The 70,618-nt window shown below is 35.6% G+C and overlaps 5 protein-coding genes across 11 annotated transcripts; 4 read left to right on the forward strand and 1 right to left on the reverse strand.

Moving 5' to 3' along the window:
- Positions 1–4,247: 4,247 nt before the first annotated feature.
- LOC132598591 (zinc-finger homeodomain protein 4) lies at positions 4,248–6,865 on the forward strand. 2 transcript variants are annotated; one of them, XM_060311555.1, is made up of 3 exons: positions 4,248–4,510; positions 5,119–5,364; positions 5,896–6,865. In XM_060311555.1, exons 2-3 carry the CDS (start codon positions 5,129–5,131, stop codon positions 6,554–6,556), a joined length of 897 nt encoding a protein of 298 aa, XP_060167538.1. In that variant the 5' UTR covers positions 4,248–4,510; positions 5,119–5,128; the 3' UTR covers positions 6,557–6,865. The 2 variants fall into 2 exon arrangements, with proteins under 2 accessions (XP_060167538.1, XP_060167539.1); XM_060311556.1 differs by having other exon boundaries at positions 4,248–4,505.
- A 3,356-nt stretch (positions 6,866–10,221) lies between these two features.
- On the forward strand, positions 10,222–24,148 carry LOC132598592 (CLP protease regulatory subunit CLPX2, mitochondrial). Of its 6 annotated transcripts, XR_009566603.1 has the most exons (17): positions 10,223–11,010; positions 11,436–11,497; positions 12,280–12,392; positions 12,690–12,769; positions 13,694–13,744; positions 14,063–14,137; positions 14,214–14,291; positions 14,463–14,519; positions 14,956–15,026; positions 15,114–15,213; positions 15,361–15,465; positions 16,377–16,439; positions 16,548–16,670; positions 17,291–17,449; positions 20,641–20,779; positions 23,616–23,727; positions 23,832–24,142. XR_009566603.1 is itself a non-coding variant. In XM_060311557.1 (16 exons), the coding sequence occupies exons 1-15, from the start codon at positions 10,354–10,356 to the stop codon at positions 20,731–20,733; spliced, it is 1,887 nt and encodes a 628-aa protein (XP_060167540.1). In that variant the 5' UTR covers positions 10,223–10,353; the 3' UTR covers positions 20,734–20,779; positions 23,616–24,148. The 6 variants fall into 6 exon arrangements, 4 of the variants coding, with proteins under 4 accessions (XP_060167540.1, XP_060167541.1, XP_060167543.1 ...); XM_060311557.1 differs by having other exon boundaries at positions 23,616–24,148; XM_060311558.1 differs by lacking the exon at positions 23,616–23,727 and having other exon boundaries at positions 23,832–24,135.
- Positions 24,149–25,537: 1,389 nt separating this feature from the next.
- Positions 25,538–43,281, forward strand: LOC132598594 (cullin-associated NEDD8-dissociated protein 1). The gene is made up of 29 exons (XM_060311561.1): positions 25,538–25,861; positions 27,276–27,344; positions 27,489–27,658; positions 28,646–28,856; positions 30,235–30,400; positions 30,646–30,775; positions 31,482–31,596; positions 31,685–31,842; positions 31,939–32,062; positions 32,278–32,328; positions 32,398–32,480; positions 35,339–35,423; positions 35,507–35,608; positions 35,708–35,806; positions 36,366–36,476; positions 36,552–36,635; positions 36,719–36,859; positions 37,268–37,360; positions 37,461–37,582; positions 37,690–37,852; positions 37,931–38,170; positions 39,736–39,984; positions 40,084–40,260; positions 40,352–40,498; positions 40,593–40,709; positions 41,732–41,900; positions 42,100–42,177; positions 42,266–42,404; positions 42,732–43,281. Exons 2-29 carry the CDS (start codon positions 27,309–27,311, stop codon positions 42,826–42,828), a joined length of 3,657 nt encoding a protein of 1,218 aa, XP_060167544.1. The 5' UTR covers positions 25,538–25,861; positions 27,276–27,308; the 3' UTR covers positions 42,829–43,281.
- A 2,198-nt stretch (positions 43,282–45,479) lies between these two features.
- LOC132598595 (uncharacterized) lies at positions 45,480–52,243 on the forward strand. Its single transcript, XM_060311562.1, has 8 exons — positions 45,480–45,698; positions 46,587–46,655; positions 47,249–47,365; positions 48,207–48,289; positions 48,407–48,482; positions 49,974–50,159; positions 50,634–50,762; positions 51,744–52,243. Exons 1-8 carry the CDS (start codon positions 45,621–45,623, stop codon positions 51,906–51,908), a joined length of 903 nt encoding a protein of 300 aa, XP_060167545.1. The 5' UTR covers positions 45,480–45,620; the 3' UTR covers positions 51,909–52,243.
- Positions 52,244–53,949: 1,706 nt separating this feature from the next.
- LOC132598596 (protein NRT1/ PTR FAMILY 4.3) lies at positions 53,950–60,500 on the reverse strand. The gene is made up of 6 exons (XM_060311564.1): positions 60,172–60,500; positions 59,336–59,553; positions 56,721–57,161; positions 55,483–55,613; positions 54,833–55,170; positions 53,950–54,738 (listed from the first exon to the last, which is right to left on the reverse strand). Exons 1-6 carry the CDS (start codon positions 60,308–60,310, stop codon positions 54,212–54,214), a joined length of 1,794 nt encoding a protein of 597 aa, XP_060167547.1. The 5' UTR covers positions 60,311–60,500; the 3' UTR covers positions 53,950–54,211.
- Positions 60,501–70,618: the final 10,118 nt, after the last annotated feature.

The raw sequence follows: 70,618 nt of genomic DNA on the forward strand, positions 1-70,618 counted from the left end.
GCTATATATTTACTCTTGCAGGTAGTGCCATAAGTTGGAGGGCAACTCTCCAGTCTATAGTTGTTTTGTCCACAACAGAAGCTGAATATATGGAGGCATCAGAAGCAGGATATATGGTTGAAAGGTTTGGTGTCAGAATTGAGTAGGGTTCAACATGAACCAACTCTAAAATGTGATAGCCAGAGTGCTATTCACTTGATAAAAAAATCAGAGATTTCATGATCGCACCAAACACATTGATATCAGATTCCATTTTATTCGTGATGTTGTTGAACAAGGCATAGTTAAGGTCTTGAAGGTTGACACAAAGGACAACACAGCGGATATGTTGACCAAGGTGTTTCCTCTTGTCAAGTTCAGTCATTGTATGAATTTGGCAGGGGTTCGCATCAACTGATGCGTCAAGATTGAGAACGGCAGGGCAAGGTAGAGCTACTAGTATGTACACGGTTTCGGTTAGTGTCTCTTGTTTCCTACACGGAATTAGCTCATGTAGGCTTAGAGACATTGGACTGAATGATGTTCATATGAAAGCTCGAAATTCATCTCAAGGTGGAGATTGTGAAGTTGAAAAGATATTCAAGCTAATTCCTACTCAAAAGCCGAAAGAAATAAAAGGAAACTTTTTTTCTTTGTTGGTTTTCGAGTTTTATTGGGATTTAGATCCTTTGTAGGAAAGGATTAACACAGAACATAGAACCTAAAAGTATTAAATCTTGTAACTTACTTTCTCCCTTGATATTAATAAAAGTGTCAGCCATTCTCCGTGGACTAGAATCACATCGATCCGAACCACGTTAATTACTGTGTTTTTTATCATTTCCGCGCTAACAGAACTGGATAGACTATACTCCTACAATTATAAATGTCATAACATGAACTATGTAACAATATTGTGTTGACACTTAAAAAAAAAAAAAATAGAAACTTGGGAAGAAGCAAAAGAGAGTCCAACAGAAAAGGAAAAACGAAAATTAATTAAGGATAGGTAATTATCTTCATAGCTCAACTTTTTAATTAGCTGTACAATTGTCTGTGTTGGTGAGATTGCGTGTTTGAAGGAACAAACTGATGGATGGAACTCTGAATAACATGCAGTGGTCCTTTTGTTTTAGCTTCCCCAACGACGTCATTATCTTTTTCAGTATTTTCTTTTCATTTCACTCTAATTGTACAACACAACATAATTATTTATGAGTATTTTATTAGAACTGACAGTGTAATTTTTTTTTTAATCTTAGCGTCTTTTAACTTTTGTAGCAAGTAAATGTCTTATTTAATATAGATAGTATTTTATTTTTTTAAATAATAATTTTACCTATTATTGATATATTTACTTATAATTATGTTTTATGTAACTCGATTGGAAAATCGCTTATACCGAGTTCCCCAACAGCAGCTTAGCTTAGTAGCAACACTCTTTTACACTGTCGCAACTCACAATGCAAAATTTTAGCATAATAAAGGTCGTATTTTTTGTTATAGTAAATTATACTCCTAAAAAGGAATGATGATTTTTTCACGATAATAGGAAGTCTGGAGTTTGAAGAAATTTACCCACTAACCATGTCAGCTATTTTCAGTTAAACACCTAGTTATACATAGTCTATCCCTCTAATTCACGCTCACTTTCCAAGATTTCAATTTGTTATAGCTATATAGGCAATTTCCAACAAATATTGTTCAAGGTGCAAGTTGGCCTTTTGAAGGAAAAAAGCAGAAAGAGAGAACTTTAAGCAAACCTTGTTCTATGATTAAGTTCATCACTTGGATTGTGTTTGGAGGATGAAGTCTTCTTTTTATTAATAGAAGTGCATGCTTTATTTCAAAGTGAAACTTTTCGTACGATTCTCAATTAGTCGGACACCGAAAGGAAAATCTGAAAAAGTTCAATCACTTGGTAATTTAGTTTCGACGATGAGCTTTCCGTCTAATTTGAGAAATATAAAAATCTTCTCTTTGGTGATTAGTTGAGCCTACCAAAATTCTTGTATTTATATATACATTGCTATTTCGGGGCAGGTTTGCCGCTCTTTTTTCAACCAAGGAACAAAGAAAATAGAACTGCGAACTGCACAGAATAAACATTAAATGAAACTCATTAATTTTGAAATCTTTTGCCAATTCACTTTTTGTAGTACTGAGCTTGAAATAAATAATTAAAGAAAATGCATACCACTTTCTTTTCTCTTGTTTTTTCTTTTTCAGGCCATATACAAGAAGCATAGCGCAAATGTTAAAAAAAAATAAAAAAATTTAATACTCCTATGTTTTTCTTTTGATTCAACTCTTATCTCAGCACTAAGTTTGTTTATGAAGAGCTCATGCACGTGAAATGATAATTTTTCTTATACGGAGTACTAATTACACCGAAAAGTTGATTTGCTTTCCACTGTTAATTTAAGTTTTTTATATAATTATATAATTCCTTCCTAGATACTAGATACGCTACTTTAGTAGAAAATAAAATAAAGCAATCATGTTTTTATAATAGGGTGTTAATGTCATTTAGATTCACATGAGTTGCATGCGTGAGGGGATGTTTGGTCAAAGCCAGTCTTAAAGAGAGTAGTTTTACATTAATAAAAAATGTAACTAAATCACGAGTGGCTTAATGAGCCACATAAAGGCTGTGTTGCTTATTTTTCATGCATTTGCTTTGCTAGCTATTAATACGGTCTTATCCACCTCTCATCACTTTTTTTTCTTCAGAATGTTTAATCTAAGTACTCTGATAATTTGAAAAATATATATACTACTAATGTAACAGGTTATTTATCAGGTTTTGTAGGTCGCAATTCATGCTTGTAATTTGAAAATTATTTGTAATTAATCAAGTAATCTGATAATGTAAAAAGAAATTATAATGTCAACATATATTGGTTAATATTTTTCTCAAAATGGATTTAGGTTATATACAGATAATGTAAAGAATTTTAACACGAATAATATATAGATTAACATGCGATAATAAATTAGTATCATTCTTACTAAATTATCTATAAATGCTTATTGTTAAAATTTATTCGTTGAAAACCCTATCTTGTATAAACAGTTTTTATACTGTCAAATACCAATGCAAAATATCTAAAGGTCTTTAAAAATAAATAAATAAAACTCTCATCAAGAATACGTTTATGATTAAAGGCTAAATTAAAAGCAACCATCAAGAAAATTTTATACACTGTTATCTTTATTATTAGTGTGGTGTGTATACAAATATATACTTGTGAGCTGCTCCCATTTTTTGAAACTCAGCTCAAAGTAAAATTCAGTATATGGAAAGAAGAGAAGGGTGTGAACAGACATGTCCACTGTCACCTCTCTTGCTTGCTCTAATCTAGCATTTTAGATCTATGTGCTTCTTCACCAATATCAATCTCATTATATTCAAAGATATTAATCTCATTATATTGAAAGAAGTTTTCTTTCCAACAAAAGATTTTTTTTTTCAACAAAAAGAAAAAAGAAAAGAAAAGGAGAAGAGATTGCTTGTAACACAGTTTAGTTGTGTAAAATTATTTTGACGGACAATTTTTTCCCTCTTTCTCTTTAAGAACTCTTTATTGGATTCTCTGTATGTCTCTCTCTTTATCCCTTCTCACACTCTCTGACACACTGCACTCTCTATATGGCGTAAGTTTGGTGCCTGATAGTGCAAGCTAAGCAAGCACCCCACTTTATTTTTTCTTCCTTTTCATTTATTTTCCAAAATTATTTATCTCCCCTCTATATAACCAAAAAGAAAATTAAAAAGAAATTTCATAGTATTCTCATCTGCCTGTATTTTTTTTTTTAAAAAAAGGACTTAAGTCATATATACTGAACAATCTAATTTTTTTATCCATGATAAATTAATAGAGGCAGAAATTCTAAATTTAAAATTTATGGATTCGGAATTCCAGCTTTTTAAAATTGTTGAGTTCTAAATTTATATTTTATATATAATACATAAAATTTTAAAGCAAATATAGAGTTTTAGCTATTCGATTCTACCGAATCATACGATAAATTGTATATTCGCTCTTATCATTGTAATATAATTTAATTTACTATAACAAATTATAAATATTTTTTTAACTAGTTAATCAATTAATGTTCATCATAAAAATTTACTTGTAATTACTCAACTTATAAATATCGGATCGTATAAATATTTTTATACGATCTCATTAAACAAAAAATAAAAATTGGATGTTTTTTTTTTTTCTCCTCTCTCTCTCTCCCCAACTCTTTTTGGGTCCTCACTACTTCTATAAGCTTGTGTTTAAGTGCTTCACTAGCAAAACCCACTGCAAAACACTCTTCTCCCTTTGTCTCTCTTCATACCACTCCTTTGTTTTTTTGTCTATCTCATCTTCTTCATCACCTCTTTCATTATATTACTCCAAATTAACTCCACAAAAGAAAAGAAGAGGAAAAAACCCAATCTTGATCATTTTTCCAGTTTTGTCTTTTGCTTTTGAAGAGCTGCTGTTTTAAATTCAAAAAGCTAAAGAATCTCAGTTGGGTAACCCTCTTTAATTTTTCATCTTCACTCTTCTTCTCTACTACACAATTTGTTTTAAGTAGAAGATAAAAGAACATTACCAAGTTCCTAGCTTTATTTTCATCCCATTGACTTCTATTTTTCCTCCTTCATTTTCTGTTCTAATGAAGTACTAGTCTTTTTCAGGAGAACAGTTTAATTTGCAAGTGTTTGACCCTTTCCTCTCTTTCTACTTCACTTTCAAGAATACACTTCATTTGGCCTTTTTTTTTTTTTTTTTTTTTTTGGTTCACTCTCAAGGGCAGTCTTCTTAAGAGCTTAATTTTAACATGATCCTATTGTTCTGCATTTCCAAAATGAATTGGTGAGAAATTAATTATGTTGATGAAGCATGAATCAATAATGTATTCCTCCATTTCCTAGTTGTGTAGCTTCTTGTTTCAAAAAGAGCGGACAACTTGTGAGGATCTCCTAGGTTATTTTGTTTTTTTCTTGAATAGTTGAAGTCAGCCACCAGTGTCAATTTAATCATTTAGTCTATAGCTCTAGCTAGCTAGCTTCTACTAATTAGTAAGTTCCTATCCTGTCCCTTTTTGTCTCCCCAAAAATTCAACTTTTTTTCTTTGAAGGAGGTCAGAAATGGAACTTCCTCCAAGTCAAGAAGAGGATATGCCAATACCAATTAACAGCACATATGTTGGAGGAGGAGGAGGGCATGGTCATGGTCATGGTCATGGGCACATGATACATCATGATCCTACACCACCCAATAACACTACTAATCACATTATACCACCTTCCATGAATGGTCCTCCCATTGATGCACCACCAGTTGCAACAGCAGATCATCATGTACCTTTCAAGAAAATGGTCAGGTACTGTTAAATTGTCAACATACTTTTAATTATATTACTTCTCAACGGGCCCTTCACGTGTGGGCCTATTTCTTTTAATGAGCTAAACATGTTACAACATTTTTTCGCTTTTGCGTGTGACCTATTGCTAGGCTGATATCTTGTTGAATTGTGTCACCATCTCGGAGCTATATGAACTAAAGATGGCCATACCTAATTCCTTTTAATGAGCGCTAAATACGTTAGAACTTCTGTTTTGCTTTCATACGAGACCTCTTGCCTTCTTTGTTATCTTGCTGAACTGTATTGAATGGTGGTCAATTGAACATCCATCCCTGGTAAATTATATTCCTTCCTTTCCAATAAATGTGACATTTAAACCACCATCACATAAATTGGGACTAAGGGAGTGATATGTATATATAGAAAACAATACTGAATGTACAAGTCAAAATATTTTTTTTATAAATATTTATTAAATCTTTGAGGACTAAATCAGGTCTGATTTCGCCACTTATCTCAGCACACATTTTTATTATATTATTTCCACAGGTACAAAGAGTGCCTGAAGAACCATGCAGCAGCCATGGGTGGCAATGCAACTGATGGATGTGGTGAGTTCATGCCAAGTGGTGAAGAAGGTACAATTGAAGCCCTCATTTGTTCAGCTTGCAATTGCCATAGAAACTTCCATAGAAAAGAAATAGAAGGTGAACAACAACTTCTTCAATTACCCTCTTCTTGTGGTGATTGCTATCATCTCAATAGGGGAGGCAAAAAAGTTTATTTGGGACATAACCATCACAAGGGCCTTTTAGGTCCTGAGCCATTTGGAACTATAATTCCTTCTAGAGTACCACCACATCATCAGATGATAATGTCATATAACATGGGTTCACTTCCTAATTCTGAGTCAGACGAACATGATCAAGATCATGGTGGGGTTATGGGTATGGCTAGGCCATTACATCATAATCATCATGTGAAGAAGAGGTTTAGGACAAAGTTTACTCAGGAACAGAAGGAGAAAATGCTCAATTTTGCTGAGAAAGTTGGATGGAAAATACAAAAACAAGAGGAAGCTGTGGTGCAACAGTTTTGCCAAGAAGTGGGAGTTAAAAGAAGAGTACTTAAAGTATGGATGCACAACAATAAGCACAGTCTTGCCAAGAAAAATACCAACGATATTCTTCCGCATGAAAATCAAGTTTGATTTGATTTTCCATCTGCTAATTAATTCTCCTTTGTTTTTTGTTCACTTTTTTGTCTGGATTTTATATTTATGGGGTATGGTCATTTCTAGAATTAGGATAATATTTAAGAATAATACATTGGGAGTATGTATTGTAGTGTTATTAGCTAGTGCATGTGGGAATTGGAATGGTGGAGGAGGTTCTTCTTCGTTTGGATGCTGTTTAATTAACTAATTAATCTCTCCAGTGGGGACTGTATTTATATTAATTCAGTCTTTTGATGGATTTCTTGGGATGCCTATATTTTTGTAAAAGAAATTTATGAGTCAACTACCACGTTTGCATTTGACCCCAAACACTACTGCCAAAGAAGTTTTTGTTCGTACGGATGGACACTTGGGTGAATTCCCAAAGCACATCAGCAATCCCCAAAAATGGGAATTAATCGGACCTCCAAAAAGAAAAAAATTGAACTTAAAGTAAGATCATTTTTTTTTTCCCTTTGTGTATTGATTAATTTATCTTCCATTCTTGATCCGCCACAAGGAAGGCAATAAGAATTAATTTTGATACTTAGACTGGGTTTTATTTACAAATGTTCTTTTTAAAAATTCTAAAGAATAAAAAAGCATGGCATATCTAATGAAAACACATGTCATTTTGCAAATATCAAAGGAGTGTTTTTTTTTTCTAATATCGAAACAACCTAATGTGAGGTTTTTACCAAATTAACACAAATATTTGCTAAAATTATTTTCTCACTAAGGGTGTTGAGCCGGCCTGGAATCAAATTGTCCCTGGACGGATTTGTTGTTATTTCTGGTTCAAGTTCACAATTAGCCGTTTTTAGTAACCCCATTAAAAGAATAATCAAAATTTTATGAAGTTCTTAAAGTTTAGCTTTCTCAGAATCAACTTCAGATATACGAGTTTGAAGTTGAAATCATGAGTCTAAAATTTCTAACTCCAGACCTTAGTTTACAATTTGAAGCACATACTTTTGCTTTCCAACACCATGCCGTACTCTCTTCATGTTAGTTTTTAGAGACACATTTTCCACTCTCATATGTCTCAAAATATTTGGTACATTTTACAGATAATACAAGTTATTTAGAATTCTCATTCATTGACTAAATGTTACTTCAAGCATTATGAAATCAATTCACCGTCTTAATTTTGAAGAAGAGGAAGAAGAAGAAGGTTGATTTTCCCCTCTTCATATTAAAGTTTAAATATTTCTAGACAAGGACTATGTTTTGAATTGCATATGTGAGAGGCTAAAAGCTACGTTATTTCTGAATTAAAACAGATAGAGATGTCAACACAGCACATAAAACAATCCCAGAATTATTCACTTGCCGAACGTCTGCTGAAATAAATTGAACTCATCTATACCAATTGTTCTCTTTTTACTCTTCCATGACCACAGGTAAAGGGCTTTAAATTCTCAGATAGGAAAACAACTATGTTGCCGTGGTAAGACTTATTAAAACTGCAAAAATACAGATATGGACCATGAAATGAATATTATTACAGCTGAAATCAAATGTGTGATTTCCAGCTTGAGTTAGAGATTGTGTGACCACATATCAAATTTGCATCCTTGGCGCCACCCCATTAATGCTTGTGGTCCATTACTCTAGAAAATCCCAGATTGGTTTTAACTTTAGTTTCTACCACTCTTCAAGTTTGGTCCAAGCAACAATTTCATTGCCTTTGAGGAGAAAAAAAGGAGATTGTTCCTCAAGTATAGAGTAAAGAGGTAGAGAAAGAATAAAGGAATGGCAGGTGGAGGGATTGCACCATCTCAAATAAAGTAGAGAAAAGAATAAATATAATTTCAGATATACATATGGCAACAATACATGCACTAGTGCCTTCCTATGGTGTCCAAGGAAAATAATGTTTCAGCCGAGAATTAATTTTACTTATGGTTACTGTTATAAGCATTCAGTAAGTTTAATTAGTGTACTTTTTATGATATAAGAGAATTTTGTAACTTTATTGTTTAGGCGGGTAAATTTCAGTTATCATTCCTGAAATTAATTCGTTCAGTCGAAGAAAGCTTAATAAAGTTTAGTTGTCACCCGTGAAATTAACCCTTTTAGTCGAAGAAAGCTTAAATCATCCACCACTCTACTCTAGATATCATACAGAATGTAAGCAAATGAGTAATATTTCTCATTGGGCTAACTCACAAAATTGAGGGTAATTTACAAGAACGGCCTTATTGAGTGATCTTGACTTCGTCTGTCCCGTAAGTATAACTTTCAAGTTTAACAAGTTTTGATTTCTAAACTTGAAGGTACTCATGTGGGCAAACAGGGGTCAAAAGTTGTCCATTCATTTTCAATATACTGAGTGTAGTTTTCCCCGAGGTTGTAAAGGATTAAGAAGTGATTCCAACATCACATAGTCCTGCAAAAGTGTGAAATGATAAATAACAGCCCAACTCTCCAATATAAGGAGCTGCCTCTCACAAGTATGCCCCAATCAAATCGGATCTAAATTACAGTCCCAGTCTATGATTAGAAACAATATATTGCACAGTAAACATATAAAAATTTTAATCTTTTTAAAATTATTTTCTTTTATTCAAATTGTAAAGAATTACTTTAAACCATTTCCTTCGGAATATACAAATGCTCCAAAGATGGACTTCTAGTGAAGAAAATATTCAACCTACTTTTCTTCATCATAAATGTAGAAATGCTATTTGGGGAATTGGGTTAAGTTCACAATAGCCTCCATATGGATTGGTCTTGATCTCTTGGCCGTTCAACAAAAATTTAAAAAAATATCCATCACTTCAGAAAAGTTTTTAGGCAAAGTTTTTCTTGCTCATGAGGCATAAGTTGTGGACATAAATTAGTTAGGTTTATAAGGCAGAGATTCAGGATAATTCAAGACAGTTAACTTGTTCAATTGACCACAACTTCTGCCTATAGGAAAAAACTAGGACTTATACCTGATTGGTAACAAAAGTTTTTCTCAACAATTTGTTTTCAAGTTAATGCCATTTTTTAAAGATTTTATTAAGCAAAAATAAAAATTCAAGATTGGACACTTTTGGGGACACACGCATCATTTCCAGAGGAAATCCGGATTAAATAAAGGGGAAAGAACGTGTGTGCCCTCTCAAACCAAAATAATTACCCGCCCATACCCTATTACTTTCGTAACCCCAGAAAAAATTAAAACTATTTACCCGAGATGCCTCCAAAATTATGATATCAACATAGTATATAATATATATTGAGATGGTATTATGGATGGTCATGTTCATTTATTATAAAAACACACTTTTCTCGAAAAAAAACTTGTATGATACTATCGTCTTATATACATATATTGCGATGGTATCATGGAGGCAATCCTTCAACGAGACACTCATTAGGACCATGGTACCATCGTGGTATATAAATATACTAAGATGGTATTACGAAGATTATTTCAATCCTTCTCATAGTCCTCCATGATACCATCATGATATCTAAATATACTGCAACGGTATCACGGAGGAAGGAGTTTGGGCGAGGGAGTATGTCGGGTTAATATTCCAGCCGGATGGGGTAGAAGCGAAATTACTTTAGGAGGGGCATGGAACGGGTAAATATTTTATATTTTAGTGGTATTCTTTAGTTTTGTTTTCCCTTAAATAAAAGCCCGTCTAAGTTCTATTCCAACGATGGATTCCTATCGGCCCATAGACTCTAGACTTGGGCCGGGTACTGGATGCCCCATTTTCTTCCCCAACGCCTCCACATCAATTCAAACCTCCATTGAAATGCTAGCGACTGAACTCAGAGAGTAACAAATGTCTGCCATATTCAGAATCTACAAATCAAAACCCCACACTTTCACTTTCAGAACATCTCTTTTTTCCCTATCCTCTTCCAAATTCCATTCCTCCACTTCTCCTTCTCTCAAACCTAAACCAAAACCCTCACCTTTAGGGTTTAAATTCGAAGGTTCTAGATTAGGGTTAGGGTTAGGGTTTAGGCATAAATGGGAGGGAAGTTCCGACAGTTACGATCTCATAAAATCAGAGGTTAACTGTCCCCGTTGTTCGAAGCAAATGAATGTGCTATTCTCCAACAGGCCGTTATCGATAACGGCCGGGGAGACGGGGATTTACCAGGCGGTGAATTTGTGTCCTCATTGCAGGACAGCGTTTTACTTCAGGCCGTTTAAATTACAGCCTTTGCAAGGGACTTTTATTGAGATTGGTAGGGTTAAAGGAGGTGAAAAAGAGAGTGATGATGAAGGGAGTTGTGGGAAAAGTGATGGTAAGATTTGGGAAAAGTTGAGGTCTTATAGTGGTGGGACCAGTGGTGGTAGTGATGATGGTGGGCAAGGTAGTTGTGCAACCGAAACCAAGGATTCGGAGGCGAAAATGGAAGAGTTACTTACACCAAAGGAGATATGTAAAGGGCTTGATCAGTTTGTTATTGGGCAAGAGAGAGCCAAGAAGGTTAGTAACACTCTCTTTGGATGATTGTTTCGTATTATACTGTATTGTTTTGATGAATACAACGTTCGGATAGATTGTATTGTTTCCCGCCGTTACATAATATCACACATCAACAATTTCGAAGGATTAAGGTACGGGGTAGAGCTACTATAAAAAGGTAGTATAAGGAATAAAATAAGATGTAAAGACAAAATGAGAAAAAGAAATAAGGTAACGACGCCATCACACAAAGTCGGTATTTACATAAAGATGGATTTAACGATACGATACAATAATGTTAAGATAACAATTAAAACAAACATTGTATTCAAACTAACAACACAATACAATACAATAGGTAAGACCATCCAAACAAGTTGTAAGTCTTTGTTTCTGCTGGGGTATTCAACTTTGGTCTTACTGACTTGATATTCTACGTTTTGCAGGTGCTTTCTGTCGCAGTTTACAACCATTATAAACGAATTTACCATTCCTCTTTGAATAAAAAGTGAGTAAACATGTTCTTACAAATGACATATCATTCTGCTAACATGTGTACTTGTGAAGATGTGTTACCTTAGTGGAAAGTTTGATCCTTTGATAGGCCATCCCATCTAAATACTTGTTTACTTTAGCTGGTTGTATTTTACTTGTCTCGAGCAATTTCAAGAGCTATTTTGATTTCTCCTTAGATGCTCCAATCTTGTGACCAGAAACCTCTTCATGATGCTATTAAAATTGTGAAAAGTAAAAGGACTTGGTAAAGCATTAACGCATAGAACACTTTCAGAGGCCAGATTAGACTATGACCAGCTTCATCTGATCACAAATGAGCATAAGGAATTTTGTTTTCATCTTTAGGAAAAAAGACAAGAATTATCTAATAATAAGGAATTAGAATACAAAGGGAGGAAGAAACCCAGTCTTTCAACAAAGAGGTGTCATGAGAATAGGACATGCTTCCTCCACTTCGAAGGTGGTTTTCTTCTTTGGCTATGTCTAATTCTAGTACAAATATGCAAGAGAGGAGTTTTACAGTACTATTTTCAGTAGTTGAGCATCAGAATGGACCGTGTTCATTATTGCTTTCACAACCGTAGCATGGAAGATGGAACTATTTACATTCCGCATCTGACATCGTCCAATAGCTTGGTTGACTGCTGTCATCTTGCTTCACCTAGATCTGTTGTAATTTCTCATCCTTAGCACCGTTGAAATGGTTTTGGTCACTGATAGTACCAGAGGCTATTAGGATCCATCAATAACTAATAGTACCGATGTCAATGTCAGGTCAGATTCAGATTCAGATTCTGGTGAAGTCAGAGATGAGCTGGAAAATATTGATAATGATTCAGTCGAGTTAGAGAAGAGCAATGTTTTATTGATGGGCCCCACTGGCTCAGGTATGATATCTGATTTCTAGTTTGAGGAATAGTCCCTCATTCCTAGTTTCTGGGTGCACCAATGAAGTTTCATTTCGTATAGAAGATTGGGTGCCAGTTCGTAGGGAACCATATTATGTTGTACATTCTGTACTTTTTCATTTAGTACCTTTTTACAGAAATTTTTTCCACCATTAACAAATTATTTACCTTATTAAAAGAAATGATATCTGGTTCATCTATCCATAAGAATCTTAGTTTCAATAGACTTTATTGGTCGTTGTGTTCTAACTTGTTTTTCTGCGAATGAAAGGACAGGGAAAACATTACTTGCGAAGACGCTAGCTCGTCTCATCAATGTTCCTTTTGTAATTGCGGACGCAACATCTTTAACACAGGTAGGTTTGCAATCATTTTTCGCATCAAGTCGAGTCAGTGCTATTTCATTTTCCCTTTGTTCCTGAAATAGCTCTAAGTTGTGTACTTTTCCACTTATGAAGAACTCAACAATAAAAAATAAAAGATGTTTGAACTCATGCCTTTGTCAACCGCGTGCTTCGGAAAGGACAGATTAAACTTAACTCACTCATTGCACATGGAGTGTACTAAGGAAATCAATAGATCTGCATCTCCCGTACAACTACTTTTTTTGCACCAAAAAGCTAATAAACATACATCTGTGTTTTTGTCTGCAAATGTTCCCTTGTTTACCTTAAAAATATCGCTGATTTCTTTCTCTCCATACGATCCACCCTATGGTTTCTGCTCTGGTGTACAGAGCGACTTTGCAGCTTTGTGGAGGTCTCTTCCGTTCCAGTATAACAGTAGCTCTTTGGGGGATTCAGGGATGCACCATTTCACTTCTAGTATATTCTAAGACCTAATCATTTCAGCTCAAATACGTCTCAAAGAGGTAGAAAGGAGAGATTCCTGATAATTCCTTAGCTTCTTTGATACAAGTATTTCAAAGTGCTTAAACTTTGGTTCGATAACTATAAAATGTAGTCTACTTCTCCGATTGCCACACACACATCTAATTCAGTAGTGATCAGAAAATTGTCAGATACATTTGTGCTTGCATTTTAAAATATATGAGATTGGTTACGGCAGTCGATTGAATTTACTTGTGTCTTGCCATACCGTTGAGCTGTGGTGCCTTATGCTTTCTGACTGTAGTTGTTTCATATAAGTGTAGACCATCTCTAAGTAAACCTGCTTCTCGAGGGAAGTGAACTGGAATTTTAGTTTATTTTACCTTTTTATTAGTTATATTAATATCATTAAAATAATGAGTACTTCTCTCTCTCTCTCTCTCTCTGTAGGCTGGTTATGTTGGCGAGGATGTGGAATCTGTATTGTACAAATTACTCGAGGTATGGATGACACTTTTATAGCGTCCGAAGTTTTTTTCATTCAATTCATGTCCGACCTGCTTAGTTAGCTCTTTTATTAATGGTATTTCCGAGTAGGGTGGTGAAATTGGGAGTTTAAGATAAGAAATGGTCCTTATAAAATAAAAATAAAAAGGGTCTGACGCGTGGGCTTGTGGTTTTACTAAACAAGAGAAAGGATCCAAAATATTTAGTTTTCTTGTTTCCCCTTTCCAGCAACATTGCAAAAAAGATACTGGCAAGTTGGACAAAGTTCAACTGTTCTCAATATTGGTGTTCATGTTTGTTTTCACTTTTTAGGCTGCTGACTTTGATGTCGAAACAGCTCAGCGAGGGGTTGTCTACATAGATGAAGTTGATAAAATAACCAAAAAGGTCAAAACCCATTCTCTACTTTATGAATTTGGATAATTGATTTTAAAGTAATCATTCTCATCAGTCAACTGTATAGGCTGAGAGCCTGAACATTGGCAGAGATGTATCGGGGGAGGGCGTCCAACAGGCGCTGCTGAAGATGCTTGAAGGAACTGTGAGTATTTATTGCAAATTATTTCATCTGTTCTTTCCAGTTGCCTATTATTCTTGTAAACATGCTTACTGATTCATGTCTGTAGTTCCTTGACTTCAAATCTGTTCTCTTTGAAGCATTGTTTGAAAATCAATATCTTATTTGCTCAGTTTATCTTTATTTCTTCTTCAGATTGTAAGTGTACCTGACAATAGAGCACGGAAACATCCACGTGGCGATACTCTTCAGGTATGCTGAATCTAGTAAAGCCTCTTTTATCTACTTTTTTTTAAAAAAAATAAAAAATTGTTGGCTTAACAGTTTTATGGGGAAAAGCACTTACTACTTGCTTTTGGATGGTAATATAGTTTAGTGCTTTTTAAAATCAATTTGCTTAAGCTGGGGGTGGAAAAAAAATCTTTACTGGGAAAGGTGGTTTGGTCAAGGAAATCAGATGTCAGACACTGACCTATTCATCATAAAAAAGAAACAGGACGTCTTCAGCTAAACTACACATATGTTGGGAGGGGGGGAAGTCAAGTCAAATACTGGTTTATATGCCTTGAGCAATCATTTACGAAGGATGTAATGTAGTAACTAGCTGGACGTTACTTGTTCAATAACTCGTCACTGTTCTTTCCAGATGCTGACTGCTCTTTATATTTCTCCATATACTTATTTGCAGATAGATACTAAAGATATCCTTTTTATCTGTGGTGGAGCTTTTGTTGGTTTAGAGAAGACAATTTCAGAAAGGTAATCTGTCAAACTCAATTAATTTCATGGAACGCATTTTGGTTAAGTGATATATTATGTTTCAACTTGTCATTTGTTTTCCTCCAGACGACAGGATTCTTCGATTGGATTTGGAGCACCTGTTCGAACTAACATGAGAGTTGGTGGTATAACTGATGCTGTAGTCACATCATCACTGTTGGAATCTGTGAGGAGATCCCTGTGACTCTTGGGCGTAGTTTTCTTTTCGGAATCACTATCTTGTAGATCTAATGATTTCGTGACTCCTTATTCTTGTGAATTCTAGAAACCAAATGCATCGGAAGCACTTGTTTGACATTGTTTCTATATCTAGGTAGAAAGCGATGATCTCACTGCATATGGACTCATTCCTGAATTTGTGGGGCGGTTCCCAGTTTTAGTGAGTTTATCTTCACTGGATGAGGATCAGCTTGTTCAGGTATGTGTATTCTTTTGGCTTTTTGATGATATAGTTTCTAGTTTCACGTTTTCCTGCTTTTATTGGCTTTCTTGGAACTTCACCTGTGCTTAGGAGGTTGATGACCAACTTAAAAATAGTCTTACTATGATGAACCCTCATAGTATGCGTTGATGAAGTTCTAATTGAATGGGCCCAACCAGAGTGAATTACGCTCCAATTCTTAAATGTGGTTTTGATTGATTGATTGAATGGGGAATTTTGGGAGTTTCTCATTTTGCTTTAGGTGCTATCGTGGACTCTTAGCTCATTAAGAAGGGAAGAATTGTAAACTCAATATGTCCTATCAAAGGGTACGCTCTTCCGATATTTGCCTTTTCTCTCTTTCTTTGATCCTTTTTCCATGTTGACATCAGTAAAATCATCTTTGTGCCTCTAGAATTGGAACTTGAGTTGCTGTTGCCGCGTGCCAACAGTTACATTATTAAACTTCTTCAAATAAACCTCCATTCTTTCGGATATATTGCATTTATAGTCTAGATCAGAAGTACTCTCGAACTTGTAGTTCGTAATTAAATATCTGATTTAAGTACCTTGACCTAGTTAAATGCTTTAATATCACAATAGTAGGTTAAAACATGGATAGAGAAGCCAACCAACTAAAGAAAAAAGAAAAGTGTCTGGCTGTGTGTTTGTAAACATCATTTACACCTGTTGTGAGAAGTCTTTTGAGTTTCAATTTGCATGCATTTGGAAATTATTTTGTTTATGCCTTTTGGACTAACAGGGAAAGGAGAAAAAAAAAATATTGGCTGCTTTAAGATGAACGAGAATATTTGAAGTTGATGTTCCCTTTTGCTTTTCACCTTTCATATTGTTTCTTACCTCCTTTTTTTTCCTTTTGCTTGTGGATCCTTATTTTTGCTCTGCAGGTTCTCACGGAACCCAAAAATGCTCTTTGCAAGCAATACAAGCAAATGTTCAACTTGAATAATGTAAGCTTTTAGTTCAGCGCTGTTTAGCTCTGACGTTTGATACTTCATTCTGATGCACTGGGTCAAAATCAGTTATTTACATCGAAGTGATTTGTTTTCATTTTACAGGTCAAATTACAGTTTACCAAGAATGCACTTCGACTTATTGCTGAGAAAGCCATTGCCAAAAACACTGGTGCACGAGGCTTAAGATCTATACTAGAAAGTATTCTGACTGAAGCCATGTATGAGGTATTACACGGCACCACAATATTCTTTTTGGCATTAATTGTGGAAGAACTTGGAAAAATATCTGACCATTTTACTCTATCACATTGAGGCTACTCAAGGGAGGAGATATATCACCTTTTTATTTGAAAGTTTGAAATACCTGCTTTAAGTATTACTTTTAAAAACTGTACGTGAGCATTCCATGAGTGGTTGACATAGCTATCTTATAAAGAACTTCGCACCAAATTTCCAAAATGAACCTAAACATGATCTTTACCTGTCTCTTTCGGAATGTGCCTAAAATTTTGGCCCAGTAGTGGGTTTAAAAGCTCCAAAAGCTCTATCAATGTGCTTTTCCAATCAAACCTTTATGATTAAATGTTATTTTGATAATGTAGCAAATACGTGAAGAATTGTTTTTTTCGTGTTCAAACGCGTCACATTCCCAAATGGTGCCTCAGTGAAACATGGTTCTTTTGTCAAGTCTGCCTCTGATTTCAATGCATACTGTCTGTTTAAAAATCGATATCTTTGCACAGCTCTTGTGATCCTTGTTCTTTTTCGGCCACATGGCACTCGGAGGATCCTTTGTGCATGTCACAGCTATTCTCATAAACCATATCCTGGAATATTGTGCACAGGTTCCCGACAGCAAGCCAGGCGGGGACTCTGTAGAGGTTGTCTTGGTTGATGAAGAGGCTGTCGGAACAGCTGATACAGCTGGATGTGGAGCAAAAGTTCTTCGTGGTAGCAGTGGGCTGGAGAATCTTTCCTGTCCTACTGGATCAACAATGACAATGGTATGTCTCCTTCCATAGATGATAAGCATTCTAAGACAACTTGCTATCAGCCCGTCGCATTATATATCTGATTATCTGCCAGAGGCAGTCCCTACCAATTATCAAAATGCTTGTCTGGGATTGACCATAATAATCTAGAAATAAAATTCAAGCTGATTTAGATGTTCCATTCAGCAAATTTTATTACAATTTATCTTCTCTGTGTGTCACCTGTAGTTTTTGTGTTTGATGGGCGAGTGATGTGAACAGTTTGCTCTCTCTTGTTCTTTTTAATCATCCAAGGGAAACTTGTTTCTCTCTTCATTTGAAAAGAGACCGAAAAAAGAGTTGTATGAGGAAAGATAATTAACCACCCACCTCAGCCTGGGATTTGAACCTCGAGAAATTCACTTTTCTTCCGAGCGTAAACTTTTAAGAAGTTTGTGTTGCCCCTTATAACCAAATCTCTCTTCCACCTTGATTTCTTCAACGATCAAGTATGGAATTGAGAGGTGAATGATTTGCATAGATATTATATATTTTGTCTATAATCAAAAGTAAAGACCCTCGACAATTAAATATGAATATCATTGTCATTTGTATATATTTGTATGAACATACTATTGGCCAAGAGGTGGAGAAATGTGTGAATCAAAGAACTGGTTGCTTAAGATTTTCCATGCTCTCTAGAAGGATTGCAAACTGTAGATTTCTCGAGTGATTTAGCTAATTTTTTTCAGGAAAAGAAGGAAGCTACAAAAGAAGACTTGGACTCGGAGTCTGAGGCACTGGCAAGAGCCTTGAGCTAGTAATTTTAATGGTCTGTTTCTTCAGTTTTCGTTTGCATGATTCTTGTATATAAAGTAATTATCAAACGTGCAAAGCTAGTTGGGGTTCCTTGTTCTTAAAAAAAAAAAGGCTTTTTGTAAACCCAGATTTTTCTAATCTCCGATTGAGTTTATATAAGTTCCATAGCCTCTTCCCCTGGACACCCGATCTAATCCATATTGACTTCCAGGACGATGCTAAAAATTATGCAGTTCTTTTTCATTCTTAGTAGAGGTTCTATTTGAAGGCGCGGGGTTGGTTGATTTAAATTTGAGACTGTTAAGGGGTGTACTCCCTAAAAAAGGGAAGATATCTCTTGTTTACCATGTGAACAAGAGATTCTATCTTGTAATGGATGGTAAGGTGAGGTTTGCTTTGATATCCTCGCCCTCTATTTCTTCTCTGAAGCAACAGGAAATAGTTGTATTTGCATAGGTTGGACATGGCATTTTCCAATCATAATAGAAGATCAATGCTCCTCTTATGAGATTAATCAAACCTGTGGTTATGACAGTCAAGTTTATTCATGAAAATACTCGCTCAAGAGTTCCTACCTTGAACTTTTCAATACCGGGGAATGAGTGCACGAGCTGAGTCCAAGTTCGGTTATAATAATCTTTTCCCAGTTAGAGGTGTTATTTGTTGACCTGAAGGGACAATATTGTAAAATACGATATCGAGCTTCTCGAAGGTAGACCAATGTCATGATTATGTGTCTTGTTATAGCAGGGTTAATTTCATTCTTGTTTCTCTTGTATCGAGCACATCATCAATTGGAAAACTTCTTACCATATTTGAGTATGGAGCGTACAAGTTGGAGTTGGCCTTCTGATCAAAGATAAAGAGAGCTAAGTTAGCAGGTTCACTCCCTTGGTCATAAAGAGGATAAAGAACTAATATGAATTAAAGATACTTACGATATAAGGACATTACAGGTTTTGAACTATTGGATATAAGTTTGATTATTACGGGTGTGGGTACATTTACTTGACGCCATGCATGTTATTGTTTGCTTAATTGGTGAACTCATCTAATTTCCTCTCATGTTTCATATACATGAGTTGAGGTTGGGGCGAGCCGTTGAGTTATTTTCCTAATTGAGCTACAAATCTAGTGAATCGCACCTGAGAGTTGTTGTGTCTTATTTCATTCCTTTTATGTAGTATTATTGAACTCTATATTTGCTCCGTACATTCTTGTTACTTGTCGATTTTAGAAGAAACGTTATTTCTTCTTCTAGATTTGGCAATCTTTTTGGAATTTATATTTATATATGTTTAGAATGTTACGAATGGATTACGGCTTACGACATGAATCAATGAGTATACAATTTTTAAATTTAAAAATCACATAAATATTATTGAACACTGTGTTTGAGTTGTGAAAAAGACGAATGTTGATCTTATTTTGTAGCTCAATATAGGAAGTGATCATGTCTCATGAAAGTCCTTGAATGGTTTTTGTAATTTCTGACTTTGTTTCTAATTACTTAAGTTATTCGATTGTCTTAAATTCTTTTGAGATTAATTAGTATAATATACTTGATATTAAAAAAAATGTTACTCCTAGATGACAACTAATACAGAATCTATTTATCTATTTATTAAAGGTATGATAGCTCATCAGTTTTTGGGGACAACTTGGAATCAGTTTCAACTTGAAACTACTCACTTATATCTAGTATGATAAAGATCAATTGGTTTAGATATTTTAAGTTGAGTTGATTTGCTTAGTGGACTAAACTTATCAAGTATTGATAATGGCCTCTAACTTGTATGCGGTCACTTATCTGCTTGAAGTTCCCTTCTATAGCATTTCAGTTAATATACATCATCAACTTATATATTACGAGTAACAGCACAAATTCATTTTAGCCTTCCTAACATTTAAAACGATGTACCTAAATTACTAATACTTAATTTTCTTAGTATAGATTAGTTTAAAATAGGTCTTCAAGTTATATTGTGGTTAGTTAAGAAAAGTTATATTGTTCGAAAGAACTCAAGTTAACAAAATAAATGTAGATTCATGTCAAAGAAATCTCCTTGAAGCGCTCCTCTGTTGGCATTTTTGTTAAAACTCCATAAATCAACAACTATGTTACAAATGACAGGATAAATTCACCATAGTCTTTGTAAGTTTAAAACGTTGTACCTGAATCACTAGCTTTTGACCTTTTTTTGTACATATTATTAGCTTGAAAATATGTTTTAAAGTTAAAGTTTGGTTGTTTAAGTAAAAGGCTTTATATTATCGGGAGAATTCAAGTTGACAATACAATATTTGGACTCGACTAATTCAGGGCTGCAGGGCGCAAATACTAAATTTTGATCACGTCATTTCAAAAATACTCGCCTTATGTTATTTTAACTTTTTTTGCACAGGTACCCATTTCGCACCTGAAGCTTGGTGATTTCAGACATTCGAGCCTGAAAGTGTGGCCTTGTGAAAGCCAAACATCAAACATTTTCACCTAATGTTATGTATGGTTTGCGAAGGCAAAATTCAGACATTTTTATTGAGGTGCGTATAAAATTGGTTCAAATTTCAGTCATGTATTTTTGAATTTTTTTTATGTAAGCCTAACTTTTAATTGTACATGACTGAAGTACATGTAAAATAGGCAAAAAATTCAGTTATGTGTCTAAATATTTTTTTCAAAAATATTTTTTTTCATGTATGTCTGCACCTCAGTCATACATGAATGAAATACATGCAAAGACGGGCTGAAATTTCAAAAATGTGTGGTTGAATAAAAAATATGGGAAAAGGACACAAATGGTTGTTCAGGTGAAACTATTGACTCCTAGTGGCCCAAGAATCTTAAACGCATTTTTTAGCCTTTTCAAAATATTTTAATTTTCTAGTCATTTTTCAGCTAATTTCAGCATATGTATCTAAATTGTATCATTGTTGTATATGTGTCACTACTATATATGTGTAGAAAATGTATCATTGTTATATAGAATATGTATACCCGCAGTATATGTATAGAAAATGTATCATACATTTGCATCATTATTGTATAACTAGTGAAGTAGCCCGCGCTTCGCGCGGTACAACTACGACATTAATATGTAAAGGATATAACTGATCTAATTATAAATTTTCTCAAAATTATTTAAAAGTTATAATATTCTTTTTTTTTGGTTTCTCGTCGAGTGTTCGGTATTTATATTGGAGTTTGATTAAGCTGCGTAAGGCCCCATTCGGGGAAAAGCGCTCCCTAGCAAGGATTTTTTTCATATCCAGAGCTCGAACCTGAAACTCTGCTTAAGGGAGGAGCAGTCTATCGGCTACCCCACATCTTTTGGTGGTATAATATTCTTTATTAAAAAGTAGATTTAGATGAACTGAGTTTTTTCCATTATCAAATTTTTTAAAATAGAGAAATGAAAAAGTATACGTACATATAAGTTTTATAGACATTTTTTTATCTAAAAACTTTTGTTGGCTTCAGATCTAAAAGATCAAATTTAACATTTTATGTTAATTTATTTTTTGACACTTACTTTTATATTTTTCTCTATTTTTCATTCTAAACTAATAATAACAACAACAAAAGAAGAATGAAAGGTAAAAATAAAGTAAAACTGAAAAAATATAATATGAAATTCACTGAGTCAAATCGTAAGAATCTCGTATATATTTAGTCCTATCAGTTTTCCTTTTATTTTTTCTCTATGTTTTTCATTTTCCTTCTTAATTCCCTACCCGCTCATTTTCCATAAAAATGTCAAATTTGTCTATGCCCAAGTGGAGGAGAGCAATGTAAATTCAATATATAATTACAATTATTTTATTGCATATACAAAAATACTTCTTAAACAATTCAACACTCAAAAATATTTGAGTTTTCATTATTCATTTATATCTCTCACACCAGAACATGTTTGTCGGTTGTCACCGTGGGATACTCTTGTTGTCTTGTACTTTTAGTTTATAACAATTTTGAGAATACAATTATTTGGATTAGTTTCTTAAACAAAACTAAAAAGTTTAAGTTTTTATTTATTTATTTCAATTAAATATTTTTAGAAGATAAAATCATAAATAATCACTATTCTATTAAACCATCACTTAAACCTAAAATATATTAAAACTTATCACCTATGACAGAACAAAGAAATTATTTCAGCAAAATATATGTACTACCAAATTAAATGGTCTGATTGTGATTTTAGTTTTTCAAAGAGCGACGGAGTATTTTGGAAAAAGAATAACTACTAATAGTTAAAGGATACACCATAATGATTGAAATAAGCAGATTTTACAACCTTCCATTGCTACAACCACCTTTTATCTTCCTTCTTCCTTTTGAACATTAAATTACCGCAAATCTACATAAAGACGAAAATGAAGTATGGAATTGCATTTGTGACTATTTGAGATTATAACATTACACAAACGACTTCGTATTTACCTTGTCTCTTCCGTCTATATTTTACTTCTGCTTGAATTACCTAAGAACTCAAGGAAACTTCTTCATCCTATAAGCGGACAAAATAGAAAAAAAAAATCGGGTACATAATATTAATTTTGATAAATGGTAGAAGAAAATTGAAGCATATTTAATTGAATCATAGTTCCTATACTTTTGCTAGAGCATGGAACGGGGAAAAAATGCAACAATCAAAATTTGCAATAGCACAAAAAATAAACAGAAAGATCTGTAATAAAACAAATCAAACTAATTATATTACAAACAAAACAACAATGTAGGGAAACAAAATAATCCAGCAGAAAATAATATTACTCCCTCAAATCGTTGGCAGAATTAAAGAACAAAATATGACTATCATATGCAAGAATTTAATTGGATGAACAAAATGCAAGTGGAAGATCATTTGCAACGTTCTTTTGTCCAACTTAAATAGCAGAAGAATTGATCTTATGCTCTATTGATTAAGAATTAAAAAAGAAAACAGTTACAATGACAGCTAACGAAAACAAACGGATAGAGAGGTGGAGGTAAAGGTGTATTAAAATAATTAAGAGAATTAAGAGAGTGGGTTTTGAATTATTTAGTAGATAGCATATTGATTTTAAAATGAAAGAAAATCCAAAAAAATGAGAGAAAAGATAAATAGCATTCTAGGCCATAGAGAGGTGCCACATCACCTTGTCTATGCCTAGCTTTATATTATATATAGATTTGTGTTTAATAAATATATAATCAACGTATACTCACTAATCATACATATATTATATGATTATTATACACATATTACAATGTTTTGGGATATTTAGGTAATACCACTTTCTACAGAAAACTCAGATTAACATAGAACATACTAACATATGTATTGATTTGGAAGAGAAAAATTGAGTGGATATATATAACAATATGGTTTTACAGTAAACTTTGCGGTTAGATATGTATTTATGCCGAAAATGCACCTCGCAACCAATCGCCATACCAATTCTAGCTGAAATTGACCTTTACAAGTTTGACCCGCGGGATCTTCCAGGTAAATATTTTTCTCCTCCACCTTTGTTAATGGAGTAGAATTGAATGGTTCAAATTTTGAAGTTGTGAATTTGAATTTAATCAAATTATGTGTTTGTGTTTCAGATTTGACATTGTATGGAGAGAAAGAACGGTATTTCTTTTCACCTCGAGATCTGAAATATCTGACAGTTCACGCCCAAATCGAGCTCCCAGAACTGGTTACTAGAAGGCGACTGGTATCGATAAGCCGATTGGAAATCGGAAGGCGGGTGGAATTAAGAAAGCATTGGTGTTTTACATTGGCAAGGCACCTAGAGGAGAGGAGAAAGTGAGAGGTGGATGAAACATAGGAGAAAGTGAGAGGTGGATGAAACATAGGAGAAAGCGAGAAAGTAGATTATGGCTAGGGCCTGTCTTTATTTTAGGCCTAGGGGCTATTTCGGGGTATTATCTTAAAATGAGGCCTTTTGGGCAGGTGACTACATCATGTCTTTTTCCAAAAAATAATAATTTTGTTATTTGAATTTCACTAATGCAACACACGATTTAACACCCAAATCTACTATAAATAAGCTCAAATTTAAAACATAAGTTTCATATATCATAAAAAACAAATTCTAATCATCAATCTGTCAAAAACACAACAAATTTAACAAACTCATTTAACACGTTTTTTTTTTCTTCAAATATGCCTGCACTTTAGTCATGCATACATGCATGAATTACCCTTGACAAGAAGGTATTTTATTCCTTTTCAAAATAATTGACGTTTTAGTTTATCAAGAAGGTATTTTGTTCCTTTTTTTTGAATTTACTCTTGACATATTCTTAATTCAATGAACAAATTTAATGCTTGTTATAGTTTCAAAGCCCCTCTTAATTAAGGATATTTTAGTCAATACACCTCTTAATTTTTAAAAGTAAGTAAATTCCTTAATCCACATGTTCAAGTCTAAAACCTCAATTATTTTGGATCGGGGGAGTATAGTCAACCACATGTAATTTTTCATTAATAACTTTTAAAAGGCCCTTATCAAGAAAAATATGAAAAAGGTAAAATAAAACTTATTTTTGAAAATGTGTCTTCCCAATTATTACTCAAATCAAAAGCGAGTACATCATGAATAAAATATGGCGGGGCAAACCCCCATTCCACCGAAGCAAACACATAAACAACCGTCTTAGATTAAGCGTGAGCAACTCTATTCGCTGATTTTCTAACTAGAGAAACAAACTCTAATTGAAAATCTTTCATTAGTGTCTTGCAATCACATACACGAGACTCAAATTAAGAATGATTTGAAACGTTCCCTTCGAGATCTTGATGAACTAGCTGGTTATCTGTCTCAGTCACCATACGACTATTAGCAGAGCCGCTCTTCAACCAGCTCAAAGCTTCCCGAATGGCCATAATCTCTGCAACTAACATATAAGTACTTTATTTAAACCTTGCTTGTCCGCCAATGAAATCTCCTCTAGCAGTGCGTGTGAACATTCCCACTCTCACTAGATCACTGTGAATATCAAAGCTAACACATGCGTTACATTTGATTTCATTCTCATTCGATTTTTGCCATTTAATAACCTGGTTATCAGTGGATGAAACACCAACGTCTTTGCCATCCGGAATTCTTTACAAAAGTATTATGTACATTTGGCATTAGCTATTTATTATTTCAAAGTAAGATATTTCGTGCATTGCATAATTCCCAAACTCCAAAAATTACCTCCTCAACTTTACCTTTGTCATAATTCTATGTTAAAATATACTAATAGTGTAATTTTTATACATTACAATCTTAAATCTTCATAAATAGCAGGAAAACCAACAAACCATCCAAAGAATGCTAGTAAAAATAGTGTAGAGAGAAAAAAAAGAAAAAGGGTTAGCGTAAGTTTGGAGACCAAAGTGACGTGAAAGTGGTCTTGCAGGAATAATTCGTTTTGTCTATAATATAAAAAGCATATATATGGTCCTGGGGTGAAGAATAAGAAACACTTTTGTCACTCTAAATAAGAATTTGACACTCCCCAATATTGCTTAAATTCATTAGGGTTTTAAAGGAAAATCGAACAACAAACCGATAATATATATATATATATAGGGATTCTGGTCATCCATCAACATACTGAACTAATCATTCATATTCAAAGTAAGTTTCCTAAATGGATTTTGGTATTGCGATTTCAAGATTTTTGTGTATTTTAATTGCGTCTAAGGTTATTTAGGGTTTTATGTTGTATTGCATCACTTGTTGATATTTATTGGATTTTCTTGCTTGGAATTCGCAGTGTAATTGATATTGTTTTGCCGAGTGGTTTATTATTATGTTCAACAACTTACAATGTGTGTGTGAATTTTTACCAATAAAAGAAAGTCTACAGTGTCTTCTCTTTAGTGAAGAATGTATGGTACCTATAGTTGTCTTTGTCACTACTTTTAGGTTATTTTCTAGGGTTTTAATTGTTGTCGAAGTACTTGGTTAAGAAGATCAAATAGATTTCTGGGTTCTTTTTTGTTTTTATATTTTTTTTTACTGGAATTTCGTATTGCGATTTCATGATATTTGTATGATACCCTCCCCTGACCCCACTTATGGGACTACACTGGGTATGTTGTTGTTGTAGTTGCTTAACATATTGTCCACTTTTTAATGCTTTGAAATGGTAAGCCTGATCCTAAAAGCTTCCCTATGTCCAGCAGTAACTTTTTTTTTTTTTTTTACTTGCCTCATTGGTGGTTGGAGGTGAAGGGTCCTTTCCTGCTGATAAGAGTACTATTATGATAAGCTGAATGTTCATATATACATAAATGGAATGTACAAGTGGGATATAGATTCAGTTGCTCATCAAGGGGATAACTGGAGAATTTATGGAACAAATAATTCATTGTTGGAAGAAAAATCTTTCTGGGGATCGATGCAAAAATATGTGGTCATGTTGCTTCATATACATGGCTATTATGTATTGTGAGAAAATTGTTATTTTACATCTATATATTTCATAAAATGTGTAATAAGCAACCCAATATGTCACTAGTGATTTCAGTTCAAGAGAGTAGAGATAACCATGACTCTTGGAATACAGGTATTCAGGTAGAATCAACTAGCTCACTCTCTTTGAGGTTGTGCTGGCCAATAGCATTATATTCTTGATTGCTTACCCATATACTGTTGCCCGTATCGAGTATCCAAATGTTATTTCCTAAAACATATGAAGATTAATAATCAATATGTTCCTCTGTTCTATAGTTAAGTAGGCTGTATTGTGTGTGACTTATCCTTTTCCCGTTTCCTCACTTTTAGAGCTTTTCATTTCCTGCAATGAACAAAGAAATTTGTTCACGAAATGTAGGTTTCCTTTTGACTTGTGCATCCGTTTTGGTAAGACACTTATTAGAGTTATTATACTGTGAATTGAAGGTTTGATAATTTGCATATGATTAGTGATTGTTGGTGTTGTTGTTATTATTAATGCTATTAATTGTTACTACTAGTATTTTTATTTTTATTATTATCTTTTCCATCTGCAACCAATTAAACTGCAATTGTTTCTTTCTGTTGGTAGAGACTAGGTAAACCATAGACTTTGGCCCAAAAGATGGCGCATTTGACTATTACAAATATACTCGAGAAGGTAAACATCTCATGCCGTGGTTTCCCCCCCCCCCCCCCCCCCCCCCTCTTGTTATCCATTTCTTACGCTCATTTGTTTGGAGTACCTAATTCCTGTTGCTCCATGCAAATATGTAATTTGACTTAGCGTGGCCCTATTTTGCAGATGACGGGCAAGGACAAGGACTACAGATATATGGCAACTTCTGATTTGCTAAATGAGTTAAACAAAGAAGGTTTTAAACTTGATGTTGAGCTTGAAGGGAAGTTATCAACCACAATATTGCAGCAGCTTGATGATGCAGCCGGCGATGTTTCTGGATTGGCTGTGAAATGGTTTGACCTTTTCTCATTTGTCGTTTCTTGTACTTGTGCTGTTCCTGGCTTGGGACTAGGAGCTTCTTATTGACCCTACTAAAATGGTTGTAATCTTTTTCATGTTATAGATCCTATTGCATAATCACCATAGGTCTGCCAAACATTTCATTTTCCTTGTTAAATGGTTTTACCTTTTTCCATGTGTTTTTTCTTGTGTTGTTCCTGGCTTGGGACTAAGAGCTTCTTATTGCCCCTACTAAAATGATAATTTTTTTTCATATTATAGATCATAGTGCATGATCACCACAGGTCTGCCAAATATTTAATTTTCCTTGTTGACGATTTTCTTGGTATTGAGACCAAACCTGTTTGGCAATTGCACTATTCAATTTGTTTTGTGTAGCCCGATTTGATGGGGGTGATTTTATGAATATCTGAAGTGAAATTAGATGCCTAATGCTTAAATGAGAGGTCATTTGAGAATTTTGATTGTGACCCCTTTTTCTATAGTTTTCACCTTCCAGGATAATTTAATCCAATGGTATACTCTCATGCTATATTTAGCACTGAGACAAATTCTGATTTCGTTTCATGTGATTCATGCTTGAAAAAGACCTAGGCCTTTTTGTGTTTACTACTGCCCGCCCGCTGTGTTGAATTTTCCTGAAGTTCCTTGCTATTTTGAAATGGACAATGTAAACTAACTCTAGTCTGAGCTACCCCGAGTTTGCCACACTGCTAAATCAGAGTCTTACATGACTGCTAATTTGATTGACTAATTCTGTTTTCGAGATTTCTCATATTTTGACTGGCTTTGTGAATTTATTATCTGTTTGTACTGATTCATCAAAGAAGAAGTGGATATCATTTTGTTAATATGTCAATACTTGCAGTAGATGCTAATTCGTGTCGACATGCATCGTCTTGGTTTACAACATTGCTTAAGCCTGAGAAAATTGTACTCCAGTCTGATCGTCGCTTTCTTGACTAATTTTGGGTTTTCAGCCTTGCTCCATTGACGAAGAAGGTTCGTGAGCAGCAAATTCTAGAGATGACTAATAGGCTCTGTGATAAACTTCTTAATGGAAAAGAACTACACCGTGATATTGCAAGCATAGCTTTGAAGACTATTGTATCTGAAGTTCCTTCATCATCTGTTGCTACAAACATCCTTGTCTCAATTTCACCAAAGTTAATAAAAGGGATCACTGCTCCGGTGAGTTGTTCAAAGCTAACTTTTACTGTGAATTCTGTACATAATAGTTTAACGGGGTTTTCATATCATTTGTAAGTTGGAGTTGGAAGATCTTTTTCAAGTGAAACGCCTTGTCATTTGAAGTTGGATAATTTATCTTTTTTCATGTGTTTTTCTATACGATTCATAAATAAAAAGAGTAATGCTGCATTCTGTTACCTTTCAAAAAAAGAAAAAGAAAAAAGAGTAATGCTGCATGGTGGTTTATTGGCCCTTTTAACTTATTTGACTAACACTTAACTGGTTCCTGAATTGTGAACTGCATGGATAACCAGTCTTTCAATAGGTGATACAGAAATTACCTTCTCTGAGATGAGACAAGATCGTTCAAATTTGCTGCTCTAGATGATCTTGTTTAACTGAGGTGCATGGAAAGATGACAACATATACATCCCTATGATGGGTTTTGGATGTCGTTTCTGATCTTGAGGCTTTCTGGTCTTAATTTCTTGTTCCTCATTCAATTTCAGTCTTATCATTTTGGTTTTTAGTCCCGGTTCTAGTTTCCTCTTCAAGCCAACAAATTGCCTTCTAAGTTAACTGCAGTAGTAAGCAGATAGGTCCAGGCAATTTATGTGACCTAAACTAGTGACTAGTAGGTGGAAAGAGGATATACGAAGGAGCTTTTGCACCTTCTTATGCTGGACAGCTTGAGGGATTCTTAATGGCGGTGGTGTCCGAGCCAGCTTGTACGTAGCTTGATTATTCCAACGGGTACCCCACTTCCCACCAACACAGGTACTGAGTTAACTTCCCACCAACACAGGTACTGAGTTAACTACCCACAAACCACTTAGTATTGTTTTTGCCTCCAATGAAATTTAAGCCTGAGACCTCATCGCTGTCCTCGCGTTTTATTGACCAGTAGGCCAAACCCTTGAGTATACCAAAAAGTAGAAACCTACAAATAGAGATGGTTTTCTATGAACTCCACCCAATCGTCTAAACTCTAAACATAATGGGAGTTCATGTATAGATGGTCAACCATCGTTGACTCAACGTACAAGAAATCTACAATTGCCTTCCGGTGTCCATATTTAATTGTTTCCTTGGTTCAAGTCTTTTTGTTTACTTCTCTTTCCTATGAAAGCAAATATCGCTCCGTCATTCCAAGTGAAGGACGTATTATGCTGTTCATTAACAAAAGGCAGGTTTATAGGTGAATTGTCAATGCGTGCGCAATTTGTTTTAAGAAACGATGCTGTCATTCTTCTGTATATTCTCTTATCAGCCTTCCATTGGGAACTCAAACACTCTTTACTATGTTTATTTGCTAATGCACATATTTTTAGTTACTTTTTTCTTTTTATAAGTTTTCCTATAACTGTCTCCTTTCCAGGGAATGAGCACTGAGATTAAGTGTGAATGTCTTGACATACTATGTGATGTTCTTCACAAGTACGGGAATTTGATGGCCTCTGACCATGAGGTATTGTTAGCTTCGTTATTGCCCCAGCTGAGTACCAATCAAGCTAGTGTCAGGAAGAAGACTGTTGCATGTATAGGTAACTTTGTTATCAACATATACAATGTTTTAAGTTTTGAATGGAGAGTGTATCAACTTAGAACAGGGTTTGTTTGATGTTGATGGCTTCGTCATAGATGCTTTGGAGATAGTAACTGCAATATCCGTTTCGGACATGGAAACATAGGTTAATAAGATTTCTTAGACTATCATGTACTGTTGGACTAGTGGCCAAGCTTTCAACTTTTCCTGCTGAAACTTCAGTTTAACCTTTTTCCTATACAGCATCTCTGTCTTCGAGTTTGTCGGATGATTTGCTGGCGAAGGCTACAGTTGAAGTTGTTCGCCTTTTGAGCAATAAGAGCTCAAAATCGGAGATGATACGAACTAACATTCAGATGATTGGGGCCTTAAGGTAGCAAATCCTGAATTTAAATTGATGCTTGCATTTTGTCCTATCAAATGTCACACGTAATTTTGATGTACTTGTTTTTTGTGGTTAACGTTAGACAAATACCCAAGGACAATTTGCTTTTCTCGACAGTAGGTATAGTGAATACTCAATTAGCAGATTTCACATCCAATAATCTTCACCCTGTTGGACGCTATGTTTTCACCGTTATAGAGAAACTGTGACATAGTTGAAGGAAAAGAAGCCAGTTCATCATTTGACAACTGGAAAAACAGACACAGGAAGACGGGAATCAAGTCAAAATATTGGAAATTTAATGTACATAGGATAAAAGCCAAGTGGGTTTTGTATATAAAGTATGGTTATTTGGCCTGGTTTTCCTGTTGGGTAGTTCTAGAACTGCTTAGTGCGTACATCAAGTGAAACAACAGAGGACCGAGTGGCTTGTATCTGGGCGCTCTCTGCGGCAGATGAGCGTTTAGTGTTTGACACTTCTAAAGGGAGAATCTGGACTTAAATAAATGTGAAATAGAAAAGACTAAGGTGTCAAACTGACACATGCATGCTCACCCCTGACTGTCCCTTTTCCATTTAAGATCCTCTATTTTTTCCTTCTGAGATGGTGTGCTTCCTTTTGGAGATCTTTCCTCTTTACTATCTCTCTATTTTGTTGACTAATTTTTACTGAGCTGTCAAACTGTGGTTCCAGCCGTGCTGTTGGCTATCGCTTTGGTCCCCACCTCGGAGATACAGTTCCATTGCTAATTAGCTACTGTACAAGTGCATCTGAAAATGATGAGGAGCTTCGTGAATATAGTTTGCAGGTGTCTATTAATTGATTGTCTTTTTTCTCTGTTCTGGTTACCTTCCACCCTGGATGCAGCCTTGGTTTTGAAGTATTTTCATTTCCAGGCACTTGAGAGCTTTTTGCTAAGGTGTCCCCGGGATATTTCTTCCTACTGTGATGAAATTTTGCATCTCACGCTGGAATATCTCAGCTATGATCCCAATTTCACTGACATTATGGAGGAAGATGTTGATGAAGAAATTCTCGAGGAAGATGAAGACGAGTATGTTCACTTATGCTCTGGAGCTTGCTAAGACCTAATAGGATTATACATTGCAGACTTCTTGCTAATCAAATCACTTGTCAATTTTTGTTGTAGCGAGAGTGCTAATGAATACACTGATGATGAAGACGTCAGTTGGAAGGTTAGAAGAGCTGCTGCCAAATGTTTAGCTGCATTGGTAGTTACTCGGCCTGAAATGCTATCAAAGCTGTATGAGCAGGTATGACTAGGAAGTGTGACCTATTTTCGCTTTCTTAATTTGAGCTATTTTATATTTGAAGTTTGATACAGTACCCTCTATTTGACATTAAATTTTCCTTTTAAGTGTTGCTCAGATGTGATTTTTATTGAAGGTCAAATGTTTCTATATACTGTAACTGTCCATTTGTCTCATAGTCATAACAAGCTAATAATGCTGACTCTAAACTTGTGCAGGCTTGTCCAAAGTTGATTGACAGGTTTAAAGAAAGGGAAGAGAATGTTAAGGTAAATTTGAAACGTCTTTTGAATTTCCTAAACAAACTGGTTTTAATCGTGTAAATACTTGCTTGACAGATGGATGTGTTTAGTACATTCACTGAATTGTTGCGACAAACAGGCAATGTTACAAAAGGACAGACTAATCTGAATGAATCAAGGTAAGGTTGTTGCTTTTGCAACTTTGAATAACTTGTATTATTTTTTTTAATCTGTTATCATTTACTTCAACTCCGAAGGCAGTCACTTTTGGGAACACCTCTTTCACTTTACAAGAGTAGAATCTAAATATATGTAATTTTTAATGTGAATTTGAGCCCAGACGGTATAGTGCAGAAATACAGTGGTAACAGCAAGGATAGAAAGGATGTCGGGGATGTCAAAAGTTCCAAAAACCAAAATTGGGTGCATTTATGGATTTGTTTTTAATAGGAAAAAATTGTAGTATACTAATGTCCTGTAAGTATACTTTTGACAGCGCTTTAGTGGTGCTATATCAATAATACACTTACCATTTCTCAAAAATTAAAGATGTCCTAAAAGTTTTAGCTATTATGTGCCAGAAGGAGATTGTGAATAATCAAACAAAAACCTTCTTATTCTTTAAATGTGCTATGCAGTTCTTGTTAATTCTCTGCTTTTGAGGAATGATAAACTTTTCTTTGAGTTCTCCGCCATGGTCATTAATTATCTTCCTCTCCTTGTCCAATAGAATAAAAAAAAAAACTTCTTCCTCTATTTTTTTTTTTTTGACAAGGATAAATCTTCTTCCTCTATGAGCACTCTGCGCTAAATGAACCCTCATTAAATTCATGGAAACAGAAATGAAAAAAAAAGACTTTTTACTTTTTCATAAGAGAAAAACTCTTGTTGGATCAAACTAAGATAATACAGAAGGGCTCCTTGTATAGGATTTTCTTACAAGAAATAAGAAAATTTTCTTAACACTGCGCTTATGGTACGTGTAACTTCAAGCTTCAAAATGTTCTTACAAGAAATAAGGAATGTCGCTTTTATGGTGCATGTAACAAGCATCAGAATGCTCTAGATTCTTCCAATTATGCAGTGACTTCACATGCTAACTGTTACATTCAAGGTCTAAGAAAATCTGTCTGTTTGGAAAGTAAGATCAGTGCAATGAGACCATAGGGGAGGGAGCTTTAGTTTTCCATAGAACTACAACATCAATTGTTTATAGCATTATCAAGAAATAAAAGTTGATCTTTCTGTACTTTTCCTAATTCCGGACATGGGAATATTTCGATGTCCTTTCCTTGCTTATTGTCACGTTGTCATGTTAACTGTATATAGTTATTCTGCTTTTGGTGTATAAAAGTTTACTCTGAAGCAGCTCTATGCTTAGTTGTAACCTCTGCATCTTCTTGATGCCATTCTAATACATTTTAATTACTTCACCAAAAAAAATAATATAAGATGTTCTTCAGTCTATCTAGGATTGTAGTCTCAGGTTGGAAGTTTTTTCTCTTTCTATTTGTAAAGATGTTTTTTCCAGTACTACTCTAAGTACTGATTCTAATACAAATGTTACCAGTTTCAAAATAAAAAAGAGAGTTGACGGTGCAATGCATTACATTCGTATTCTTTTGGTAAAAGAAATTCTATGAATCTGCAGCAAAGTGATGCAATTATTTACTAGCGGGTAGCTACATCACAAAATATTTAATGAGCTTAAAAAATCTAGCTTGGCTTCTAATATAATTTGTAATTGTCATATTACACCCCCCCAAAAAAAAGAAGAAGTAAATACTTGCTGAGTTGGTGCTAATTACTGATTCCTTTTTGCTTTAGAAATTCCTGTGTTCCTTTCTTTTCAAATGATCCCCACCATATGACCGATGAGTTCCAAGTGATCAGCTTGTCCTTTTCCAAACCTTTCATGTACCAGCTTTACGCTAGGTCTTTAGTTGTCTTAAGCCATTTCCAACTGATCACCACTATGTTGAGAATGTCATACTTGTGTGGTAAAATCACAGTGGGTGAAGAAGAGATGATTAACATCCTCATTTTTGTCTCTCACACAATGGGCACTGCTGCAAATATAAGTCCCTCTTTTTTTCTTATTTTATGTTTCTCATGAGTTAGACAAGCACCATGTGCCACGAGCCCCATAAAGCAATCCAACTTCAGTGATGCTCTGTTCTTCCAAAAGCATCTCCATGGCCAGTTAGAAAAACTAAAACTGCCTGCAGGCGTCCTAAGTGTTGATAATGTGTTTTAACCTGAAGTTTCCGTGTCACATCCCTTCTCCGTATTAAGGGGTCAGGCTTAGCACATAGGCTTGTTTCTCAACACGCACACATACAATATCTAAGAATTCATATAGCACATAGCACTGTCTATGCATACCAACCTTTTTTTTTATTGTTAAAATAGGCTAAGGGTATGACCGTTATTCACCTCTACCACTAACACACACTTTGGTAAAGACTTGTGCACTTAGAACATCCGAATCTAGCAATAAAAAATCGTAAGTGCATTGACCCCATCAATCATCTAGGTGTCAAAGATTAAAATAGGTCCAGGATTAAACCCCAAGTCCACCCACCCGTAGTCAAACTCCCTTAGTGGGATAAATCTTGTAGATTGATACCCATATCATATTTAATTGTAGTAATAACAAAGAAAATGCAGTTTTACCTTGAATAGTGTATAGTTGTGGCTTTACCTCGATGTAAATTAATAGTGGTTTACGGATTTGTGGTTGTTGAGCCCATTAAAGCAAGTATGCACCCAATTATATGTAGGAATGAGATGTTGAGATTCCCTTATGGTATTTACCTTTGCTTTCCTTTCTTTTATTGGGGTATAACTGGGTTTTTCCCTCTCTCAGTGGCTGATTCCACTTTCTTTTTACCTGACCAAATATAACGTGGATTAGAAGATTCCTAATGCTTACTTCTTACTGGCATAGCCAGTTTGATGATGGTTTCAGTATGTTTTATCTCGGATATGTCGAATAAATGATGATTTCAATGGTAACTTTTACTGTATCATTCAGTCCTAGATGGCTATTGAAGCAAGAAGTGCCCAAGATTGTTAGATCATTAAATAAGCAGCTTCGGGAGAAGTCTGTCAAGACAAAGGTATGTGTCTACTGCTTACTGCCATCCTTGCTGCGGTTTATGTGTTTGTTGGCCTTATATTTTGTGAATCTCCCTCTTTTTAGGTTGGTGCCTTCTCAGTTTTGAAAGAACTTGTTGTCGTCCTGCCTGATTGCCTTGCAGAGCACATTGGATCCCTTATTCCTGGAATTGAGAAGGCATTATGCGTAAGTTGTCTTTTTACTGCTTGTATTTGTGCTTTATTTTGTGAATTTTCTTGGGTTGTTTCTTCTTTTCTATTAAACGTTGTGATTGGTACTGTACAGGACAAATCTTCCACATCCAATTTAAAGATTGAAGCCCTCATATTTACAAGACTAGTGTTAGCATCACATTCACCACCTGTTTTCCACCCACATATTAAGGTAAGACATCTTGTTACTTATCTGCTTGATACAATTTTAGTAGATGATATACATACCTGAGAAATGGTAGTAATCATGCATAAATATGATCTTATACCTGGACTGGTGCGTACTTATAGAATTGTGTTGGCTTGTAAAATCTACGGGTGACCTACTTCTCACATAAAAAATGAAAAAAAATTCTTTTATTGAAAAATGGTTAGCAAATATGCGTAATACGTGTTTAACTTAAAAAATGCAAGAAGCTCATGATATTTGAAAAAAGAAAAGATACTCAACACTAAACAGGAGTACAGGACTGTTCAGCGGATTGTATGGCTTCATTCCTTGACTGATCAATGAGGAGATGCTCTAATTATGTTATATGTTTCCATTATATCTTGCAAAATCTCTCTTCTTTTTCCCCGTGACTTGAAAATTAAGAAAATTTTAAAGAATTAATTTTCAGTCTTTACAGCCTTCGAATTTAAATGATCGTGTAGGAGCAATCATCTTAGTCTGACAGAGCCTGTAAGTCCAAAGATTGCCTTTGACTATACTCTCTGCTTTTGTTAACTAGGCTATCTCTAGTCCTGTTATATCTGCCGTCGGTGAGCGGTATTACAAAGTTACTGCAGACGCATTAAGAGTTTGCGGTGAGCTTGTACGGGTATTGCGGCCGAATATTGAGGTTAGGTTTCTTTTACTGTGCCAAACAACAACTTGTATTAGCTCTCTCTGAAATACTGATTATGTTGCTTTTTAGGGTTCCACCTTTGATTTCAAACCCTATGTTCTTCCAATATATAATGCCATCATGATGCGTTTGACAAACCAAGATCAGGACCAGGTCAGTTGGTTGCTTGAGAATTGTGGGATTTTCTGATGTAACTATGTAAGTTGATGTTTACGTAAAGTGTGCTTGACTTACAGGAGGTTAAGGAGTGTGCAATTACTTGCATGGGGCTCGTAGTTTCAACATTTGGTGATCACCTGCAAGCTGAATTATCTGCTTGTCTTCCAGTTCTGGTGGATCGGATGGGCAATGAAATAACTAGACTGACAGCTGTCAAGGTTTGTTTGACGCTAACTGCTTTGGAACTGAGCTCTATTTATGACTAGGTTGTCTTGAGCTTTTGGTAATTTTCTCATCAGGCAGACCATCAATCACAAAATTGAATATAAATTGGAAAAAAGCTACAAATGCTTGGAGATAAAGGATAGCTCTTTTGGTTAAAGAACAATTCAACAATTTTAGTTAAATATCAGGAACTATAGGATCAAAGAAAATGATCATTTGAGATTTTGGCTCATGAGTTGGTATGACCAGAAAAGAGAAGTATCCCCTGTACTCTCACCATTTTCATGGCAGGACTTACTGCCGACGTTCTTGCTCTTTCCACGACAAGTGGTTTAAATTGCTTGCTGCTTTGGTTGCATTGATTTGATTGGAATTTCTCAGAGTTTATACCTTATTTGCAGGCTTTTGCTGTCATAGCTGCTTCTCCATTGCACCTAGACCTCTCATGTGTCATCGAGCAAGTGATTTCTGAGTTAACTGCATTCTTGCGCAAGGTGAAACTAAATGTTCTCAAATGCTTTCTTCTTAGGAAAAAATTCACTGCATTTTATGTTATGAGGAAGACTAAATAATTTTGCTACCTCTGGAGAGTAGGCCAATCGAGCTCTCAGACAGGCTACTCTAGGGACCTTGAACACCCTCATCGTTGCTTATGGTGATAAAATCGGATCTGCTGCGTATGAAGTTATTGTTATGGAACTTTCTACGCTAATAAGGTTTGAGTTTATGATTCGTTTGATTGTCTAATTTTATCAGATGTTATATTTCAATCTTAAATTGTGTCATCAATATCTTCTGACCACCTGATCCATTTGGACTTTAGTGACTCAGACTTGCACATGACAGCCCTCGCGCTGGAGCTTTGCTGTACATTAATGGCTGACAGAAGGTCAAGTGCAAATGTGGGTTTGACTGTGAGAAACAAAGTTCTTCCTCAAGCCTTGACACTAGTGAGGAGTTCACTGCTTCAGGGGCAAGCCCTTCTGGTACTTCCTTGTTTCTGTTGGTTTCAGTTTTGATCTAGGCTGTTTGCTATACAACACTCACTTTTATTAATATGGCAGGCTATTCAAAACTTTTTTGCTGCATTGGTTTACTCTGCCAATACAAGCTTCGATACTCTGCTTGATTCTCTACTTTCAACTGCTAAACCATCTTCCCAGTCTGGCGGTGTTACCAAACAAGCTTTGTTTTCGATTGCGCGATGTGTGGCAGTTCTTTGTCTTGCCGCAGGTGATCAGAAGTGTTCTTCTACAGTAAACATGCTGACAGACAGCCTGAAAGATGATAGTAGTACTAATTCGGTAGGTCCTTTATATATTTATTTGTATCTTGGATAAGTTGTTTGTTGCTGTTGAATTATATGACAATTTCATCTAAAGACTTGTATAATTACTTAATTATGTCTTCAACACGCTAACATGCCCCCTCACTAGATTCTTTTTCATGGGGCAAGCATGTGAAAATATTGGGTGGTGGTGAGACTTGAATCCAAGACCTTTTGCCTGCTTTGATACAATTTTAAGAAAATACACTTTGAGTCTTAACTCAATCCCAGAAGTTGCCTCATCATGAGTATACTCATGACCATGTAAGGAGTTAATGGCTGTTCTTTTACCAAGTGTAACAGTCTAATCCACTAGTGATATTGTCCACTTTCTGTCAAAGCTTTGCGGGATTTAAAAAGCATCACTAGAGTTTCAAAGCTTACTTTTTTATATACCTAGCATCTCTCCCGTGCTTTGCTGAGACTTGAATCCAAGACCTTTTGCCTGCTTTGATACCATTTTAAGAAAATACACTGTGAGTCTAACCCAACCCAGAAGCTGCCTCATCATCATGAGTATACTCATGACCATGTAAGGAGTTAATGGCCATTCTTTTACCATGTAACAGTCTAATCCACTAGTGATATTGTTCACTTTGAGTCAAAGCTTTGCGGGATTTAAAAAGCATCACTACTGTTTCAAAGCTACTTTTTTATATACCTAGCATCTCTCCCGTGCTTTGCCAATGTGAGATTTGCTTAGGGTGTAACATACACCGCCTAAGCGACTTAGCATTTTCGCTATCGCCTATGGTTGTGCGGGATTGGCTCTGCTACCATGCAATAAAAATGGATCTTCTTGGCCCTAACTTAATTCAAAAGCTAGCTTATGATGTGAGATTGTCTAAGGCACCCCATAAGGAGACAACAATCTGTATCCTCTACCAATATTTGACAATCTAATATTCAATAGTCCACACACCCGGGACTGAAGATCTGAACTGCGGATAGCAAGGGTGCCACACACATTATGCCATGTTCTTAACATGCCATTTAAAGAAAATGAACCTTGGTAAGCATTAAACGCTAAAAGTAAGTTTGTGATATGAGGAGTGTTCAAAACCATACAGAGACGAATATGATGGTTTTTTTCTGTCTGTAAAGAGAGAAATAGGAGGGCATTTGAAGGGGCGGAACAAGATTTTGTTAAGTTGCAAAGTTGTGTTTCGTCTCTAGTTTCTTTTTGGTGTACTACAAGGTCCCTATTTGTATAGAGGATTGGATCTCTTTTGTTGAGAACCATATTTTGTTGTAGGTTCTCTTCTTTTGGTATATGGCTTGTATACGGGGGATTCTCCAATTGTTAATAAAATTGTTTACCTTATCAAAAAAAAAAAAAAAGATGGTTTTTTCTGCTTGTCAATAACTTTCTTATTTTGCAAGTAGTTGTGGCAAACTATTGATGTGTGTAATGACAAAACAGATTTTCTGCTTGGACTGTCATTTCAGATAGACCATGAAATAAGAAAATGGATCTGCCATCAAGCTGTGTAAATTTACATGACATTCTTTGTTTCTGCTGAGTTCAGTTCAACTTTTCAGGCCAAGCAACATCTTGCCTTGCTGTGTTTAGGGGAAATTGGAAGAAGGAAGGACTTAAGTTCACATGCCCATATCGAAAATATTGTCATTGAGTCCTTCCAATCACCTTTCGAAGAGATAAAGTCAGCTGCCTCTTATGCTCTTGGAAACATTGCTGTGGGTAATCTACCGAAGTATTTACCCTTTATCTTGGACAAAATTGATAATCAGCAGAAGAAGCAGTACCTGCTGCTCCATTCTTTGAAAGAGGTATCTACATTTTAGATTATCTTTTATTTGAGGAATTCTTTTCCCTCTAAGGTATTGCATGATTTCTGGACTTATATCGAGATATGTCGTTGCCAACAGGTCATAGTTAGACAGTCTGTGGATAATGCTGAATTCCAGGATTCAAGTGTGGATAAAATCCTTAATTTGCTCTTTAATCATTGTGAAAGTGATGAAGAGGGTGTTCGGAATGTCGTAGCTGAGTGCCTGGGAAAAATTGCACTTATTGAACCTGGCAAGCTTGTTCCAGCATTGAAGGTAAGATTAATGATATATCTCGTTAGCTCTAGATCAATTTATTTTGGAGTTCTTTCTGCCTGCAAATTTCTCAACTTTCCTTTTTGTGTAGGAGCGGATTAGTAATCCAGCTGCATTCACCAGAGCGACTGTTGTAATTGCTGTGAAGTATTCCATAGTTGAGCGGCCAGAGAAGATAGATGAAATCTTGTCTCATGAAATTTCATCTTTCTTGGTGCTTATTAAGGATAAAGACCGGGTATTCCTAATTTGATGCTGAAGAACTTTTTGTATTACAGAAATAATTTTCCGGTTCTCCTGACTTCTCATCACATGCTTTATTGATTATGCAGCACGTTAGGCGTGCAGCTGTTCTGGCCTTGAGTACTGCAGCTCATAACAAGCCTAACTTGATAAAGGGCCTTCTACCTGAACTCTTGCCACTTCTATATGATCAGACAATAATTAAGGTGTCATCAAATATCTCTTTAAAATATATTCATTTTTTGTGCATGTTATTTTATATTGTATTTCAAGGCACTTTATACTGGGGTGCACCACCTTCATTTTGTCAACTCTTGGTTCTTTGAGATATGTATTTGATTGCTGTCCGAAGGTGTGTGCCCAAGGATAACACTACATCCTGCTGAATATTCTTGTCCCCGATTAGTACGATAACTGGATGCAACTTTTAAAGCTAGAATCTACAATACATTGATGAACCACATCATTTCCTTGTATTTTAACTTATTTGAAGCTAATCACGTGAGTTAGAGATGGACAACTAGAGATTGTAGTATTATCTTTGGTTAGATGATGGTATGAAGTAACAGGTTTGTTTCTTCTCTCCACCAATTCCAAATCTCCAGATAATTGACCAAGACAGCTGTTAGATACTATAAGCTAGCATGTCAACAACATAAGTCACATTTGGTTTTTACATAACTCACTAATCTATGACCAAATCACACATCCCATTAAGCTTACCCTCTGTAACAGTTAGAATGGGCCAGACTTTGCCTATGAGCTTATTGCTAATCTAACATTTTTGTGGACATGATTATGTTATGACCACCTCTCAAGTAAATAAGGACTAGGCTATGTTTGTGCCCATATAAAGTCATATATAGTGCAGTATTCACCTTATTAGAGGTTTGTTGCTTTTGTTCAGCAGCCTCATTTGACATCCCATGTTGGTTAGTTCTTTCCAAATTCAGAAACCTCCTCTCATCTGTGGACATATATGTCAGAGTTATCAGAAAAATAAGAACAAAGAGAACCTGTACTGATGCTACTGAGGGAAACATCTACCTCGTATCATTTAGGACGGTATATGTGTGTTTGCTGGCTGAGAAGTTGGATTAATTTCTATGTCTCATAATTGAAAGATAATTCAGGAGATATCAATTATTCATAATCTGTTGCACTAGGAGTGTTACTAAAAACGGTTGGTCTCATTCTCCATCATGATTATGCTTCTTCCCTCTTGCAGAAAGAATTGATAAGGACAGTTGATCTAGGTCCCTTCAAGCATACAGTTGATGACGGACTCGAACTGAGAAAGGCAGCTTTTGAATGTGTGGACACTTTGCTAGACACTTGTCTTGATCAAGTGAATCCCTCATCTTTCATTGTTCCATATCTTCAATCTGGTCTGGATGGTAAGTTGAAAGCTTGTGTTAGACCTGATTCTTTTTCTGTTTTCTCTTGAAATGTGTTGTTCTGGTTCTCGATTGGATTTTATTGATGTCAGCAATTTTTCTCTCTGTTTTCTTGGGGTTGGGGGTGACATTGTTAGACATGTAACTGCTCACATACAAGAATTTTACTGCTGAACTGAATCCTTTGTCTCCTCTCCAGATCATTATGATGTTAAAATGCCATGCCACCTTATCCTTTCTAAACTTGCTGATAAGTGTCCTTCAGCGGTATTAGCAGGTATAGTATTTTTGCTGTTTTTTTCCTAATGAACTAGTTTGTGTTTTACTTCTTCGGAAGTTATGCTTACAATATTATTGCTTTGCAGTTCTGGACTCTTTGGTGGATCCTCTGCAGAAAACGATAAATTTCAGACCAAAACAGGATGCTGTCAAGCAAGAAGTTGATCGCAATGAAGACATGATTCGAAGTGCCCTTCGGGCAATTGCAGCTTTAAACCGGATCAGGTGAGCATCTTTAGTGTCCCTTGAAATTATATATACTTTCGTAGACACATGTCTTGAATCAAGAAGTAGCATCTATTTCAGAATTTTCATGATCAAAATGAAGTTATGTAAATATTGAAGCAAAAATTTTGCAGATCGTTGAACTTCTCTTCTACTGCTACTTGCAATATGAAAGTTCTAATCTGGCTTAACCTTTGTGCGCGTGAAAAGAAAATATTCTTATTGCTATTTGATACTTCTGTTTCCTTTCCTCCTCTCTTCTTTTCTCAATCTTCCTTGTTTGCTGACCTTAGTTTGACGTATTTGTCCTTCACCCATTGTTTGCAGTGGAGGTGACTACAGCCACAAGTTCAAGCATCTAATGGGTGAAATTGGGAAGTCCCCAACACTCTGGGAAAAGTACTGTTCTATCAGGAATGAGTGACCTTCCTAGCCTTTGTACCGTTTGGCTGCAAATACAAACATGATACAAACCTTTCATACAAGGTTCCTCAGATCTGGTTGTACAAGTTTGGACAATTATAATTTTACAGCAAGTAATGTGAATGCGCGGTTATGATAGAACAAGTGCTCGTGGAGAGGTATAGGGATGCTACGTGAGTCCATGCTTACCATGGGATATTTAACGCACTTTACCTTGTATAGGTTTAATCTTAGCATTTTGGTTTGTCATATAGGCAATGCGCATTGTAATTTGGCTCCTTATTTTGTCTAATTGGTTTTGGGTTCATGGACGTTCGATTGAGTTTTTTTTTTTGGTTGTACGGAAGTTTATGAGCTTATTCTTGAATCTTGAGTAGTTCATTGATTTTCCTGTTTAACGTTTTAAAAACACCTATTATTTGGGTTTAATGCTTTAATAACTGCGTTTTTTGGATTCTCTTTTTCTGACTGTACCTGCCTTATGTTAGGGCTTTGAAAAGCTCTGGATTATGTTATCCTGCCGAAGAGCTATCAAGAACTGTAATTGGGTTACAAGTATTTGATTAAAAAATGCAGCGGGCGTATTCGCAGTTTAATTATATTAAAAGGGTGTTTAGTGTTATTTTTCCTGAAAATAATGGTAAATTAGTGTAAATGTCACTGTAATTCTAATAATGCAAAGGCATAGGAGTTTGAACAGGGATTCTATCCCGAAACTATTTTACGTGCTAAGCTCATCTAACATGATATTTCTTGATAGTAAGTAAAGTAATTTAGATAATCAAGATTGATGTAAAATTGGTGGTATTGTCGTTCATTTTGTGGTTGGTTAAAAACAGATTCAAATCGAAATGTGAACCAAACCGAGACCTTATTGGGTTGGTTTGAAATTTTTCAAAATCAATAATATTTGGACTGGTTTGAAAATTTTCAAAATCAATAATATTTGGACAAACCGAAGAAAAATCGAACCGAATCGATAAATAATCTATAAATAATTTTGATGATTATATATATAAGTAATATATTAAATTAGATCATAATTCACGAATTTTAGTCCCATCTTTATCTTCCATAAAGATTAGCCAATCGTTTGTTCTTGTGCCATAAGAAGATAAAGTTTTAAGAATCATTAGTTTTTGAGTAATCTAACTTACATAGAGTATATCATAAGGCATTGTATAGTTAAATATATTTGACTTGTTCTGAGTGTATTTTAACGAAACGATGTCACATTTACCTAATAAACATTTTGTCACTTTCTTTGTTTATTTATTGTGAAGAAATAATAGTACAAAAAAGAAGGAAAGAGCATATATTTATGTATTGTTAAAAACCGAACCAAAACCGTGCTCGGTCATCTTATTTAAAATTAAAAAAAAAACTATTTCGAGAAACCAGCGTGCTCGGTTGATTTATTGGTCAAAACTCTAGTCAAACTTTTAAAATAAATCGACCTAAGATTTATTCTATTTAAAATAATCTTTTCAAATTTTAAAAGTTGAGTAGGACTAAGACATAATACTTGGAGTGTAAGTTCTGAGAGGGCGTAAGGCTTGATACCCAAGTCATCTCAAAGAGAGGAAGTTTCAAGTACCTAGGGTCAGTTATCTAAGGTAATGGGGAGATTGACGAAGATGTCACACATCGTATTGGAGCGAGATGGATGAAATGGAGGCTCGCTTTCGGCGTTTTGTGATAAGAAGGTACTATCAAGACCGAAGGGAAAGTTTTACAGAGTAGTGATTGGACCGACTATGTTGTATGGGGTAGAGTGTTGGCTTGTTAAGAATACTCATGTCCAGAAGATGAAGGTAGCAGAAATAAGGATGCTAAGGTGGATGTGAAGGGCATACCAAGAGAGATAAGATTAGAAATGAAGTGATTCGAGACAAGATATGAGTAGCCCTCGTGGAGGACAAAATGCATGAAGGGATGTTGAGATGGTTCAAATACGTGTAGAGGAGATCTGCAGATGCTCCAATGAGGAGGTGCGAGAGGTTGGCCGTGGTTGAGCTGAGAAGAGGGAGATGTAGCTCTAAGAAGTCTGGTGACTAGGTAGGATATGACGCAACTTCAGCTTTTCGAGTACATGGCCCATGATAGGAGGGTGTGGAGATCGAGTATTAGGGTGGAGGGTTAGTAGGTTGCGCACGAATTACTTTTCCGTACTGGGAGTAGTGGTATCTTTGTTTTGTGTGCTTATTATTAGATCCCTAGTATTATCCGATTGTTTCTTTCACTCTGTCATCTTATCATTTTATTGTTATTGTTTATTATTACTAATGCTTTTTCATCTCTCTTATCTTCTCTCATTGAGTCGGAGGTCTATCGGAAACATCCTCTCTACCTGTCACAAGATAGAGGTAAGTTGGTGCAGCATTCAGGCTACTTCGCCTAGCAGCACGACGCTTGTATTGCTCTTCCACAATCCGGTTTCACCGTTTAGGCTGCTCCCATTTCGCTCGCCGCGTACATTCACCCTCCCCAAACCTCACCTGTTGGGATTCAACTGCGATGTTGTTGTAGTATGTGCATTGGACCAAAGATGCTCTACTTTAGCAAACTTAGGGAATAAAGATGCTTAAGTCATATCTAAAGGTCCAAAATAAACCTTACTCCCATACATAAAGGGAAGGGATGATGTTTGTCACAGTAAACGGCTAAATATATAAGTAAGTAGATGACATTGAGGAACGACCCCTTGTCACAGTGAAAATACCCGATTCAAAATTGACCCGATAAATCTTCTAGGGTTTATTCAATAATCAAATTCGTTAAATAAAGAAAAAGATGCAAAGCGGAGCAGATGAAGTTAGCATTGAAGAATTGGCTTCAAATCTCTCTACTTACAAAGACCAACTTCACCAGGTTAAACCCTAATTTCTTACCTCTGAATTGTAATTGAGTTTTGCCATGCTAGGCTTGAAAGCCAAAATCTTTTCTTTTTTCTATTTGATAAGGTTTTTTGTGCTCTTGAAGTCATCCATTGATTGAGTTGGTTTCAAGTGTTTGTTTGAATAAGCAAAATTCAGAGCGTATGTACACATATACATCATTGTATTGGTGTTAATTGTCAGATTGTAATTAGGTGGTTCTGACAATTAGAAAAAAAAAATAGGATTTTGAGGTGGGGTTGTCCTTTTCTTTTGTTTTTAGAAGAGAAAATTCTTAGTTACTACTTTTCTGGTGTGTTATAAACTCAATTTTGTGAAGGAAGAAATAGTTATAGGCTAGTTTCATTAGTGTTCGAGTTGAAGGAGCCTCGGGAAACGATGAAGTCAGCTTGGTGATCCAACCCATATAGATATCACAGCTCATGCAAAATAATTCCTAGAATCTCATTAGAATTATCTTTGTTTAGGGACATTTTTGTTTGATAGAAGGCATAAGAGATGGAGTGTCCCAGTTTATAATGTGCTATGTCTGATTTTAGTTGTATTATAAATATTAAGTAATTGTTACCATTCTCAAAAAAAATAAAATAAAATTAAGTTGACTTGGAACATTAGAATGTGAAGACACTTTTGAGGCTCTGACAGATGCTGTCTGATGGGTGGGACTAGAAGCGAAGTGAATGGTCCCTGCAGGTTTTGCTATTTAATCAACTGGTAGCAATGAAAACTACCAAATATTAAGGAAAGGAGATGTGGTTATGTTATTCCTAGTTGCACACTCTTTCTTCAATTATATCTCGCTTCTTAAATGTTGCAGTTCCTGTACTTCGAACTTACAAATTCTCCTTTATTTATATACCAGGTGCGAGAGCTGTTGCATGATGAACCGGACAACTCCGAATATATTGACATGGAGAAAGAACTTGTTGAGGTGACATTTTGCACTTGGTTTTAAGTTCTCCACTGTTTCTTTTAAATGTTTTCTTATTGAGAAAATCTCTCTTAAGCGTGATCTTAATATCTCTGCTTAGCTTATTACCAGTATCACATCATTTTTCTGAGAGATCTATTGGCACAGAAGGCTAAGTCTTATTTGTAGATAATTATTTGCTCTCTTTTCTGGATTAATTACTAGTATCCCTTTCTTCTCTCTCATTTTCTTACACGAACATTATATTGCCGATAAACAAGCAGTGTGAAGGAACTTTTCGTGACTGAAGAAACATAAGTTTGTCATTTGGTTTTAAAGGTGAGGATTTTATTTGATAGAGTAAATTACCCCGCTGGTAGTAAGGCGTGTGGCGATTGTAAAATTTTGGAGCTAGCAACTTTCTCAAGGTGTCCATCACTTTCGTGTCTTGATTCCATTGCAGGTCTGCGATATGTGATGGTGGCCAGCATACCTCTATCCCATGATTTCAGATGTCACTCTGTGAATCTAAGTTTGGAATTAAAAAAATTAATTTGTTTCTTGCCTCTTGCAAAGCAAATAGTACTAAACCAGGCTTACTTTCTGAAATGCAGGTGATTGCCTTAACAGAAGAGCTCCTTGTCACTGCAAAACAAAGTGAAGATGGGATGGGTACCGGGACCAGTGCTGATGCATCGCATGGTTTCCACCATTCTGGGAATTCTAATGCGGTATATCATAAAGATTACTCTGTTAAAGTTATATTTTCATCCTTTGGTGGATATTCCTCTCCCTATAATTCTTGAAAAGCATTAAGTTTTAATTGGAAAATACTGAATTAGCGCAGTGCTTTTAATGATTGTATATCTAAAGTGGTTTCTGGCTAATTTCTACCTAAGAAAGGCTCCCTTACTCAATGTTTGATTGTAAAAATTGTTGGAATTCCCAACCCCTTTTTATGTAAGGAACCTCCTTGGATGTAATTTTGCAAGGCTTTCTCTTTTTTTCTTTTGGTGGGGAATGGGGTGCGGGGAATTATCTGATGGAAGTAGTCGTGGTTCGTTCAGAATTGTAAGTAATTAGAAGTTGCAAATAATGAATATATTATCTTAAGGGAAGAAGCCTGGATTATTGCCCCAATCATAAGCATAGTTTATTTATTCTATTCTTCAGCAGCTACTACACGCCTCAATCCAAAACTAGTTGGGCTCGATGGTATGAATCCTCAATATCAGAAATAGTCTGTTTGGATATCGAATATTGATTTTCTTTCCTTTTGATGGATTATAGATTTATTACATAGTAAGCACGAGTAAATTGGCCTCTTCATTCTTCTATCATGTGTATTACTGAATTGATCCTTTTTGGGTTAACCGTTAACGGTCATAAATGTTTAATTGAAAGGCTTCCCATCTCTCTTTTCATTAAGTTATGCCCTATACCCCCGTAGAGGTGTTCCAGAAAGAGAGTGCTTTTTTGTTGTTTGGGGGCGGGGGGGAGGTGGGGGTGTGCTGGGCTGCTGGCATGAGTTCCTTTTTGTGTTGTTTGGTTCCTAACTTCCTCTGTCTGCAGGAATCAAGATCAATATTGGATCATGCTGATAAGTTTCCTGTGGGCACTAAAGTACAAGCCGTTTATAGTGAAGACGGGGAGTGGTGAGTAGAAACTTCTGCGGTGATTGCTCTTTTTTCTTTTGAAGATTTTTATGCTCTCTTCGACTGTTCTTTATATTTTCTCCCTCTTTCTTATTGTTGATGTAGTTGATTTTCCAGGTATGATGCCACCATTCATGCACATACTCCAAATGGCTATTATGTCTGCTATGATGAATGGGGTAACAAGGAAGAGGTATTGCTTCTTTTTTATGCTTTTATTTTTTATGCTTTTATGGGAATCTCTTGATTGGCTTCATAGCATGTTTTAGTTTTGAGCGTTCTTCTATTTTTTTCTTTTCTTTTAACTACTTATCTATGTTGTTTTTGGTCTAAATAATCTGTGATCTTGTTACTCCTGCTGACTAGGCTAGACCATTTCTCTTTTCCAGCTTCTCTGTTGCGTTTAGTCTAAACCAAAGTGCCAACAACAGAAATACTGAAATAGGAACACTATTTTATGTCGTGTAATCCCCATTAGCATTGGATGAAATCTTGGCTGGAGTAAGACTCTTTATTTTAAATGATGTTACCTCGCTCTTTAATACTAGCATATTTACTGTTGTTATCACCACCAAATATCAAGAGGAGTGAAGTAGAATCAGTAAGAGAACCAACTTTTCTGAGAGAGTGGCATATTTTGGGGAAAAAACCGAACATCACAAGAATCAGTCTGGTGATATGCTTAATCTTTCTTATGTTAGAGGATAGCCAAATAAGTGCTCTAAATTATTGAGTGCTGATGGTTATGACGCTCAAATTTCATTGTTAATCAATAAAGAAACTGTGTTTGCAAGGGGGGCTGCGGCCAAAGTTATTACTATTACATTCTGGAATATGTAAAATCAGTTCTTTGGTGATCAACCTGGGTTAAAAAATTTAACAATCTAACCAGACAAATTAATATACAGGTTTTTCTTTATCTTGTAAATTGAGCGTATGTTATGAGGGTCTGTTTGTTTTACTATGTAATCCTAAGTAACGATTGGGCATTGTCAGTTTTGCTTCTTTAGGCGTGTGCAGTTGTCGTGGTTTCTGACTTCCAGGTTCTATTCCCATCATGTCTGCTGCTTTTCATAAAGTCTGTTCTCGGTTTACAAATTAGGGCTATCTTTGGTTCTCGTATTGAAATTAAGAAAGCATTTCTTTCCTTTTTGGTAATCCTTAATATTCTGTTGTAAGCTTATCTGGATTATGACGTTTTGAAATTTTGACCTTGTTTTTGCTCTGATATACAACTGCAAAAAGACAATGCGTCAAATATTCAGGTTTAGTGTATTTTTGGTTTGTTCCAAGATTTGGAGAGTAAATCGTTTGAGTGTGGATTCAGGTGTATCGTGAAAATTTTATGAAAGTGAAGAATCAATTAATTTTCTGTGGTGAAACAAAATCTCTCTTCTCCCCCCGAATAGATTTTTTTTTTTTAATTTCCAAAGGAATGTTATTATGTTGTTTGACGGGGTGAACTAATCCCTTGAATCTGGTATGTACAGGGATCAACCCCCCCGCCCCCAAAATAATGTTCTCTTCCGGGCCTTTCAATATGGATGTTGAAAGTACAATGAAATGTGTAATAATATGCGAATGCTATACTGTCACACACTCACACGGATAAATAGGATGCCTCCTAGATCAAGTGTTGGAGTTAATTTGAGTTTAGTGTAACGCCAACAACTTGTAATTTCAGGTGGATCATGCTAATATAAGACCAATTGAAGAGGGATCTGTCAACCCTTTGGTTGAAGCAGAAAAGATAGCTGAGGCCACAAAACAAGCTCTCAAACGAAAGATAGCTCAAGCTGCAGCTAGTGATATGCAATCTCGGAGTTTGCCCGCAAAGCTTCTCATTGATCCTAATGATCCAGAAGATGTGGTATGTTAAATGTCAATTTTAGAACTGAGGGTAGGGAAAATGATATTTGAGAATACAGTTACCATTTTTATTTTTTTTTTTCAAAAAAAAAATAGCTGATAACAAACTTGGTATTCCTCCATGTTGTCTGTTATATTTTGCCTCATCAATTCTCTTGATATGTAGATAGGACAGGATATATGATTAGGGCCTACTTTGCTTAAAGTAATCCTAATTTTCTTGCAAGAGATTAGCTCTGCACCATCTGCAGACGGGCGTAGGTACTATAACTTCAAAGCAGTTATAAGTAGTCCGACATTACTGGAAAGTAGAAGTTAAAGACTTCATTAGAGCAGGGGCTAGTTGGTTTTCTTACATGATCAGTTGTCCACCTTACTTGCTTTCACCTCTTGCCTTCTCTGGTTTCTTGATTTGTCAGAAATTGTCTGTTTTTGTTTTCATTCCTGCTCATGACCTCATCTTTATTCTTCATAGAAAGCTGCAAAAAAGAAAAAGATTCATGCTTTCAAGTCTAAGGTGCGGATAGAGCAACTTGAGGTTGCTCAAAACAAGAGGCAAAACGCTTGGCAACAATTTCAGTCAACTAAAGGCCAGACTAAGAAGGTATGCTGGTTGGTGACTTGCTAAACCTGATTCATGAATCACATTTTTAAGAGTCTGTGCTTACTATGCAATATGATAATATTTTTTTTGAGAAAGTACAATATGATAGTGGCTTATTGTCAATCAATTTGCTGTCATTACATAACATCGACTGGTGTGATTAGTTGAGATCGTCTTCTGTAATAATATATCCTTTCAACTGCCAACTTCCTGCTGGGTTTATTGATCTGCGTCCAACTAAAATAGCAACAAAAAAAAAAAAAAATGTTGAAATAAAAGGTGGCTCCAAGAATCCTTAAACCGTTTCACACAGTGCTTACCTCTAAAAATGCTCTCACTGCTAACTCTTGAAATTGAAATAAAATTACGGGGTCTAAACAAAACAAAAGGCTGAGTAGTGATAGTAACTTAGACAGGAAGCTGAGATTGGTATTGTTTATATGACGTGCATTGATCATGAAGCGTTTCGGAGTGAGATGTGTATATAGCTCTGTTTCTCAGAAGAAGTGTTCATGTTATCAGGAGTTAAGTTTTTTGATGTCAAAGGCAGAATAGATTTTGTACATATCTGCTCATATTAATTGATTAGTTACCGCCGGTTAGCCATCTTTTTGTTTGTCATTGCTTCTTTCTTGGGAATAAAGACTTATGATTGTGCCTTGTATGAAAACGATGGATACTCAGTTACCACAGAGTTCTTATACTGTCTTGCCTTTCAATTATATTTCTCACTTCTATCTTATCAAAAATATTACATTGATACAACTCCATGATTTTATTTTTGTGTTTGTTAAACGCTGCGTTTATTTGCAAAATATTTCACACGGCCATTGGATTATCTTTATCCAATAGTTGTCTTAGTTATTCATAGTTTTGTGTGTCTCTCGAACTAGTAGACAGATCTGTATGGCGCTACACTTATATCATCCTTTTTAGAGCCTTTTAAGCTGCTGTTTCTTATGCATATTATTTATATTTCAGGTGGGCTTCTTCTCTGGTCGAAAGCGTGAGAGTATCTTCAAGTCTCCGGATGATCCCCATGGGAAGGTTGGTGTAACCGGAAGCGGTAAAGGTTTGACAGATTTTCAAAGGAGGGAAAAGCACTTGCATCTAAAAGGCGCAAATGGTGAGGGTTCTGATGAGTAGATGTTGGTCCCCATAATTTAGCAAGACCACACTCGATCTGCTTTAATTTAGGTGTCCTACCTATATGTAAAACAGATGTTTTCCCTAGTACAGAGTTCTTGGTGACTTTGCCGGGATTCACTTTAGTTTTTTTTTTTCTTTTTCTTTTTTTCAATCTTTTGACATGTAACAATCAAGTGATTTTAGTTCTTGGGTTTATTACTTTGACTGGGTTGATTCATTCTGATAGTCATCTTAGTCTATAGTTTCGTCACATTCATGTGGAGTGCTATTGAATCAATCTGTTTAACCTTTTGGGTCACATTTGAGCTGTGTAATATGGAATTTATGCTGAATCTAGCATGAGGTGACAACTAGTCAGCTCTACCCTTCCTACTCATTTCACATGAAAAGGGCAAAAGCATTGTGGTTTTAACTCAATAGTAGTAATGTTCCTTCAAAGACGCGTCTCTAAAGTTGCAGTTTAACAAGAAAAATAACCAATTGATGTGATCAGCAAAGCTACAATAGTCAGTGCACAAATCGTACAAGTAATAGAATAACGAGTAATATTATTGGTCTCGCGAGGATTGGTGAAACTAATAAATATTGATATCTCCTATTGGTTGCATTTGAGAGGTAGGATTTTTATGCTTGGAGAAATTAAACGAAAGAGGCTAAGATAGAAATAGAAGATACTGCTCCATATAACATGAAAAAGGTTGAGGCGAATATCAATGGAGTGGATGCTAGGAGTTATTTTCGACCAATTTCTTTAATCTGATGATGCTTAAAAGTTCCTGTGTTTTGCAAGTTGAAAAATGAATGCCCTTTGATGGTGACATTTAGTGCAATATAGAAGTGTATTATGATCATAGCTAGAACACACTCACATGGGAAAGGTGGCCAAGGAAATTTTGTCATAAAGCGTACTTCCATCTACATTATAGAGAGGTTTATCCTATTCCATCAAGGAAAGAGAACGAGAGTAATAATTGAAAGAATTAAGTCATATAATTGATACCACAAGCTATGATACATATGATGACCAAAAGGATTTAAAAAAAAGAGAATAATGTATTACAACCCTTTTAGTTAACATACTAATGAGCAGTTATGAAATTGTTTTAGGAAAATAGGAGGGAGGGGCCTAGCCCCAATACCAAACATGTCTCAGACATGTTTCTTTTGAGAAGACTAAATCATTGAGGTAAAAACAGTAAAAATGAAGACAACATCTTCATAGCTTGCTAGATTTTCCATTGAAGTATCTATATATGTTTCCCCTTTTTCCCTCCCCACCAAAAAAAGCCCCACCTTGCCCTTGTCACTTACATCTCTTTTTGACTTTATGTATGTATGCTTTCATTATGTTCCATGAATATTCATCACATTGCTGTTGTTATATTGCTTTAGTGGACTCTTACTTCTGCTTTAAAAAAAGAATATTAGCCGCACTCGACGTTTACATTAATAAATCTGTCACAGATATAGCTTTTAGGTATGGGTTCATCCGAATTCAATATTTTCGATAGAGAATATGTGAGAACTAATTAAAATTTCAACAATATTATATATAAGCTCATAATTTAAAAATACAACGAGTTCGTTGTTAAAAATTCTAAAAGTCAAACTCTTTAAATTTAAATGTTAAATCCGTCTTTGGTTTACCTTGATTAGTGATAAAAATGATGTGGGAATATGTACGAGTCAACCATTTTGTGTTATTTTTTATTTTGTCATTCAAAAGAAAGTGAATAGATCCTTAATTTTCTACATGATCTTTAGATACATTGAATCTTTTAAATGGAATGCTGCCTAAATTCTACAAAGCCAGAGGCTCGGGGGAGACCGACTAAAAGAACTTTGAAAAGGGAACCTCCTTTTTTGAGCATAAGTATCTTATACAACTAGTAAAGGCTTCCTTTTTTAGCATAGGTTTTATGCATTGACAATGTTTAAAATATTCATATATTTAAGTTATTTATAAATCAAGTACAGGTAAACTTTCATGACAAACGTTAATTTGTAACCTGATCATTAAAATTTATTACTTATTAACTATCTATGATAGGTTTAACTACATTGATAATATAATAGATCCTTACATTGTGAATACATATAACTTAGAAAGGTTTAATATAACCAAACAATAACATAAACCTCCATGATTCGTGGAACTTTTATAGACATTTTACAGATATATTCCAACATCACCCAAGTAGAGTTTATTATATGTATCCCCATAATTGCCATAGGCACCTTAGAGCTAGAATTTAGAGACAATTAATTACTCCCCCAGCTAGAAGTACATAGTGATTCCACTAAACTATACCACCATCTCCAACAACTTTGGAATTGAATTCTTGATTTATTGTAGCTGATGAAGATCCCATTTTCGAATACCATTTAGCCCAAAATAAATAGTTGAGGAAATTGAGAAAGCTCAGCACTGCCAGCAACCAATAGAAAAGATCAAGTCTGTCTTTGTTGAGATTGTTGTCACTAAGCCAGCCACCACGAGATGAATTTGAAGTGATTTTGTTCACTAAGGAAACAAGAAGTGAGCTTAAATAAAACCCAAATGAGTATGAACAATAAGTAATGGCTGTTAAAAATGATTGCATCGACCCTTTTAAGGATTGTTTGTAGAAGAACTCAATAAGTCCTACTGCAGTGAACATTTCTGATATTCCAAATATCAAGAATTGTGGGGTGATCCAAAATATCGATAGGGTTTCGTTCGATTCCACTGCAGCAATTCGACGTCTGTTTTCCATTAAGGCTGCTGATACCATGGAGAAAGTTGCAACGAATAGGCCAACTCCTATACGTTGCAGAGGGGTGATGCCTGTTGAGACATAATATAAATAAGTAATTAGAACGGTATGTTTTCTAACATTTTTTTTTTTTTTTAACGAGATGGTCACATTCTTTAATTGTACCTGAATCATGGCCGGTGAATTTTCTGGCGAAAGGGACAAGGAATGTGTCATAGAGAGGGACTATGAAGATTAACATTATGTAAGGGATTGATTGAAGGGAAGCTGGAGGGATATTGAAATTTTTGGTTAGCTTAGTGTTCATGGCACTTCCTTGTTGGACTGAAAATGTTTGAAGTTGTGCTAAGATGGTATTGAAAATTATAGTGCAAGCAAATATGGGAATGACTGAAATTAGGATCTTGACTTGCTCTACTTGTGTTACTGTGCAGAGTCTCCATCGACTTATCTCTTTTGTGGTATTTCCATCTTGCATTTTTATGCAAGCCTTGTCCAAGAACCTGAAAAAAAAAAAAATCTCTATGTAAATATCTTTTATTTTAGCGATCATTTCTTATCGTGTCCCTATAAGAGCATTATGATGATAATATTATTAATGGAGTAACATATTTCTAAACACATACTACGGCGGAATATGTATCTTACATTATCATGCCAGACAAAAGATAACTGCAAGTAACGATTCATGAGAAGTAGGATCACAAACATAAAAATTAGACACGTTATATATTATAGTAGATCAAAACACAATAACAATGTAAAAATATATTTACAGTATTCATATGTAGTATAAATTAAGTCTTTAAATATACCTGAATCGATTGGTGTGAAGAAGAAGAATAGTGGGATTGGCATTAGGAGCCTTGGTGGTGTGGGTTCCATGAAGCATATGTGCATCTGATGGAGAAACACGCTTTCTATTTAAGAAAGCTGCCACCAAAACCTGCCATTATAACCACAACAAAGTATAAGAATAGTTAAGAGCACTTCTTCAATAATTCTCAAACGAATTGGAGTATTAGTATTTTTTAAATAAGCACTAGTTTATAATTAAATAAAATTAATTAATCTGCTAACACAAATTAAAATTTATTGATAATACTAAAAAAAATTACACTATCCTAACGTATATAGCTTATTCCTTTTTTTTTTTTTTTTTTTTTTTTTTTTGGGGGGGGGGGGGGGGGTTTCCATTTGGGGTGGTGGACAAATAAAATATAGGGAAGGTGCACATCCCCCGACAAATGTAATATGGAGGACTTAATAATGATAATGAGCTCTTTCCTAGAATATGCATGAATCAGAAGACGACAAATATATAGTATGTGGATTTAAGTTATTTATTTAATTGGGAAATATATGGAGGGGTTAACTTTTTATGTTGTCATCTAAAGAGAACAAGATTGCATCCATAATCCCCAGAGTCAAATCAGATTATATTATATTAAAGATTCACAAAAAAAAAAAAAAAAAAAAAGTAGCATTAACAAACAGAAAATGGCAGCCAACCGCGCAACCCAATTCTAGTCTTCTAGATTGTCATCATTAGACATCCTAGCAATAATGTACTATTAAAAGGACAACAAAAGTCAAACATCAAAGAAGGAATAAAATAATATCAAAAAAAGGAACTGGAGTGTCGTATCCTTTGAAAGAGCTTAACCAAGTAAACAGTGGTACAAGAAAATTATGCTATCAATTCATTTAAATGTGAGTTATAACTAATTTTAATAGCAAGACATCAATTAATAATCTGCAAACATGGTGATTGATAGTGTAATAAATCAGAACGATAAAAGAGTTTAAGTGGATTAATATATATGATATATCATCACTGTAAATAAGTTTTATACTATAGGTATCAGGTATCATATCTTATTTTCAAGATTTCAAATCTCAAATTGTAAGAAGACCTGTATATAACATTTGAATGATCCGACGGTATAAAAGTTATTGACACAACAACATGTAAAACCTCTCATGATAAAAAGAAAAAGAAAATTCACGAAAAAAAGAATCTTAAAAGGAAAGTTAATTCAGAAAAATTTACTTGTGCAATGGGAGTGAGAATGCTTCCTTGAGGAGGTTTATTTCTGTAAAAAAGAGTGCCACAAACTAAGCTGATTAATCCCAAAGCCATAGCAGCAGCTGAGACACCAAATCCAACATCCATTCCAGTATTTGTTTGCACATAAACAAGTACTGTAAGTGCAATAAGTTCCCCCATCGAAAATGCAAAATAAGCAGCATTGAAGTATCTTGAAAGTTGCTTTGACTGCTTTGGATTATCTTGATTAAATTGGTCAGCACCATGGGATATCATATTTGGCTTCACACATCCACTCCCTAGTGCCACCAAATACAATGCCACAAAAAATATTAATGCTTTGAAACCCTTTGCTTCCACACATTGGTCTCCATCAGTTAGCATGTTGCACTTTGGTGGCTTTAGCTGTGGCATATGCGCTTGTACTGAGAGTAATATGAAACCCTTCACAAGTGAAAAAAATATTTGGTATGTTTTATGCATGCACCAGCAATGTAAAGAATTTTTATAGTATCAGATTGATTAAGTTGGCCTACAACAAACAAGTAATTTTTCACATCAAGACTTATATGGTAATCTAGAAAATGCTATAATCTGTTAAATTGCACCGATAGTGTAAGTTCGGGGGAGAAAAGGCCATAAATAGTCCCTTATCTATGGGAGTAGGTCTAAAATGGTCCCTTAACTATATACTTACCGGTTTTAGTCCTTTAACTATCCAAAAACTTATCAAATTTGGTCTCCATCTATTTTTTTATACAAACAGCGTACAAACTCATAAACCTTCGTGAGATTAATCGTTAAACCATTCCTCAGACCTATATTTCTCTCTCACTGCTTCTTTTTCGTCAAGTTCCTCTTGTTAAAAAAAAAAAAACCGGACTTACATTCCTTATGTTCCATAGGAACTTGGAGTCAAACCCAGGTATGTTCCTTGGCATTAAAGGGCTTTACCACTGATATTTTTTGTTCATATACTTACATTGATTTAATTTATACTGTTTTTTCGCTCTAAAAATCGACGGACTCCGTCTCCATCGGTTTTTTTATAAAAAAAAATAAAAAACTGACGGACTCCATCGGTTTATTTTAGAAAATAATATAACAAATAATTATATTTTTTCGCACATTTTTGTGCAAGAAATAATCGACGCAGTCCGTCGGTTTTCTTAAAAAAAAAGATTTAAAAAAATTATTGAAAAAACCGATGAAATCTGTCGGTCTTTCCGTTGGTTTTTTCCATCGATTTTTTTCCATCGGTTCTTACCAGTTTTTTAGTAGTGTTTGAGAAGAATGGTTATAGAAATTTTGTGCCTGAGTTTGTCTTTTCGAATTTTAGAGACTCGAGAGCGACACCAGTGCCAAAATGCTCTTTTTTTTTTTTAAAAAAAAAAAAAAAAAGAGGAACTTGAGGAAAAAGAAGCAGGGAGAGAAAAATATAGGTTTGAGGAATGGTTATTATAATGATTAATCTCATGAAGGTTTATGAGTTTGTACGTTGTTTGTATAAAAAAATAGACGGAGACCAAATTTGATAAGTTTTTGGATAGTTAAAGGACTAAAATTGGTAAGTGTACAGTTAAGAGACCATTTTAGACCTACTCTCATAGATAAGAGACTATTTATGGCCTTTTCTCAAGTTCGGGGTATACAATCAGACTTTCCTATAACAGTCATCCTCTATAATAATATTTTAATACTATAACAGGTCACTTAAAAAAAAAAAAACTAATTATTCATGTTATGTTATATTATATGTTGTCTATAACAACATTCTGAAATAGCAACCATAAAAAATTCGGACAAACGATATCGTTATATATAGGTTTGTTGTCTAACTTAAACTAAGAAATTACTATCACTTTTTTGATATAAAATGCTCCGGGGTATCCGGAGGGAGGGGGTGGAAGATGGCCTCTTGGTTTCAAGAGCTAGTATCTTTTTTTCTCATTTCAATTTCTTACGAAGTGGTGACCAATATATGTGTTCGACCTAACCAAGCGGAGTAGCAATTAAAAGTTTAGAGTACAGCACTTATTTTGACTTCCTTTTTAACATGATAATGACGAGTAAAATGAATCCATTGGTTTGAACAAAGGACGTAATTTCGTATCCAAGAAAATTAGTAAATTAAAGATTCATGTTTTATTGCAGACAAAACACATTCAATTAAGCATAGTAATACGTCTTTTTCAGTATTGTCAAAGGACCAGCTAGCTAGCTAGCGTGCATGATAAAATTGATACTGAAATTTGGATATGAATTTTGACCGTCTTTTTCAGTATTGTCAAAGGACCAGCTCGCTTGCTAGTGTGCATGATAAAATTGATACTGAAATTTGGATATGAATTTTGAACCAACTTGTTATGGCATTTAAGATAAGAAAGCTAAGGGAGTAGAAAGTGACAAAAAGGGGAAAGGAGATAAGAGTACAAAATTGAAGTGTTTAAGTTATATAATCTATCTTATTTTTAAGATTACAAATTTAATATTTCAAGGAGACTTACCTATAAATATTAGAATAACCTGATGGTTTATAATGTTAAAACATTTTATATTGACGAGGTATATAATTTAAACTCGGAAAGAAAAAGACTTTATAAAATATAGTAACTTACCGAAAGTTCGATAAAGCCAAAGATGAGGATGGTCCAGAAGGAACCAAGATAAGAGTCGGAGAGATAGCCTCCAAGCAATGCAAGGATAAAGATTGTCCCTATAAAGTTTGTCACTATATTTGCTGATTCTGACAATGAAAAGTGCATCTCATTTATCACATATGTTATGAGGTTGTTCCCAACTGCTGCTATTCCCATTATCTCAAATCCTTGCAGTCCTGCATTTATTTTTTCATATAGATTATCAGAAAGAGTTTAATTTTCATGTTATATCTATAAGTAATCTTCAGCAATAAGTGGTACTAGTAACCTTCAAAATAAAACATATTGATTCACTACTAAAAAAATCTCTATTTTCCCACTGATTTTCCACGAAAAAATGTTCAGTGGCTATTTTCCAGCATTTCAGTAGGAACCTGTTTCTCACCATGCGTTTTTCCAGTGAGCTAGTTCGGTGGGAATGAAATGGAAAAATTATGTTCTATAACACAAATTTCCCACTGAATGTTGGAGGGAAAAACATATTTTTCTAGCAGTGATTACTTGTTACACCACAAAGTTAAAATACACTAATGACATCTACCATAAATTTATAAGAAATAGAGGAGATATAAATATTGTGATATATATGAAAATACGAACTAATGGTAGCACCACACAACCATAGTGTCATATACATCCAAGATGAGGGACAAATAAAACCTGCTAATTAGCTAGTGACATTTTCTAAAGAGACAAAGATCAATAGTTGACAGATTTAAACTTATAAACCTGAAAGAAAAAACAAGAAGAAATTAAACTGAGGGGAATGGGATAGTAAATTAAACTTTGTGTACCAAGAACAAAGGCAGCAGCTTTCATTCCACCATGTTTGACGGGGTTTGAAGGTCTTCCTCTCCAATCAACACTGGTAGTAATCTCTTCACAAATATCGTTATTATCTCCTCTTTCTCCTCTCCCTGCCTCCATCTCCATGTATTAATTACTTCACTTCAATCCTGTAAAACTATCTCTCTAGCTAGTTTTCTTTACATATAATTTTCTTTGTTTTCACGAGGACAACAAAAATATATATAACTAAAGAGAAAAGACAGTTCTGTGTGAGAAAACTGAGAGGAGGGCGTGGGGGGAAGTTGTCTTATGCTCAATTGTGCTGAAAATGAGGCAAGTGGCCTCGCCTATTTATATTAATAATCGACCTTTTTTGGATACTATATTATATCAAATGTCCACACACACACACACACAAGCTTCCCCTTTAGTTATCGTGTGAATTCCACCTTAGCTTCCATTATTTCAAAAAAAAAAAAAAAAAAAACGGCATTGAAAGATTTTAATATTATTCGTGATTTGTATCGATTAAAACATGTCACTAATTACTAGTTGTTTTATAATTTGTTACTAGCCCGTGTGTTTTTTTGTCTAAAACGTTATGAATTTAACTAGTGTATAAGTATTTATGCTATCTAGTCATAATCACAAATACTCATAGTTATTGGAACTAGTCATCAGCTATAAATGAAACAAGTAATTTGTAATAGACGATTCAATTATACTAATAGTGTGAATTAAAGATGTGTTAAACTGTCAACTAAAATAAGTCAAATTGAAATATTATATCTAATTGTCTTTTATGGCTTGGTTTTTTTAATTTAATTTATCTATCTGTGCAAGTATGGTAATTAAACTCTTTTTATATTTCCTCTTACCTACTACTTTCAGCTTTTTCCAATGAGTGATAGATTATGTAAATATTAATTAGAATATTTTGTAGTCTACTATTTTAGGTTAAAAACATTTTGTATATTGTGTAATCTCCTATTTTAGGTTAGAATATTATTCTCCTATTTTGTATATAAACCAATTCAAGTAATGAAAGGATTCAAGGAAAATATTTCTTACATGGTATCAGATTAAGGTTTCTTTCTTCTTCCTCCTTCCGCTACGCCCTAAATCCCTATTTTTCCTCCCTAAGCCGTCACCCCCTTCTTTTTTTTTTTTCCCATGGCCGACGCACCTACCACCTCGGCTAAGCCCACGTTCCACCCGGCCCTCGCGGTCTCCAATATCAAGAATCACATCTCTGTTACTCTTGAGATGGAAAACTCACAATACGGTACATGGGCCGAGCTTTTCAAAATTCATGCTCGTTCTCACAAGGTCCTTCATCACATCATTCCTCCACCTAAAGGTAAGGAGAAGCCGGCTCCCAAAACTGATGAAAAAGTTGAATTATGGACCACCATTGACGCCACCATGCTTCAATGGATTTATTCGACAATTTCGAATGATCTGTTAAACACTATCATCGAACCAGACGCTACTGCCATGGACGCTTGGGATTGCTTGCGTGATATCTTCCAAGATCAGCAAACTTCTCGTGCGGTGACTCTCGAACAAGAATTCACGACGACTCGTATGGAGGATTTTCCCAATGCCTCCGCCTATTGTCAACGTCTCAAGAGCCTTGCCGATCAACTGAAAAACGTCGGGGCTCCTGTGACGAATAGCCGCCTTGTCCTTCAACTGGTCTCGGGTCTCACTGAAGCGTACAAAGGGGTTGGGACACAAATTCTCCATGCAAAGCCGCTCCCCCCATTCACTGAGGCTCGGTCTTCCCTTGTTTTGGAAGAACGTGAACTTGCGGCTATGGTGTCTCACGGGTCGAGTTCGGCTATGGTGGCCTCGGTCGACGACGCGCCACTCCCCTCGGACAACACAAGCTCACGCCGAGGGAAATAAAAAAATTCCCGCGGTCAAAATTCTGGAACTGGCCGTAAGAGGGGCTCGGGCCGCAGCTCAGGCAGCGACAAAATCACCGGTGGCCGCAGTACTTCTGCCCGAAGCAGTGGCGGTCAGCAGCAGTGGACTGGCCACTGGCAGTGGGTCCCCCAGCCCCGCTGGGCTGCTCCTCCCCCCTGCCCGTACCCGACACTTCTTGGGCTCTTCCGCCGCCAGTCCCGCCACGGCAGCAGGGTATTTTGGGCCCTCCTCCAGCTCAGCAGCTCTACACGGCGGCAGTGGCCCCTCCCGGGTCGTATGTTCCAACCGACATTGAGTCCGCAATGCACACCATGACCTTGAACCCGCCCGATCAAAATTGGTACATGGACACCGGGGCCACTTCTCATATGACATCCTCGGACGGTAATCTCTCGTCTTATTTTAATTTGAGCAATCAAAATAATGGTATCATTGTGGGAAATGGTCATTCGATTCCAATTCGTAGTTGTGGTCATACTAGTTTGCCTCCCCCAAACCCCCCTTTATCCTTACGCAATGTCTTACATGCTCCTAAACTCATTAAAAAATTAATCTCAGTACGGAAATTTACTACTGATAACTCTGTGTCTGTTGATTTTGATCCATATGGGTTTTCTGTGAAGGATTTTCAGACAGGGATGCCACTAATGCGGTGTGATAGTCGGGGAGATCTTTATCCGGTCACCACCATCAAATATCCAACCACCACTCCTTCAACCTTTGCGGCGTTGTCTTCTCCTTTTTGGCATGCTCGCTTGGGTCATCCGGGAAGTTCTATCTTAGAATGTCTTAGGGTCAATAAAAGCATTGAATGTAATAAATCTAGTCTTTCTAGTATTTGTCATTCTTGCGTTCTTGGTAAACACATTAAGTTGCCGTTTGATTCTTCTATTTCCGAAACTTTGATGCCATTTGATATTATTCATAGTGATTTGTGGACCTCTCCCGTGTTAAGTTCATTGGGTCATCGATATTATGTTCTTTTTATGGATGATTTTTTGATGTTTTTATGGACTTTTCCTTTGGCTAAGAAATCCGATGTTTATCCAAAATTCTTAGCTTTAAAAACCCACATTCAAACTCAATTTGAACGTCATATTAAAAATGTCCAATGTGATAATGGGAGGGAATATGATAATGGTCAATTCGGGAAATTTTGTGAGTCTAATGGGATGTCATTTCGTCTTTCTTGTCCACATACGTCTTCACAAAATGGGAAAGCCGAAAGAAAAATCCGTTCTATCAATAATATCACTCGGACTCTTCTTGCTCATGCTTCTCTCCCTCCTTCGTTCTGGCATCACGCCTTACAAATGGCAACATATCTTCTTAATATTTTACTAAGTAAATTATTAGGTCACGTTTCTCCTCTTCAAGTGCTATACCAAAGAAAGCCATCTTACTCTCATCTTCGGGTTTTGGGTGTTTATGCTATCCCCTATTTCCTTCTCCGACTATCCACAAATTGCAAGCCTGGTCTACACCGTGTGTCTTTTTGGGGGTATCCTACGAATCACAGAGGGTATAAGTGTTATGATTTATCGTCCCATAAAATCATTATTTCTCGTCACGTGATTTTTGATGAGAATGTCTTCCCCTTTACCAATTTACATTCTCCCACTTCTATTACTTATGAGTTTTTGGACGATGGCATTTCCCCATTGTGGTTGCATCACTTGGCTTCATCTACCCCCCCTCCCACCGTGACCCAGCCCGCTGCCCCTCTTCTCTCCGCTGGCAGTCCCCTCCCACCGTCACCCCAGCCTCCCCCTTCTACCAATCCGTCCCGAATGGTGACCCGGAGTCAGCATGGTATTTTTAAGCCAAAACGCACGTTTAACTTGAATTCCATAGTTACGAAATCCCCTCTCCCTCGTAACCCTGTGACCGCCCTTCGCGACCCGAATTGGAAAATGGCTATGGATGATGAATTTGATGCTCTTATTAAAAATAAGACGTGGGAGTTGGTGCCCCGTCCACCTAATGTGAATGTTATTCGTTCTCTGTGGATTTTCACTCATAAAGAAAAATCTAATGGTGACTTTGAGAGGCATAAAACTCGTCTTGTAGGTGATGGTAAGACTAAACAGGTTGGCATTGATTGTGGTGAGACCTTCAGTCCAGTGGTCAAGCCGGCTACGATCCGTACCGTTCTCAGTCTTTCCCTATCAAAGAAGTGGCCTATTCATCAGCTAGATGTCAAGAATGCTTTCGTACAAGGTGAGCTCAAGGAAACAGCGTATATGCATCAACCTCTGGGTTTCAGAGATCCCACTCATCCGGATTATGTATTTTTACTTCGTAAGTCCTTATATGGGCTTAAGCAGGCCCCGAGAGCATGGTACAAGCGTTTTGCAGATTATGTCTCTTCTCTTGGTTTTTCAAACAGCAGATCTGACAATTCTTTGTTCATCTACAAAAAGGGGTCCGATATGGCATACATGCTACTTTATGTTGATGATATTATTCCTACTGCTTCCTCAGATTCTCTCTGATGCTCCATTATGGCTCTCCTTGCCTCGGAATTTGTTATGAAGGATCTGGGTCCTTTGAATTATTTCCTTGGCATTCATGTCACTCGACATAAGGATGGCATGTTTCTTTCGCAACGCAAGTATGCCGAAGAAATCATTGATCGAGTTGGGATGTCTTCTTGTAAGGCTACTTTTACTTCGGTTGATACTAAACCGAAGGTGAGCGGCACATCGTGTGAGGACCCAGCATGTACGCTTGCAGTCCCCGGGCCTGAGCCCCATGAACATGAACATGACATGACATACTTGGGTATTGTGTGAAAGGGTGCTTAGCCAGTTCGACATTGCGCTGCAGCGCCTCGAACCCGCGACCTTGCAGTCACCTTTACATTCCCCTGAGGGAATCGCCTCTTACCAATTGAGCTGTTGTGAGAACCCAGCATGTACGCTTGCAGACCCCGGGCCTGAGCCCCATGAACATGTCATGACTACTGGAGGTATTGTACGTGAGAGAGTGCTTAGCCAGCTCGAGAATACACGCTGCAGCGCCTCGAACCCGCGACCTTGCAGTCACCTTTGCATTCCCCTGAGGGAATCGTCTCTTACCAATTGAGCTACTATGGTATATTGTGACAATGTGAGTGCCATTTATCTTTCGGGAAATCCGGTGCAACATCAGCGCACCAAACATGTTGAAATGGCATTCACTTTGTTCGTGAGAAGGTTGTGCGCGGACAGGTTCGTGTCCTTCATGTTCCTTCCCGCTATCAGATTGCCGATATTTTCACCAAGGGACTACCACAGGTCTTATTTGAAGATTTTCGGGACAATCTCAGCGTTCGTAAACCTCCCGTTTCGACTGCGGGGGTGTGATAGATTATGTAAATATTAATTAAATATTTTGTAGTCTACTATTTTAGGTTAGAAATATTTTGTATATTGTGTAATCTCCTATTTTATGTTAGAATATTATTCTCTTATTTTGTATATAAACCAATTCAAGTAATGAAAGGATTCAAGGAAAATATTTCTTACATTGAGACTATTGTTCCTCATTTTTAATTTCTTATTTGGGTCAACAAGAACAGAAATATGTAATTACCTAATTTCTCTTTTAATTGTTTTCGAGGTTTTTTTTTTTTTTTTGTAACTAATTTTTTTCATTAATCACCAAATGAATATTTACAGAACAATAGCCAACTCTCACAGTTAAGCTATCGCAAAAATAAAACTCTAAAGCACTCAACAGCATGCACCTAGCTAAAAACTGTTGAAGCTTAGTTCTAATGCCCAAAGGGGCTCGTACATTGCAAATATAAGCTACCTTCCAGCTATTATGTACCACTGTCTTGATTTGTTTTCAAAGGTTGCAGGAACATACTCAAGACGAAGGATCTGAGCATCCTGAGAGTTTCCTTTGGTATGTGAGATGACCCATTCAAGATGGTTTTCCCATGTAGCAACATTGTGATATGGTCTCATTAGCCACCCTAAGAGCCTTTGCCATTAACTTTGCATGAATGGGCAATGAAGAAACAAATGGTCCCTGGTTTCAACCTGTCCCTGGCACAGCTTGCAACTCTGATCAACATCAATACCCCAGGAGAATAATCGATCTGTGGTCAACAACCTGTTCTGAAGTTGGAGCCAAAGTGTAAATCTAGCCTTAGGCCTGGCCCCATTAGCAAACATCAAGCATTTCCATGGCACTCTAATACCATCCCCAATGAGCAGCAAGTATATAGTTCTAATTCTAACTGCTTGTTGACTTTCCCATAGTTGAGCCTATTCTAAAGTGCTTCTAGCAGAAATGATTTTCCTTACCATCCATGATGCTTGTGATGACTTCAGTTTCAAGGTTATTTTACTCGGCATATATTTAATTTTTCCACCGTACTTATGGTAAGATGGTAATTAAGTACCACATCCTCCTTAATAGTAATAAAGATTTCATATTTGAATTTTGAAACTGAAGTCATCTTTAATAGCAAAAATAACTTTACCCAAAAGTGAGACTTTCGGCGAATGCGAATTAATTGGACCTCAAAATAGATATTGAATATTGAGTAAACCCCCCCCCCCCCCCCCCTCCCCCCCGAAAAAAAAAGTGATGCTTATCCTCAAATAATTTCATCTTTGCGAAGAGCACTAATTAAGAGTTCAGCAGCAACCCACCTCTCTATTCAAAGTTGTACATAAACAAATACTACCTTATGATATTTTGGGCATAAAGGGTCTTAAGGTCAACCTGTTCTGCTATTCGTCTCACTTTCTTGAAGCATCTTTTTGGAAACTCTTCACCTGCCAAACAAAATATAAAAAGGTGTCCAAGGTGGGATCAACTTTTTCATCTACTTTCTACACCAAAAACATGGGCTTGTTTTGGCCATTTGATTGACTCAGTTACATGTTATGCTCGAATTGGAAGTCAAGAATGACGTCTCAAGGTTTTAAACAAGAGTTTAGGAACTTATTGAAAAGGTGATTTTATGCCATAAGCCTTTAAAGAAGTAAGTGAACTTTAGTTCATCACACACCTAAAATGGTGTTCAAAAATTGAGATAGGTGTGAAGAATTAAGATGATTTGAGACTTTGATCATGTGAAGTAATTTGGGGCTTTTAATTAAAGGTGAAAAAAAGGTTTAAAAATTGAGTTGGGGTAACTCTAGTTTTTCTAATTGAGTAGGGGTGATAAACTTTGGGTTAGTGATTAGGGAGTTTTGACTTGCCCCAAAGTTATATTTTTAACACTTTGACCCCAATCTTTGTTTTTTACACTTTGACTTCAAGTTTTATTTTTAACACTTTGACCCAACTCATATAAATCACAAAATACCCTTGCCCCCCATCCCCCGGCCTCCACACCCTCCCTGCCCCCAGCCCCGCCCCTTGCCCCCACCTCCACCCCAACAAAAAAAATGCTTTTTTAAAAAAGATTTTAAAAAGTTTTTTTTTACCACCCACCCCGCCGCCCCACCACCCGCACCCTCCCAAAAAATTAATTTTATTTTTTAAAAAAGTTTTGAAAAGATTTTGTTTTTGGTTTTTTGCACCACCCCAACCCATCCACCCCTCCCCCCGCCCTTGCCCCCACCCCACCCCACCCCCACACCCACCCTAAAAAAAAATTAAAAATATTTTGAAAAGTTTTTTTTGTTTGTTTTTTGTACCACCCCCCTCGCCCCACCACCACCCACCTTTCTAAAAAAATTATTTTTAAAAAAAAGTTTTGAAAGGTTTTTGTTTTTGATTTTTTGCACCACCCCTCCCCCTGACCTTGCCCCCCACGAAAAAAAATGTTTTTTTTAAAAAAGAGTTTGAAAAGTTTTTTTGTTTGTTTTTTGTACCACCCACCCCCCGCCCCGCCCTCCCAAAAAAATTAATTTTATTTTTAAAAAAAAATTGAAAAGTTTTTGGTTTTGGTTTTTTGCACCACCCCCACCCCATCCACCCTCCCCCCGCCCTTTCCCCCCAAACCCCACAAAAAAAATGTTTTTTTTAAAAAAGATTTTTAAAAGTTTTTTTGTTTTGTTTTGCACCACCCCCTACCATCCCAAAAAAAATTAATTTTATTTAAGAAAAAAGTTTTGAAATGTTTTTGTTTTTGATTTTTTGCACCAAGCCCCCCCCCCCCCCCCCCCCCCCTCCCCGCAAAAACAAAAAACTTGAAAAGTAATTTTTTTTTCTTTGGTTTCTTACTCCACTCACCCACCCAAAAAAATAATTTTGTTTTAAAAAAAAAGTTTTGAAAAGTTTTTATTTTTTGTTTTTTGCATCACCCACCCCCACCCCCCAAAAAAAAATCTTGAAAAGAAGTTTTGAATTAGAGAGAGAGATACCTCCTCCATATGTTGATCCTAGCAAACCCGGAAGAAGGCGGACAAAGAGGAGGCGTGGAATCATTGCGAACGAGGAAAAATAAATGCTCCTTATGTAAAACAACTAGTACAAAAATAGTTATTTTTTGGAACTTTATGACATTTTAATATTGTTCTTTTTTAGAATGATAATTTATGTTCTTGGTGTTTGTGAACTTGGTTTGTATGATATGTTGATCGTGTTCAAATCACAAATGTGTGTATTCTTGTTAATAAATTACTGAACAGTTTCCAACAAGTAATGAATCTGTTGCAACAACTCTGTAACTTGTTGGGTTTTATCAAACAAGTAACAAGACTTGTTGCAGCAACTAGTATCTTGTTGGAACAGGTATCTCACTTGCTGCAACAGATACTACAGTTGTTGCAACAGATACTACACTTGCTGCAGCAGATATTACAGTTGTTGCAACAGATACTACTTGATTCACCCATATTTAGTGATCAACAAAGGGAATCAATGATAGTTAGTGATAAAGAAAGGAAATCAACGATATATAGTGATCAATGTATAATACTTAATCAATTTGATGTATTTTGAGTCAGGAAAGATGATTTACTAAGTCAGTATGCACTAAATCGAGTGGTCATTAGAGTGAATTGATGTGAACTACTTGATTCACCCATATTTAGTGATAAACAAAGGAAATCAACGATATTTAATGATCAATGTATAATACTTAATCAATTTGATGTATTTTGAGTCAGGAAAGATGATTTACTAAGTCAGTATACACTAAATCGAGTGATCATTAGAGTGAATTGATGTGAACTACTTGATTCACCCATATTTAGTGATAAACAAAGGAAATCAACGATATTTAGTGATCAATGTATAATACTTAATCAATTTGATGTATTTTGAGTCAAGAGAGATGATCTACTAAGTCAGTATGCACTAAATCGAGTGATCATTAGAGTGATTTGATGCGAACTAGTTAATTCACTCGTATTTAGTGTTAAACAAAGAAAATAAATGGTATTTAGCGATGAATATATATGTCTACTAACATCCTCAATGGATTAGATAGTAATTTCATGGATTAGATGGGCAATTTTGAATGTATTCTTCCTAAATCAAGTGATTTGATGTGAAGTACTTAATTCGACCATATTTAGTGATAAAAAAATGAATTCAATGTTATTCGGTATAAACAAAAGAGTTCAATGTGATCAATATCGTGAATATGTTGCAACAATGGAGGAGTTGTTGCAACATATGAGATACCTGCGGCAACATATGAGTAAGTTGTTGCAACATATGAGATACCTGCTGCAACATGTGAGTAAGTTGTTGCAACAACTACGCAACTTGCTTAAACATCTGATCCATTTGTTGAAACAGATTAGTAACTTGTTGCAACTTCTTCAACAAATGTATGATCTGTTGCAACAATTAACTCATCTATTGCGACATATTTTTTAGTTTTTGCAATAATTTAAACAATTGTTTGATTTTTTCCAACAAGGTGAGTAATTTGTTGCAACAACTAAGCAACTTGTTTAAAAAGATTAGTAACTTGTTGAAACAGATTAGTAACTTGTTGAAATAAATTAGTAACTTGTTGGAACTTCTTCAACAACTGTATGCATCTGTTGCAACAATTTGTAAGCAAAATAAATAAGTTCATAATCAGAAATTGTTCAATAAACACCTTGGCTCCAAATACCACAACTCAAGTAATAATTTGTTCAGCAACTGCCTTCTGGGGTGTAGCAGATTTCCTTGATCTACTTCATCTTCTTCGTTTCCATCATTAGTTTCTTCATCTTCTAGTTCTTATTCATTTTTTTCATTTGTATCTACTGCTTCTTGGCTCAGTTCTTCATCTCTTTCTGAGAATTGATTGTTAATTTGGCTGTCAATTTGACTATATCTTTCCTCAACATTTGCGGATTCATAAATAGGTTGTCTACTTGTTGCAACAAGTGTAGAACTTGTTGCACTACACTTGTTGCAACAACTACAAATCTGTTGGATATCTTCTACAAACAGAACCAGAACCAAATAACCGAAGCTATGTCCAACAGATTTGTAGTTGTTACAACAGATTGTCTACTTGTTGCAACAACTGTAGAACTTGTTGCAACAACTACAAATCTGTAGGATATCTTCTACAAACAGAACTAAATAACTGAAGCTATGCCCAACAGATTTGTAGTTGTT

The sequence above is a fragment of the Lycium barbarum genome, chromosome 6 (assembly GCF_019175385.1).
Source record: "Lycium barbarum isolate Lr01 chromosome 6, ASM1917538v2, whole genome shotgun sequence".
Lineage (NCBI taxonomy): Eukaryota > Viridiplantae > Streptophyta > Magnoliopsida > Solanales > Solanaceae > Lycium > Lycium barbarum.

Bases quoted from the DNA above. Each gene is read 5' to 3' on its own strand.
- LOC132598592 (XM_060311557.1), top strand. From the start codon at position 10,354: ATGTCTGCCATATTCAGAATCTACAAATCAAAACCCCACACTTTCACT. The intron at 11,011-11,435 runs GTTAGTAACACT...TACGTTTTGCAG, and splicing joins GGCAAGAGAGAGCCAAGAAG to GTGCTTTCTGTCGCAGTTTA. The intron at 11,498-12,279 runs GTGAGTAAACAT...TGTCAATGTCAG, and splicing joins CATTCCTCTTTGAATAAAAA to GTCAGATTCAGATTCAGATT.
- LOC132598591 (XM_060311555.1), top strand. From the start codon at position 5,129: ATGGAACTTCCTCCAAGTCAAGAAGAGGATATGCCAATACCAATTAAC. The intron at 5,365-5,895 runs GTACTGTTAAAT...TTATTTCCACAG, and splicing joins CCTTTCAAGAAAATGGTCAG to GTACAAAGAGTGCCTGAAGA.
- LOC132598594 (XM_060311561.1), top strand. From the start codon at position 27,309: ATGGCGCATTTGACTATTACAAATATACTCGAGAAG. The intron at 32,329-32,397 runs GTAAATTTGAAA...CTTGCTTGACAG, and splicing joins AAAGGGAAGAGAATGTTAAG to ATGGATGTGTTTAGTACATT. The intron at 36,636-36,718 runs GTCAGTTGGTTG...CTTGACTTACAG, and splicing joins CAAACCAAGATCAGGACCAG to GAGGTTAAGGAGTGTGCAAT.
- LOC132598595 (XM_060311562.1), top strand. From the start codon at position 45,621: ATGCAAAGCGGAGCAGATGAAGTTAGCATTGAAGAATTGGCTTCAAAT. The intron at 45,699-46,586 runs GTTAAACCCTAA...TTTATATACCAG, and splicing joins ACAAAGACCAACTTCACCAG to GTGCGAGAGCTGTTGCATGA. The intron at 46,656-47,248 runs GTGACATTTTGC...TCTGAAATGCAG, and splicing joins TGGAGAAAGAACTTGTTGAG to GTGATTGCCTTAACAGAAGA.
- LOC132598596 (XM_060311564.1), bottom strand. From the start codon at position 60,310: ATGGAGATGGAGGCAGGGAGAGGAGAAAGAGGAGATAATAACGATATT. The intron at 57,162-59,335 runs GTAAGTTACTAT...TCACTTGTGAAG, and splicing joins TTGGCTTTATCGAACTTTCG to GGTTTCATATTACTCTCAGT. The intron at 55,171-55,482 runs GTATATTTAAAG...TTTTTTTTTCAG, and splicing joins CTTCACACCAATCGATTCAG to GTTCTTGGACAAGGCTTGCA.